Below are 72089 nucleotides of genomic sequence, written 5' to 3'. Positions count from 1 at the left end.
GAACCCACTGGAGTCTCAGCCAGTGTTTCTTTAGTTTCTCTGGGGTTGTGGGAACAACAGAATTTAGATATCTATAATTCTATCCCAGATAATACTAAAGAGTATTATAAGGACAGTGTCCACGTGAATGGTCAGGAGACTCCTGCCATCAGGGACACTGGGGCCAGCATAACTGTGGTGGATGAATCATTTTTCAAGGCAGAGGATGTTGCTAAGGCACCCAAATGCCTCACCAAGTTAGCTGGAGGGCCTGTGCAGATGTGTCCCCAGTTACCAGTTCTCATCCAGTGTAATGATATGGCTGTGAAGATACCTGTCAGTATACAATGTGAAGTGCCAGGAAGGGTTCTGCTGGGTAATGACCTGAAAGCTCTTGGAGTTGTGTCACATACCCCCAGACCTCCTAGTAAAAGGTTACAGGAGCTCACGAAACCTGCAAGAGAGAAAACCCTGCAAGGTTTATCTCAGGAGATGATGACAGAAATCACTCCTCTCCCACTGGAGCAACTTACTGCAGTGACTACCAGATCAGGAGCAAAGGGGCAACCCAAGACTCCTAGGAAAAAGCCAACAGCAAGCACTCCAGTGCTTCCAACAAGGACTTCCCCGAGGTTGTCCAAAGTTACACCTGTAACTCCACCTCCAGCTGAGGCTGAGAGGGAGGTACAACCCTGTCTGGTTGAACAAGACTCTGAAGAAGAGCTAGTAGGAGGCCCAGAACTTATTGGAGACCTGGACCCGGCTAACCATCCTGTACTGCAGTCTTTACTGGCAGAAGGTGGACCCAGCAGGACAGCTTTTCGTAAGGGACAAAGAGAATGTCCAACTCTGGAGGGCCTTCGCCAACAGGCAGCTTCTCAGGCTGATGGGCAAGAGCCTGGGAAGTATAGGTTACACTGGGAAGATGGCCTCTTCTACAGTGAACCCACTGAATCTGAACCTGGAGCCTACCAACGCCTGGTAGTGCCCCAAGAAAACAGACAACAGTTCTTGCAACTAGCCCACGAGATTCCTTTGGCTGGTCACTTGAGTTTCAAGAAGACAAAGGAAAGGCTCTCTCTCTACTTTTATTGGCCAAAGATGGGGGCTGAAGTAGATAGATATTGCAGGAGCTGCCATACCTGCCAAACTTCTGGTAAGGTTGGTTCCAAGAATGTGGCACCTTTAGTGCCTCTCCCAGTTGTGGGAGTCCCATTTGAGAGGGTAGGGATTGACATTGTCGGTCCCCTTGATCCTCCAACCTCCTCAGGCAACAGGTTTATCCTTGTTGTAGTAGACCATGCTACTAGGTACCCTGAGGCAATTCCTATGAGGACTGTTACAGCTCCGGCTGTAGCTAAGGCCCTCCTTGGTATTTTTACCAGGGTTGGGTTTCCTAAGGAGGTGATCTCTGACAGGGTGTCAAATTTTATGTCCAACTACATGAAAGCCATGTGGAAAACCTGCAGAGTCACCTACAAGTTCTCAACCGCATACCACCCTCAGACAAACGGGTTGGTAGAAAGGTTTAACAGAACCATGAAGAGCATGATAGGTGCTTTAGAAGAACCCCTTAAAAAGAAGTGGGACCTTCTACTGCCATGCCTTCTCTTTGCTTATAGAGAAGTCCCTCAGGAGGGAGTAGGTTATTCTCCCTTTGAACTTCTCTATGGCCATCCAGTCAGAGGCCCCTTGGCCCTGATTAAGGAGTGGTTGGAGAGTGCTCCTTCCCCCAAGCCAGTCAGAGTGACTGACTATGTGATAGGTCTCCAAAGGAGAATGTCACACATGATGGCAGAAGCAAGTGACAACTTGAAAGCTGGCCAAGCTCTGATCAAACATTGGCATGATCAGAAAGCTAACATGGTTGAGTTTACTCAAGACCAGCTAGTTCTAGTTATGCTTCCAACAAGGCAGAGGGCCTTGCAAGACAAATGGATGGGACCCTTCAAGGTTGTGGGAAAACTTGGAGAGGTCAACTATCTGGTGGATCTGGGCAAACCCAGGGAAGCTCCCAGAGTCTTCCACACCAACCGCCTCAAAGCCTACGTCTCTAGACCAGAAGTAGGAGCATTGCTTCTAGCTTCATCAGAAGAGGAGGAGGAGAGTGAAGCTCTACCTGACCTCCTGAGAGGCTTACCTTTGGACGAAAAGGTTGAAGGAGTTAATCTCTCTTCAGATCTGACCCCTGAGCAACAGGAGGAGTGCAAAGCTATGTTAAATCAGTTTGCCCCTCTGTTCTCACTTTCACCAGGCTTGACCCCTTGGGGACAGCATGATATACTCACTGGTGACTGTCTGCCAGTCAAAAGCAGAGGATACAGAATGTCAGAACATGTCAGAACCCACATCAAAGGTGAGGTCATGAAGATGCTTGATCTCGGGGTAATAGAGCCCTCTACTAGTCCATGGTCTAGCCCAGTGGTGTTAGTACCAAAGGCAGGATCCAAAGAGTTGAGATTCTGTGTGGACTATAGAGCTCTTAATGCAGTCACCAAGACTGATGCCCACCCTTTGCCAAGGACAGATGAGTTGGTGGATAAACTTGGGGCAGCCAAGTACCTCAGCATACTGGACCTGGCGTCAGGCTATTGGCAAATAGCCCTGACAGACCATGCCAAGGAGAAAACTGCATTTTCTACCCCAGTTGGCCTATACCAATTCAAGGTTATGCCTTTTGGACTGAAAAATGCACCTGCAACATTCCAAAGGATGGTGAACCAAGTTCTAGCTGGGATGGAGGACTTCTGCATGGCATACTTGGATGACATTGCAGTCTTCAGCCACTCCTGGGAGGAACATGTGACCCATTTAGGACATGTTTTGCAGACTCTTGAGCAGGCCAATCTGACCATAAAGGCAAGCAAATGCCAAATTGGACAGTGTAAAGTGGTCTACCTTGGACATGAGGTAGGAGGTGGAGAAATAAGGCCTTTGCTCAGCAAGATTGAAGCTGTGCAAAATTGGACAACACCTACTACTCAGACCCAGGTGAGAGCCTTCTTAGGCCTCACTGGGTACTACAGGAATTTCATTGAGAACTATGGGACCATAGCTTCTCCTCTGAATGTGATCTCCTCTCCAAAATTCCCTAAGAAGGTCAAATGGAATGAGGAATGCAATCAGGCCTTTGAAAACCTGAAGAAAGCTCTTTGCCAAGCTCCAGTACTCCGAGCTCCTGACTACCACCAAACTTTCATTGTACAAACTGATGCTTCGAATGTAGGTATAGGTGCAGTTCTTAGCCAACTGGATGAGAAGGGTAGGGAACACCCCATTTGCTTCATCGGTAGAAAACTGAAGGATCCTGAAACAAGGTGGGCAACAATAGAAAGAGAATGCTTTGCTATTGTGTGGGCACTGAAGAAGTTTAGGCCATACTTGTATGGTTCTACTTTTGTCATTCAGACTGACCACCAACCCTTGAGATGGTTAATGCAAATGAAAGGGGAAAATCCAAAACTATTGAGATGGTCAATCTGCCTCCAAGGGTTTGATTTCACCATTGAGCACAGATCAGGGTGTCACCATCAAAATGCTGATGGACTCTCTAGGATGTAAGTCATCGACTAGAGGTATGAGGTTCATCCAGGAGTGGATTAAATCCTCCTGTTAGTCTGGGGGGGGGGGGGGGCGAGTGTTAGGGAGAATTCTCTGTTTACGCTGAATTTCCTAACCTAGTGAGTCCCCCAGCAGCTTTGCTGGATTTTTGGGGTTTCTTTTTTTCTCCTGCCAAGAGTGAGACTCTTTTACCCTCACTCTTGGACATGATTTGAGAGTGTTTCTGTGACTTGCTATGTGCTTATGGGCTATGGGGTATTTTTTTCCCCATAGGCTATCATTGGTTTTTGAATGTGTGTTACACAGCACCCTCAGTGCAGTAACACAGGGGTGTCATAGAGACCCCCAAACATAGACTCCACACCCTGGGACTGACTACTGTCTCCCTGGGTCTGTAAAGTCACCATTGACTTTACTAGTCTTAACTTAGGAACTTAACCAGTACAAACCACCATACTGTGGAAGTACTGGTAGGGGCAATTAGATTGCCCCTGGGTCTGTTGTCGAGGGGTTACTGTCCCGTTCCCCCTCGCCGAGTTTCTGGCTGGTGGCAGTGGATACCACAGAAATATTCCACCGGAATATTTCCCAATGGGATTTCCCATTGATTTTAATGCACCACTTTTTGGTGCAATGTTAAAGATACCGCCGGTTTATTTATCTAATATAAATTCACCGGTTGGTATTTTTTGCCAGAACTCGCCGCCAAAATGGCGTCTAGGTTCACTTCAGTAACCCTGAACCCGAGTCGAGCCTTTGTTCCACTTTTGGCGGGCTTCTGCACAGAAGCCCTCCAAAGTGGTGCCATTCTGTCTGGGTACCACAGGGGCTGTGGGAGGGGGTTTAGGCACCCTGGAATGAGTTGCCTTGCCAACTCATGTCGCACTCTGGTGTGATTGGCCCAAGTGGTGAGCCACCCCACTCACCACTTAGCATGTTTGAGTGATAGCTAGGCTGTATGAATGGGGGTTTGCTGCATAAAAGCAGGGTTTTTGGGACTGGTTCTTCAGAAGTCGCCACAGGACCTAAGAAGCCCAAGAGGGAGAAGCGAGGCAATCTGCCAAGACAACACCACTGGTGGAGCCCTGCGGAATCGTCTCACCACTTTTTCCAACGACAGAGGAGATCTCCAGTCCGGAGAGTCTTCTTCCCTTAACTGGTGGGGACAACCAGTTTCTTCCTCCTTTTCGCCACCCGAAGCATCTCGTGGCTGCCTTGCCTGTGCCAAGCACCCCAGCAACCGGGATACCACTTTTTACCTCAACCGCGAAAGAGGGGTAACATCCTTTTAACCGGAAAACTCCACGGCTGGTCTCTTCCCTGGTTGTGCAACGACCTTCAGCTTTCCTCCACGTCGAGATCATCTCTTCCTCTGGACGACGCCGTGACTTGCACCCACTACCAGGAACAACTGCCACCGCTGGAGGATCCTTTCCACTTTTAAAGGTACTGTGTTCCGCCCGGCTTCCCTTGCCACCGATTGTACGGGGTAGATTTAGCCCTCGGCTCTCGAACCTGGGTAAGCCTGGGACACCCTAACTAAACTCTTCTAAACTTAGTAAAACCTTTTCTACTTACCTGCAAAGACTTGTGACATTGTGTGATCTTGGGCATATTTTCCCCTGGCTCTCCCTAAAGCGGGCCTAGCCACCAAATCTCCCTGCTCCACAATAGACTGCCTTTCTAACCTTAATGTGAAAAGTGTTTTACCTTGCTGTTTTCATTACTTCTGCCTTTCTCCCTCCCTTTTTAACTAACTTGTTGGAGTGCCATCTAACGTTAAGCGCTCACCTCTGTTTGGAAATAAGTGGTGTTAACGTAGACTTGTCCAACAAATAACTAGGGATGTACATATAAGTAATAGTGACTGTGTTTTGACTTACTTACCTTTTTCTGTGCTAGTGTAATTTATGAGTGTGTCTTTTAAATAAATAATTATATACTTTTACACCTAGCGCTGGTCAGTGTTTGCTTGTACTACTGTGCCTCTGTACCTATTGTGTATGCTCTATATACTGCCTAACTCTTCTTGAGGAAAGTCTGACTGCTCAGCCACAGCTACCAGGTAAATCTGGGTGGTACAGACTGCTACCAAGTGGGTTTACTACCAAACACCTGTAGACTTAAATCTTTTGCAGTGGTCCCAGAGGGAACTGCACAGGTTTCTGCCTAACACTCATGCCTGTTTCCATTTGTTGTCTTTCATGTTTTTGCAGGTGATGACGCACTTGATGCTGTTGAGGTGGAAGAGATGGTGCAGACCCAGGAGGAATATCAGCAACGACCGAGCACCAGTGGAGGACGTGGGGTGGTGGTGGGTGAAAACCCTATCCTCCTGCAGACCATACTGTCCACGGGTGTCTCTGGGTGCACCTCCCCAGACCTCTATGATTCAGGTGCTGAATCGGAGAGTGAGACTTATGTGGCGTCGCAGGTGAGTGTTACTGGGAGGGATGCTGTTCTGACCAACCCACCTGCACCAGGGGCAGACCCCTCTATGGGGATGTCAGTGTTGGTAACTCCGACTTTGGCGGTTACGGATGCAGGGTCACACTCCACAACATCTGATCCTGTTCCTGGGCCAGCAGATCAGAGTGGGAATGCAGTCCTGCAGCCTCAGGCAGTGCCAGCACAGCAAGGTGCAGATCGCCTTGCCCCAAACAAGTGTGGTGCCCGCCGACGCAGTGGCCGTACGCCACCACGCAATACTGTATGGGAAAACTCCATGTACGGTATAGCAGCACAACAGGGAGCATCGGTTGAAATTATGGCTCAGGCAATGGAGAGGGTGGCCACTTCCATTCTACCCCCTGAAAGGCAGATGGAGCAACAACAGCAGGCAACTTACTCCATTTCCCAATCGCACAGGGAAGACATGTTGGCGTCCAACAGGGACCGAAAGGCGGCACTGGAAGCCCTGAGGAAGCCATTTCTGTAGATTCACAGGGCCACAGGGAAGCCCTGAGGTTAGAACTCCAGTTCCTCAGGGAGACTCTAAGTGAACTTGAGGCTTCCCGAAATTTTAGGTCAGAACAGCAGCTGGAGAAGCTCACACGTTAGCTCTCAGCTGAGATGCAGGCAACTCAGGAGGAGATCCAGGCATCACGTGAGGCCATGCGTGCAGAAATGCAGGCAACCCGTGAGGTGCTGCATGGGGATCTCTGTACTATCATCCTCCAGAACCAGACCCTCAACACCCGCATGCTTTCTGCCATGGAGGACCATACCAGGGCTTTGCGTGGGCTGCCTCCCATATCACGGCCACCTCCTGATGTAGCAGCAGAGGGTGAAGAGAGCGACAGCAGCAGTTCTCCCAAATTAGCGTAGCCGTGCAGGCCGTGAGCCCATGGAGGTATTTTCATTTTGTAACATCCACGCAGGTGGGTGTTGGTGTGCACTCTGTCCTCGAACCTCCTGGGTGGCCTCCCCCCCCTGGCGCACACATGGGCATTTTTTATTTTTTTTATTTTTATTTTTATTTTTTTCAGTGTGTTGCCTTGTGTGGCTCCCGTGGGCATCCACTGTGTATTCCAGCTGGGCACATGCAGGATTGTCCTGTCTTTTGGGTTTGATGCTTGGGTTCCTGACACACACACCCCTCCTGCTTTCCCTTTCCATGGGCTTGCAAAGGGTGTGGCCAAGTGACAGTGACTTACAAAGTGACATTGGGCTCCCATGAGCTGTGTGGGCAGTTTGTGGTTAAAACTGTGCGGACATCCCTAGTGCGGATTGTTGCTGTATTTAACACTGCATGGTGTATTGATATGTGCTTGTGCATCCATGTCTTCCTCCTTATTCACAGGTACCTTCTTCATGTCTTCAGAAGGCCATCTCCTTTGCAGATGCAGTTCATGGTGTATGCAGTATGCTGACACATTTGCCTGACAGCAACCCTCTGCAGTTGGAAGGGGTCGATTTGCTGCCTTATTCAGGTTGTAAGAATTGCACTACTTTGATTGTGTACTGTCATATTTTGGCTCTGTTTCATCCTGTGTTGCTGTATTGTGTTGCTGGTAAGTATTTGTTCATGTGTGCTGTTTGTTATTGATTACTGGGAGCATTTGTCTGTGGCCTGTTTCCATTTGGAACAGTGCACGTTGTGACACTTGTGTCATTCATTTGCTTGCTTTCACATTGCATGACATGCCATGGTGTGTTGGGTAGCTGAGATGGGGAGGGGTTGGGTGACATGGCACTTTTTTCATTTTGTATTTTGCAAGGGGGTAGTCATTCATGCAGCATAAATGTGTGCCTTTTTGTGACAGGGCATTGGTTGTCTTTCAGTAGGTAGGGATGCACACAATGTAACACTTCCAGGTGATCAATCTCAGGCTGGTATGGTTGTGAGAGTTGACTGTCCCTTATGTCATCATCATTGATTGTCAGCTGGTATGTGCCAGGGCTGTGTGCACTCCACAGGGGTGTCATTTTAGGTGAAGTAATTAGCCACCAGCTGCGTACGGGCTGCTTCACCATGTGCCCTTTCCCCTCCCATGCGCAGCGGCCGTGCATGTGGTTGGGGATGTGGGGGCACCACCATGTCCACCTGCAGGCCCCGGCGTGTTACAACGTTGTGCAGGACACATGCTGCCACTATGATCCTGCACACTACTGGGGGCGCGTATAGCAGCTGCCCACCAGAGCGGTCAAGGGAGCGAAAGCGTGACTTGAGCACTTCGAATGTGCGCTCCACTATGCCCCGGGTTGCAATATGGGCTGTGTTGTATCTTACCTCGGGTGGTGTGCTGGGGTTCCGAATTGGCGTCATCATGTGGGTGCTCAGAGGGTAGGCACTGTCCCCTGGGGAGGTGATGATGGGTATCATTAGTGGGGTTGTGACATTACTCAGCATCTGACATGCATGCATGTGTCGAGGAATTTATACTCACCAAGCAGCCATTTATCGCCATGCCGCCAGCTTCTAGGTCCCGGTTTAGGGACGACATTCTGAAAATGAAACTGTCATGGGTGGACCCTGGATAGTTGGCATATACTGCAGTGATATTTCTCTTGGCATCACATACTACCTGCACGTTGATGGAATGCCAGTGCTTGCGGTATCTATATATATGCTCAGTTGCCCTGGGAGGATGTAGAGCCACATGGGTGCAATCAATGGCACCTAGCACTTGTGGGAAGTGTGCCACCCCGTAAAAGTCCTGGACAGCAGCCTGCCTTTCTGCAGGTGTTCTGGGCATGTATATGTGCCTGCAGACTGAGGGGCGCACAGTCATGATGGCCAACAGCTGGTGTAGGCAGCATGACTGCGTGGCCTGTGACACCCCCCCACTATGGCACTTGTCCGCTGAAATGAACCAGTGGCCAAGAAGAGCAGTACATTGAGCACCTTTTCCAAGGGGCTCAGTGCTTGGGAGCACAGGGTGGGTGATGTGAGGTCATCCTCCCACTCACTCACCAGGTCGAGTATTATGTGTGGTGGGAACCTGTACGTCCCATACACCTGGTCATCAGGCATCCCAAAAAGTCTGGTCCTGGGTGTAAAAATTCTGGGCCTGGCTATCCATCTCCTCCTGCGGTGTCCCACGACCACTGCTGCGAGGAACGGTATATTCATCGTAGCGTCTGAGCTTGTTTGATATTTGCGTGCACTTTTATGCTGCGCGGGGCCGCGTACGCCTGCTTCATGCTGGCGTACGTGTTTCTGGATTAACGCGTCTTTTTTGGCACCGGCGTTTCCCCTGTTCGATTCCATGAATATGTGTTGTAGGCGCGCGTGTGGGCGTTCCGCGCATTTGATTCCTGTACTTTCCTTCGTAACGCCCACATTTTCACGCGTTGTTCCCCATTCCGCGTGTTACTCCCTGTGTTCCGCCTACTTTTGTTGTGTGCACCGCGCTATGTGCGCTTTCTCTGTGCGCGTAGCGCGCACCGTTTGCTGACGTGTGCGCCCGGTGCGCCACGTAGGATTTTAGCGCACATCCCAGGATTTCAAGCGCACGGACTTCCATGAATCGATGTGCGTGGCTGTCATGATGCCCACTCCCGGGGAGCCGGTTCAAGCCCTGCGTCCCCGAAAGCGGACATCCAGTCCCCAAGGAAGGACCCAGCAACCCCATATAAGGTCCCTTTGGACAGTGTCCTGGCGCCTATGGCGCCAGGCTCATAAAAGACATCAGTCCTGGCGCCATAGGCGCCAGGCTCATTATGGAAGTGCTTGGGTGCACTTACCTGATGCAGACCATGCTGCAGGATCCCGGCCTCCTTGAGGCCTGAAAGGAACTAATTTACCTGTGGGACTAATTTACCATCCGGGCGTGGCTGGGGAAGGATACATACCTGATTGGAGGAAGGATACATACCTGGAACTTCTTCCAAGGCTATTTAAACCCCACCCGAACAGCCACACGTGCTTCGCGTTGTTCTGCATCTAGCAGCTGGACGCTCACCGTGTCTGCTCCTGCATCCTGACTTCTGCCACACCTGCCAGCATCCTGGATCACCTGCAAAGGAAGAGAAGAAGAGAACAGAAAAAGGAAAAGTCCTTACCTGCTAAATCCGCATCCCGGAGACATCTCGCCGACAATCCTGAAAAGGAAGACTTTTATTTAAAAGCTCATCGCGTCGATCGCTGCAGCACCGCATTCCACTCACCTTTACAGGGCGCCTCCATGTTCAGGAGCGATCATCCGGATTCGCAGTCATGCCCCAGCGCCTAGGGAGAAAAAGACCAGAACAAAAGGTGAGAGAGAGAAGGGAATAAGGAAAGCTAAATCTCCATGTTAAGACTTACCTGTTGATTCATTCCCTCTTCATTTCGGGTCCGCGCCGCATCCTGGCATTTCCGGACCCCGGCCCCTAAGGGGAAAAGAGACATCAGCGTTAATGCGCGAATGAAAAGACATTACCAAAAAATGCTCATTAAAGACTTACCTGATTTCTACAAGGATTTCACCTCTCATCTCAGGTCGGTGCCTGTTCTCCGGCATTCCGTACCCCGGCCCCTATGGGGAAAAAGACACTAGCATTAGTACATTAATGCATGGACACAAGGGGAACCTCTTATCAAAAAACGTACCTGGAAGCCAAGCAAGTTTGGTTCTCACCAATCCGAAAATCCAGTGAAGTAACTGGATACCAACGCGCCCCTGCATCAGAAACAGGATGGAGAGCTCGTCCTTCCAGACCCTAAGGTGAGACGCTACAAGGAATCACAGAAGGGTTTCGAGGAGGGTGAGAGGGGAAAGTGGGAGGCTGATTGTATTACCCCGCAGACAGTTAATCCCCCATTTTTCGCCTACAGAAGGATACTTCTGCGAGCCAGACAAGCCAGATTTGGGGGCCCGGTCCAGTCCGTCTTCCGAACCCTGCGCATCACCTTAGAAGAGGTCACAGCAGCGCGAACCAGGCCAGCGCCTCCGTGGGAGTCAGGTGAGCGTTACAGCGGCTTTCACAAGCTTGCGCTGTGATTCGCATGTTTTCGCACACTTGCGCAGAGATTTTCGCCGCACATTTATTCCATGAATCGGACTGTGAGTGTCGTGTTGATCATTGTCAGAATCCAATCTTGCTTGTCCATTACTTTCTGATAGTGGGGGAAACTTGTGGCAGTATATACCAATGTCTGGTGCACATATGTGTCATGAACCGCCGATTACGTCCATTCTGGACTTCGTGGTCCATGGTGCATTGAGGTCTGAACTCCGTGATCCTTCCGACATGGCCGTCAATTTCGAAATGCTGCTTACCAGCCCTTGCGCGTTATGTTCAACTTCCTACTAAACAGCCACGCCCCTGCGGCTCTGCGCGTCTCAACGCTACTGCTTGGAGTAGTCTGACGTGTGTGGCCGGAGGCAGCTGGGTGCTCCCTTCCGAGTCCTTGTTCCTATCTTCCTGATTATATTTCCCGTTCGTTCCCTTTCCTTTCCCTACCTATTTTATGTGCTTCATTCCTGGATCCTTTCTGTGCTCGGTCCTACGACGTTTCTGTACCTCCGAGTGAGTTCCCGGTCATGGATGTTTGAACGCTACCCAGAGTAGGACATTGTAAACCTCACGCTGGAATCCGAAGACCTGCACATGGCACTGTATAAATCCGGGACAGTACGAAAGAAGGAAGTCACTTTCAAGGAGGGCGCAAGTAAAGAGAAACAGATGAGAAGGGGAGAGACTTGTGACAATATGGCTTTGTTTGGGATGCGATGCAAATCTATGCACATTTTCTCCTGCCCCAGTCTGCTAATCATGGCAATATGTCAATGGGTATGTCTGATAAGAATTAAGTGTATTACATATTCAAAATTCCAATTTCATTGTCAAAAACTCAATATGTTGTATTGTGATGAAATTCAAAATTACAGCGTATGTGAACTGCATACACACATGCTAATGTCTTACATTTGGTTTCAAAATGTTAAATGGTTCCTTTCATTTTTTGGTGGCAAACAAATACACTAAACACATTCACAGGTTCCTTGAAACACACACTGCATAAAATATGTCATTTACGCATTCTTCAGCAGCTACAATGTACAGCATGAGCAGCAAACAGAGTAGACAAATCACTTTGAGATGTCCCTGGAAGTACAATATACATTCAGTGGCTTTATCTGTGTTTTATTTCTAACACAAACAATTTCACAGATTCAAAACTAAACCGTAGAAATGTGCAGAGATGTGTTTATATGCCCTGGTTTTCACATGCAAGATATTACAAATTATACATCTTAGATGTTTATTCATTTCCAAGAGCACAACATGTTAATTGTTAATGATGTATCCACACAGAGACAGGTCACCGCCTTGTTCAGAAAACAAATCAAATTGTTTTATTACACCACAAACACACCCTGATGCCAAAGGGACTCGCCAGGAGCCTGTGTCATGCATCTGATTATTTCATAGCTAACGGCTTAAAATTAAATGTGAAGGAAATCCATATTGTAGTTTTTGGCACTAATGAAAATTACTATAATTGGTCCATAGATAACATGAATTTAAGTGTGGCAGATTCATATTGCTATTTCGGTGTTACTTTTTTGAGTTACTAGACCTCATTACGGGTCTGGCGGTAAACCTTCTGGTGCTACCGGCAGGTTACCGCCGGACTCGTGATGATTTACTGGCACTTGACTTCCCAGTAACACCGGGAGACTACAACCCTGGCAGTCCGGGAAGTCAGGTGCCGGCAAATTGTAAGTCTCCATTCCTTTAGCGCCCTATGGGACTCTATGGGAATGGGGAACATAGAAGCACTTGCACCGTTGTTAATGGTGCCGGTTCTTCCGGGAAAGAAGTGGGCCAAGGGAGAGGGCCAGGGGAGCAGCTGCGGGGGAAGGGCTGCATTGCCACACACCATGATTTCAGGTTTATCAGGATTCAAAAGGAGGTGGTTATTTGTAATCCATCGGTCAATATCACTAAGACAAGTTTCAAGGTCGGGGCATGGGTTGATGTTTGTTTTGGGAATTCTCAGAATGATTTGGGTATCGTCGGCGTAGTTGTAACAGGAGAGATTGTGTGCACGGATGATGCCTGGTAGCGTGGTCAGATAGAGGTTAAAGAGGAGAGCAGAGAGGCAGGCGCCTTGGGGTACAAAGCAAAAACAAAGAGGTGATGACTGGAAGGTTTAGAATTAATCTTAACCATTAGCAATGCTCTGGGCAACCTTCCAGACCATCGTTCTTCGCCTGCCACACCATTACAGAAGGGGAAAGACCATATGCAAATCAGGCTTGATCCCACCCCAAAAGGGGCAGTCCAGCCCAAACTGCTAGGTCACATCCCATCTGCACGAGACCACAAACATTCCCAAACATGTTTCGGCCTTGTTGGGCCTAATCAGTGAGGAGTAGCTTGGGTCTCTAGGCCCAGCAAGCATGGGACCCACGTCTGAGCATACCCGTCCCACTCGGGGTGACAAAGCAAAAGCAAAGAGGTGATGACTGGAATGTTTAGAATGATTCTTAACCACTGGGGTACTCCAGTGTTCACAGCTCGAGACAAAAAGGGAGAGGAAGGCAATTTGTTTCTGGTTGCTGAGGAAGGAGGCAATCCATTTGAGTGCCGATCCACAGATTCCTAGGGAGTGGAGGCGGTCAATGAGGATTGAATTGTTGACAGTGTTAAAGGCAGCTGACAGACCTAGGAGAATCAGAGCTGTGCAACCTTCAGAGTCTGCCACAACCTTGAGATCATCCCAGATTGAGATCAGAGTGGTTTCTTTTCCATGGTGCGGTCTGAAGTCTGATTGTGTGGGGTCAAGGAGTTGGTTGGATTCTATGAAGTAGTTGAGCTGGGAGTATGCAGACCGGTCAATGAATTTCACAAGAAATCTGTTGTTGTAGATCGGCCTATAATTCTTAGAGTGAAGGGGCTCAAGGGATTCCCTTTTTAGCAGAAGTTTGCCATGCGCTATTTTGAAGGCATCTGGGAAGGTGCCGGAGGTGAAGGAGTCATTTAGTATGGATCTTGCATGTTCTCCTCGCAAGTTGAAGAGAATATTTTTTTCAGAAGAGAGGATGGGCAGGGTTTGAGTGGGGATCCGGAGGGTCCGCTGCCAGATAGTATGTAGGTCTAGGAACTCATCTCTTGAGATGGTTTGGAAAGAGTCGAAGGTTGGCATAGTGGGAATCAGAGCAATGGGATCAGGAGGGGTAGATGTAGACAAGGGGGTGAGGGTGGACAATTTGGTGTTAAGGGTTGCCATCCTGTCAAGTGCAGTGTTGTAGAAATGTAGCAACAGGGAGTCACAGAGTGTTTGTGTGGGGATGTTTTCAGTAGAGGTGTAGGTAGGTTTCACAAATTCGGAGATGCTCTTGTGGAGTTCTATGCTGCTGCTGCCACAGTTCAGAATTTGTTTATTGTAATAGGCTTTTTTGGCCTTTTGGATCTCAGATTTGTAATTACGGTGGTGAAGGGTGAACATGTATCTGCTGAGATCAAAAGAGTTATTTTGATTTTTGTGTGTCTTCAAGAGAGGTGTGAACCATTGGGGGGATGGCTCTTTGAGTGAGGCTGTGGGGCATGAGGGGTTCAGAGGAATTAGTGATTCTTTAAGCCAGGAGTTGAAGAATTTAATGGTTAAGGGTCTACCACAGGACAGCATTGCTACGGGAAAGATTTGCAGGGCTTCGGCTAGGTTCGGGCAGTACCTTGACTTTGTTCCAGCATTTGTGATCAAGAGTGGGGGCAGGGAGAGCTGTGGGAAGAGGGTCTGGTGTGTGGAGATAGAAAGGGATGGCAGAGTGGTCTATCCAGATAAGAGGTTTAGGACTGGATATAGAGATGTAGTCATAGGAGCCAAAGATCACATGAAGGGTGTGTCCACATGAGTGGGTTGGACCAGTGGTATGTTGGGAGAGGTTGAGTGCATCAAGACTGTTGACCAGAGGTTCGGTCATTGGGTCGTTGGGCATATCAAACAAGATATTGAAATCTCTCAATAGTATGAAAGTTGGGTGATTTACCTGAATGGTAGCTATTGAGTCACAGAGATTGTTGGCAAAATGTTTGCCCTATCCATGGGGTCTGTAGGATGCTGTGGGTGAATGTTGATGGTAGCAAGAGTTTTACTAGAAGAGATTCACAGGAAGCGTTGCATATCTGGGTTTTGACGAGTGAGATGGAAAAATGAGGTTTGCAGAGGATTGCCACTCCGCCACCTCTGGAAGGTCTGTTGTGGGTGATAAGGGAGTAACCAGGGGGGAAGGCCTTGTGCGCGACTGGTGCAAAATTGGGAGAGAACAAGGTCTTGTTGATGAAAATGAGGTTGGGATTGTCTGAGGATAGTAGGTCGAATATGCTGTGCCTGTTCCTTACTACGTAGTGGACATTGAACAGGATTCATGTGACTTAATGAGGGGAGGAGGCTTTCTTGGTGGTCATCGCTGGGAGTGCTCGATGGATATGGGTGCCCCGTGAGATGAGTGTGTGGTAGGATCTGGGTGGTTGAGGCTGACTGAGGAGGGCTAATGGGGTGTGTGGATGAATGTGTACTTTGTGGGTCAGTGAGAGGGTTATGTCGATGGGGAGCGGGAAGAGTAGGGGGCAGTGGTAGGTATGAGAGTGACATGGTTAGAGGGATCGGGGGTGAGGGGAGGATGGAGAGTTGAGCACTTGATGAGACGGAGTTTGGGCGATTTGAATGTTGTTTCTAGTCTGGAGGGCATTGTGGGATTAGGCGCACTGGGTGAGAAGTTGCGAGCAAGAGGGAAGAGGTGGGTCGAGGGGGGAGGGGGGTGTCTGAAAGTAGGGGTGGGAAGGGATGGGAGGTCAGACTGATGGAGAAGTGCTGAGATATTGAGCATTGAGGGAGATGGCCAGTCCCTCTTTACGTGTTTTATGGGTGATGGTGCCGGAAGAATGTGAGAGAGGGTCAGAGGGTCAGAGGTAGAAGAGGATGAAGCGACTGTTCTAGAATGGGTAAAACATGCTACTTTCAGAGAACGGCAGCGGCGTGAGGGGACCCTGAGGGCAGGGGTCAAGTAGTGCCTGGGGGGGTGAGAAGGCAGCTTGGAGGGCAAGATGAGAGGATGAGGAGTTCCTCAGTGGGTCGATTGGTGGTGTGGTAGTGGTGGGGGAGTCATGATGTTTGGAGTGCCAGACAGCTCCTCTGGCTTGTGAGTTTGATATTGCACGGGGTGAGAGGGTGAGGAGTTCCTCAGCAGGTGGATGGGTAGCGTGGTAGTGGTGGGGGACTTGTGATGTTTAGGGCACCAAACTATGTTAGGTGACACAGCTTCTTTCTGTAAAATAACGTTGCTACCTCTACCATAGATATACATATAATTTTGGTGTTGAGTTTCAGAATATAGTGGGTTTCTGACATTCGGTTCTTCGATTCTGCAGCCGCAACATGGACATCTGGATGGCTTCTGGCAACCTGGACTTGACCACTGGAGTTGACCTGAGACCCTCACCAAGTCTGGACCCTTAGTTACGTTCTGGTGGCGGGAAACCCACTGACAGACCTTCCACGGCACTCAGAAACTATGGACTCTCTTCGGTAGTAAAAAGTGTGAAATGTCCGAGTTTAACTCTGTCCTGATAATCTTTTAATATTGAGTACATTTTTGTGAAATGTTTAACTTTGGTACATTCTAAGCTATCCATAGCTGCAATTTCCTGCTTTAGTTTGTCTGTTTGCGTTTGAATACTGACATGTTCCCTATCAGCATGTTCTAATAATAAATGCATCATTGTCTGATAACTAACTCTGTGTTAAATTTTCTTCCCATTTTTTAGATCCTGATCTTCACTGTTACTGAAGTCAGGAAAAATCAAAATCCTAACTCCTCTTGGTATTTTATTATTTTCTAGATAATAATCCATTGAGGCCTTCTCCCAATATTTATTAATCTCTCTCTTTGAGAGCCTTTCTAGTCTGATACATTTCTGGCACAAATATTCTGTTTGGTTGTTTCCAGTTCTAAAAGCATTGCCAGTACTCCCTCTTGGAGCAAATAGGGTTTGTTGTCATTTAAAGTACATTGTCTATGCCATTATCTGCATTTGCAAAAAGGTATATGTGGGTAGCACTATCTGAGAATTACGTGTCTGTATCAGGGAACACCTCTCTAGCCTCAGCAGCCAAGATCAAATATTACCATTAGCTTATCATTGGCAACAATAGCATCAGATGGGCAACGAGGTTGATATACAATTCATCAAAATTCAGAAGGCTTATTGTAGTCCAAGAGTTGGAGATCTGAGACTTCATCTAAGGCAATTGGAATCCAAAATGATTTGCAAATTACGCTGTACTATGCTGGGCCTTAACAAAGAGCATGAAATGAACGTCTTTTTATAAACAGGTATCCAAATGTTGATCTCACTGTGTAAACAAAACACTGATAAATTATCTCATACACTGCCACCCAATTGGATGTGTTTGATCGACAATGCAGATAAATGCTGGAAACGGCTTATTCATTGATTTTTTGTATTTTTTAAATCCATGATAGATTTGACAAGAGGTTGTTATATGACTGTATTAGTAATGTACAAGGAGTCTCTCTGTCCATAAGGGAATTGAGAATGTTTCTAAATCCATGATGGATTTGGCAACAAGGATATTATATGATGTTCTAACTTGCAAATAGGACATATGAACAAAATTGATGACAAGAATTTTAAAAGAACAATCATACACCTGTACCACTTGATGTGCTTATATGGGATACATTACTCACCGTAATCGTATTTCTGATGCTTGTATCTGCTTAGATTCACATGCTGTGCATAGGCCGACATCTAGTGGAAGCTGCAGAGTATTACAGTTTGTTTTTCGAAACTCGAAAATGGGCGTCACCACAGGCGTGCCAGTAATACTATCCCTAGTGTGACGTCCACTGTACCCAAGATCCCTCACGCGTCTAGGATCCTCAGATTGTATTTTTTCTGACATGAGGAAGCATGAGGAGTAGCGTGAGTACAGATGATCCAAGCAGATAGACAGAAAGGTAAGACTACAAGCAATCATGCGCCTTCTCTCGGAGGGGAGGAAGGGTGGGTCGCATGTGAATCTAAGCAGATACAAGCATCAGAAATACGATTACGGTGAGTAATGTATCCCTTCTGAGGCTTGTGGAATCTGCTTAGATCACATGCTGTGCATAGATTAGCGAGCAGTACCAGAAGAAGGAGGTGGGATGTGAGAAGGGTCATGAGCAAATAAGTGTCTTAGAACCGCTTGTCCCACTTGTGTATCTGCTTTGGAATGAGTGTCAATGCAGTAATGCTGAGTAAAAGTGTGAATAGAGCTCCAAGTAGCTGCTTTGCAAATGGTGTCGAAGGGAACATTTGCAATGAAAGCCAGAGTGGCCCCAATGCCTCTAGTGGAGTGGGCCCTTGGCGTAAAAGGCAGAGTCTTTTCAGAGAGAGAGTAACACAGCTGTATACAGTTGATAATCCACTTCGAGATGGCACCTTTAGAGACGCGATCCCCCTCTCTGCCTGTAGCTACGGAGACAAACAGTTGATCTGTTTTCCTTAGCGGTCTGGTTTTATTTACATAGTAGAGGACCGCCCTACGCACATCTAGGGTGTGTAGTTTCACCTCAGCCGAGCTTTGCGGGTTCTGGAAGAAAGCCGGAAGCTCGATGGACTGGTTTACATGGAATTTTGATATAAATTTAGGTGAGAACTTAGGGTGTGTGCGTAAAACCAGTTTGTCTTTGTGGATAGTAAAGAAAGGATCCTGCACTGACAGAGCCTGAATTTCACTGACCCTTCTTATAGAGGTAATGGCTACTAAGAAGGCCGTTTTATAAGTCAGGTGTTTGAGACTACTTTTATGCATGGGTTCGAAAGGGGGGCCCATGAGCTTAGCTAGCACCACATTAAGATCCCACCCTGGCGGTGGGTTAGAAATAGGAGGGTGAAGTCTCTTTACTCCTTCCATGAAGGCTTTAACTACTGGTACTTTCCACCACGACACCTTGCTATGGGATGTGGTGTAAGCCGAGAGGGCTGCCAGGTGTACTTTCAGAGAGTTAAAAACCAATCCTGCATCCAGCAGGTGGAGCATGTATGTCACAATGTTGGAAGGAGTGCAATCAACCGGGTTGATTTGTTTACTCTGGCACAAGATAACGAACCTCTTCCATTTGTCAAAGTAACAGTGCCTTGTGCTTGGTTTCCTAGATTCCTTTAGGATGTCCATACACCTCTGTGGCAGATTGAGATGTCCAAACTCTATGACCTCAGGAGCCATGCTGCCAGGTTCATTGAGTTGGGTTGCTGGTGCACTGTTTGACCTTGTTGCTGGGACAGTAGGTTGTACCAGGCTGGAAGTTTGATGGGCTCGCACACCGCCATCCTGCGTAGGTGTGGGAACCATGGTTGTCTCACCCACATGGGAGCAACTAGGATGAGCGTCATCGATTCCTTGTTCATCTTGTACACCACTTTCCTGATGAGAGGAGTTGGTGGAAAAGCGTACGCAAACATCCCTGACCAGTTTATCCACAGGGCGTTCCCCTCGGAGTCTGGTTGGGGGAACCTAGATGCAAATCCTGGGCATTGTTTGTTTTCGCTTGTGGCGAATAAGTCTATAGCGGGGAAACCCCACTGAGAGAAGAGATCTTCTACGATCTCTCTGTGAAGGACCCATTCGTGTTCCTCTGGGAGGCAGTCTCTGCTTAGAGCATCCGCTAGGGAATTGAGCTCCCCTGTAACATGTTGCGATGACAGGAAGATGTTCCGTCTGAGTGCCCATATCCAGATTTTCTGGGCAAGTTTGGACAGATTTGGCGAACGAGTCCCTCCCTGCTTGTTCAGGTAGAACATGGCTGTCGTGCTGTCCGTCCGGATCTGTACCGACAAGTTCAGTAGATGGGGCTCGAACGCCTGAAGCGCTCTGAATACTGCCAGAAGCTCTAGCAGGTTGATGTGGTTCTTGGCTACTGAGTGAGACCAGAGACCCTGAGCTGTGTGGTGGAGATGGTGAGCTCCCCACCCAGTCAGGCATGCATCTGTAGTCACCACTGCCTGTACTTCGGGATCGTAAAAGGGTTTTCCCCTTGCGAGATTCTCTCTTGTCCACCAGTGTAGGCTCTGTACAAGTGTTAGCGAAACGACCACTAGATCGTCCCACTGACCACTTGCCTGAGACCACTGTTTCGCCAACCATTCCTGCATGGGACGCATGCGCAGGCGCGCGTGGGGGACCAGGTAAATGCATGACGCCATCATGCCCAGTAACCGCATAGCTTTGCGTACCGTTATTTGTTGACCGGACTGATAATGTGGAATTTGCAGTAGTATATTCCGAATTCTCTCTTCCGAAGGGAAGGTCAACCCTTTCTGAGTATCTAGGATTGCTCCTAGGATCTGTTTTGAGGTGCTTGGCACCTGGCTTGACTTCTTCTCGTTGATTGAGAAGCCTAATTCGTGGAGGAGGTCGATAGTCCTCTGAATGTTTGTCCTGCAAATTCCTGGGGTTTACCCCGTTATGAGCCAGTCGTCCAGATAAGGGTACACTGGGATTGCCTCCCTGCGTAGGTGTGCAGCCGCCACCGCCAGTACCTTGGTGAATACCCTTGGTGCTGAAGCTATCCCGAAGGGCAGTACCTTGAATTGGTAGTGGCGACTGTCCAGCTTGAAGCGCAAGTACTTTCTGTGCGCCGGGAGCATGGAAATATGAAAATAAGCATCTTTCATATCCAAGGTTGCCATGTAATCCCCCTTTTTTAGGAGGGGGATTACCTCTTGTAGCGTGGTCATATGGAATTTTTGGGGCTTGACATAATTGTTGGCAGGCCGTAAGTCCAATACTGGGCGCATTGTCAAATCTTTCTTTGGCACAAGGAAGTAAGTTGAATAGATACCCTTGTTTACCTGGTGTCCTGGGACGAGTTCTATCGCGTCCTTTTCTAGCAGAATGGCGATCTCCTCGAGAAGGATCTTCTGATGTTCTAAGGAGTGTACTCTTTGTCGTGGGGGATGGTTCCGGGGACGCTGCAGTAGTTCTATACAATATCCTGTGGACACTGTTGACAGCACCCATCTGTCTGAGGTGATCCCTTCCCAAGCCTGGGTGAAGTTGGAAAAGCGTCCCCCTACTGGGGTTGCGTGAGAAGGGACCCTGAACTGAGCGTCACTGCTTTGGTGGAGGCGTGCCGGCTCCCTTGTTGGGACTGCCTCTGCCTCTTCCACGCCCTCTTTTGTTACCCTCTGCCGTAACTCTGGGTAGACTGCTGGTTGTTGTTCCACTGTGTACCCTGTCCCTGGGCATAGTTGCCTCTTTGTGAATTTTGGCCGCGTGAGCGATGAAAATTACTATTCCCCCTCTGGTTAGGGGGTTTGTTGGTTAGTTGGCCAAGGGATTTCAGTGTCTCGTATTCGTCCTTGGCGTTTTTCAGTGCGTCTTCGACCGCTTTCCCAAACAATAGATCGGGTTCCACCGGCTTGTCTATTAATGAAGCCTGAGTTTCTGTTTTGAACCCCGACTGCCGTAACCACGCATGTCTTTTGATAACAGTGCCTTCTGCTATCAATCTTCCTGCGTTGTCCGCGGCGTCGAAGGTTGCTTTCAATATGCAACCAGACACGGCTCTCCCTTCTGCCGAGATCCGAGCCAACTGGCCCTTTAACGGTTCAGGAGCAGAGGCTATGAGTGGCGCGACTTCTTCCCACTGATGGCAGTTGTAGCTGGCCAACAGTGTGGTGGAGTTAGCAATCCTTGCTTGGTAGGCGGACGTTGAGGCTACCTTCCTGCCAAAACCGTAAAGTTTCTTGCTCTCCTTGTCGGGAGGAGCTTCTGACGAAGACAAGGGTGTTCCAGCCCTCTTCCGAGTGTTGGTAACAACTAGGGAGTCTGGTTTAAGATGTCCTCTTTTATAAAGAGGGTCAGACTGGGCTGCCCTGAAAAGTTTTTCGACCCTGGGGTTGACTGCTCTGGTGAGGTTTGGGTTCACCAGGGACGGATCTATTCTTCGCTGGATGGATTTAAGGATAGGGATGGTCTGAGCGACCGGCCTCCTCTCTCCCACCAACTCTTCTGCAAAGTCCCTTTCCTCCTGTACACCGTGGGTGTCGATGTGAAAATGTTCTGCTGCGTGAGCGAGAACCTCATTAAGGAGGGGCTGGTTATCGACTGGCGAGTCGGTAACTGGGGCTTCGTTCTCTACTGGGGAATCTACTCTGTATATTTCCTGCTCATCTTCTTCCTCCTCCTGGTCCTCATCATCCGCATAGTATTCCGTCCCGGTTTGTTCCTCCATAATTTCAAACTCCTGGTCCCCCCCAGAGAAAGTCTCTCCTTTGTACCTGGGTTATGGAGTAGAGTATGGAGTAGAGTAAGGCTGCACCTCGAAGGGTTCAGGTCTTTCGAACCGGGCCTTCTTACTTAGGGGGATAGGATCAGTGGAACCTGAGGGTGTGGCCCCCTGTGGGTCATACGAGAGGAAATGCTCTGGATTCTTGTCGTAAAAATCAGCCAAGGAAGACATTCTTGACATGACTCTGTCTATGTCTTCATTGGACCATTCTTTGGAACAGGGGATGACTTTAGTAGGCAATTTAGGGGACTTATCGTGGGTACCCTTGCTGGATGTTGATTTATCAGTAGACTTGTATTTGTCTGTCTGGGGGAAGGATGGTTTTACAGGAGTGGAAGAATGTGCAGGTAGTGCTTTCAGCTGTTTCCCCCCCTCCCCGTGCGTGGAAAAATGTTTTCCCTGTCCTTGGAGGCTGCGGAGACTTTCGACGCCTGGCGTCGAGGATCGGGAGATGTATCTTTGTTTTTCGAGCGTGGGGCCTCGCTGGTGTTAACTGCAGGCTCCGTCTCTTGGAGCGCGGCCTGGGGGTGGAAGTCGTCTTCGTCCTCTGACGATCGAACTTCCGTTAGTCTAGGGAGCGAGGCACTCTTGGCAAGAGTGGATGATTGCCTTGCGTCATGAGGCGATCTCGATCGAGAGCGCCCAGAGGACACCGAGTCGGACCGTTCTATCTGTGCCTCTTTCCGAGAAGTCGACGTTGTCGAGGTTCGGTTGGACTTAGTGTGCTTAGTGTGTGTAAGGTGTGTAGCGCTTGCGTCGCCGGGGGTCTTCCCCATAGCCGCCCTGCCGGACGACCTTCCGAGGTCGGGGACCTGCGCTCGGCTGTCTTTCGACGCCGTAATGCCCTCGCCGTCTGAAAGTACGGCGTCGCTGCAATCGCTGAAGGCGCCCTCCGCTGCCATGGCCGCCTGCCTGGCGTGGTGGGCCCAACGCTTTGTCGAACGGTCCTTAAGTGTCTTAGGTTTAAACCTACTACACGCTCTGCAGTTTGCTTCGGGGTGGTCCCTCGGCAAGCAGAGATTGCACGTAGCGTGCCTGTCGACCCAAGGGTATTTGCGGTTGCACTTGGGGCAGAATTGGAAAGTGGTACCCTCCATACGCACCTTGAGGCAGCGGGCTGGTAAGTGTAGGAAATATATAAGGTGTACCTATATACCAAGAGTGAAGAGTATGTACCACCCCCCACTCTCCCTACTTGCAGGGCCGAGGCCAGCGGCCTACCAGGCCTGGGCCGAGGCCAGCGGCCTACCAGGCCCGGGCCGAGGCCAGCGGCCTTCCGAGGCCCAGATCCGTCGTGCAGCAGCCGACGGTCGATGTCTTCTCCAGCCGTCGTCGAGTGTCGAGGGTCGACGTTGGGGTGGGGAAGGATGTCAATAAAGAATTATAAATTACAATTATTAGCAAAAGTATGGCTAAGGCCAGGGGACTCCGCAAGATGCTTCCGACCAGTATGGCGGAAAAAAACAATCTGAGGATCCTAGACATGTGAGGGATCTTGGGTACAGTGGACGTCACACTAGGGATAGTATTACTGGCACGCCTGTGTCGACGCCCATTTTCGAGTTTCTAAAAACAAACTGTAATACTCTGCAGCTTCCACTAGATGTTGGCCTATGCACAGCATGTGATCTAAGCAGATTCCACAAGCCTCAGAAATGATTATATACTGTTGGGTTGATGGTATGAAATGAGAAGTGATAGTTCACACACTGATGGGATGATGGTTTGAAATGAGAAGATGTTTTTACAAGGGATATCCAATATGATTTTCATATAGCTAAGGAACAACCATGACATATAATTTGAATAAGATTCGTATACTAATTCTACATGTATCACAATATTGGTACCTAAAAAGTAGGCAGTGCAATTCAGGATGATATTTTTTTTTATTTTAATGATTTGATCATTCCGAACTGAACGCAGCATAACTGCAAAGATGCCAGAAACCCAATCTCATATGGATTTGACGCAACCCAGTATGGCAGAACCCATGTCTCTTCTTGCAGGTCGAGATGAACGGATGAATGCACCATATATAGCTTCACAATACTTCAAATGATTCAAGCTTCGAGATAGTGGTAAGTCAAGGTCCACATTGAAGAATGTTACCATTCACATTTCTGGGCCAGACATACTGTAAGCTAGAGAACACATAGTTATTGGACTGCCAAGGCAATCCTTAACCTAACTCAATGCTCTTCACTATTAGCATGTTTCTATTCACCTTTCTTCAGCCGATGACCCTTCTTTATTTCAAGGAATAGTGCACTCAGCTTTGTGGGTCATTTAATGTTTATTTATGTATGTATTTATTTAATACCAACAAACAGGGTCAATAACTTCAAGGGAGGGCACGGACAAGCCGTTGGATTCCTTTTAACTGTTAACGGGAATGACGTGGTAGCACAAAAACAACGGTTTTATAGGCATGAAGAAATTCATTGGTTTCTATGAACAGATATGACTGACATGATACATTGCTCAGACTGGAGTATAGGGTGAGGAGTGTTGGAGAAATAGAAGGCAAATCCACTTTGGTTTTTGTGAGCACTGTCCAAAACTTGGAATTAGATTCTGAAGTGGTCTTGTTGTAGTCTGAACGACCTGGTAACAGGTCAGCTATTCGTATTCCTTTCTGTGTGTAATTCTTTTAATTGTTCCCATAGGTCACATCAAATCGGAGATACTTATAGTTCAAAATGTGTGGAGAAGCCTGGTGAGCTAAAAGTGGGCCAAGGGGCCATTGAGAAGGGGGGGCTCTTATAAAAATAGCACACTCCTTTTCCTTCTGAGTGTGCGCAGGAGTGGTTTTAAATTGCAATATCTTCTTCCTTGGACTCGGGATATTTGCAAAGGGTCATGAGAGCCCTCATGGTGGGTCGACTGGTTTCAATGGTGTTAATAGCTGTAGCCATCTTCGTCAGGACCAAGATTCAGGTGTAGAGCCGATCCAAAATAGTCCAGAATTGCTGAACTGTGGCAGGGATCTCCTGCAGGGACACAAAAGGGGGGGGGGGGACAGGAGGTTAAGAAGGGGGGGGAGTTCCAAAATGGAAAGAGGGAAGGGAGGGAAAGACTAAAATGCCTCGAGCGTGAGTAGATTACATGCCAATAATGGTGCATTACATCTGTTACCAGGTCGTTCATACTACAACAAGACCACTTCAGAATCTAATTCCAAGTTCTGGACAGTGCTCACAAAAACCAAAGCGGATTTGCCTTCTATTTCTCCAACACTCCCCGCCCTATACTCCAGTCTGAGCAATTTATCATGTCAGTCATATCTGTATTTATTTAATATAATGTGTTGTAATTCACAGAACTAGCTTACATCTTATAAACGTAATTAATATTTTCACAATTAACAACTACATACAACAATTTTATAAAAAAACATCCTTAAATAGTATTACAAAATTCAATAAAATATATCAAAATTCATCACTCACATTCAAATGTCTCTAAAAGATTCCACGCAACCTTCCAAACATTGTTAAGTGCTATCACCAAACTGGTATTTTCAGAATGTATGCTATATCTCCAAAAAGGTGCTTCACTCAATGCCGAATGGTTGGGTCATTTAAAGGAACGTACACTTCACATTTTGATTTTGCTGTGCTTCATCCCATATTGAAGACCCCACTGAAGGGTATCAGCAACATTGTGTACATACAAGGAGATGTCTCAACACCAGATGAGGGGACGGGCTGAATCTCATTTTGGCCTGTAGCCTGAAGTAGTTTGCAGTGTGCAATACGTGAGAGGAATTTGAGACTGAGAGAGAGTTCCAAGAGAAATGGCCAGAGATCTGTCTCTTACTCGATCACCTGACGAATGATGGAACAATGTTGCATGTTGCTATGATGGGCAAAAGTACAATCAGGTCACTCAGCACGACCCATGAATACATAAGAGTGGGGTATAAAATGGCTCTCAACCTACCAACTAACAGTGTGAAATGGGTGTCTTGATTTTTCATAACTCAGACAGCCCTTTCTCAGAATCAAAGGTTCATGCCTCCCACACACTTAGCCTTTTTCTCAATTTTATTGAGTGAATCCCACAATTGCACCCACTCGTCTGCCAATTTCCATGATCCTTTTTGCACCCAAGGTACATTGGAGCTGCATGTACGTATTTGAGAGCGGAAGAGTGTCTGTGAGCATGAGTGTGTGTATGTGTGTGTGTGTGTGTGAGAGAGAGAGAGAGAGAGAAAGAGAGAGAGAGAGAGAGAGAGAGAGAGAGAGACAGGGGGGTTTGACAAAATAAGAATTTGAAATGGGAGCCATCTGCAGATGTCATGGTAGGAGCAAGGGGAAGACACCAGGTTGTATTGCTTGGTATGTCTTTTGTTTGCATTGCTATGACTTCTACACCTCTGTTATGCAAATTCAAGACTTTTTCTTGCCTTGTTATGCCATGTTGTGTCCCTGACCGTCGTCAAAATGCTCAATGGGATCTCTGACTGATCCCCCACTGTTATCAAGTTCCAATACCACCAGAAACTATGCATCCTAACGAATCCAACCATGCATGACAATTAAACACTCCTTCAACATACTTTCATTATTAGAACCCGAAATCTGTACAACCAGCATACATCATCCCCTGACAATCCATGCTAGCACCTCAGGCACATGAGGCTCACATGCTGATATACATGCCTATACAATTTGAACACTTAGAAACTGACATGTGTGCACTACCGGTGTGTACACAGCAATGTAACATTAATGCTGTTTTCCTTTCTCTCCACTAACCTAACCATCCCCTCTAATTCGGATCTGCCAGTGTGTCTAGAAGCCATACAAATGGCAGCAGAGCGAGGCACATTTCCCAGTAATATAAAATACCATAGCATGACATACCATCACATAAGTAGCAGAATCACACACTGCATCAGCTAAGATCTTCAAGAAAAACAACATAATTGCCAAGCCATCTCAAGCTTTAAACAAGGTGACCCCTGCATTCAATCTGTTGGAAGATATTCCAGCTGAATGAACACGCAAATACCCCCTACCAATGGCACCCACGGTTCCTACAGTTACTTCACAACTCCATAAATGTGTAATTATTGACTTACCAAGCCTGCTGAAAATACCTTCCTCAAAAGCTGACACTTGTCCAACATCATTTGGTAAAGAACACGTACAAACTTTGGCCGCTCTATATAATTTTGTCTCCACCAGCTGGGTATTTTTCATCTCAACTTAAATAAGTCTGACCTGAAAGAAAACTCAGATTGACCCTATGCAAGTAGGCCATGCTTGCCCACATGCTGACATACTCAAATATATTAGAATATTGGTGTAGTTGGTGACTGAGAAACATCAAAGATTTAGCGAGATTCCTGTTCTCATTAATGCTGTCTAATCTAGCCTTAGACCATATCCTTCACTAAGAGAAATACAATGCTTAGAGGCTTGAAGTGTGCCATATTGTTTCTACTAGAGCTCTCTACATCAAGTCAATGATGATTCCCACCATGGTCAACTACAGCTTGTATGGGCTCCCTGCTGAAAGACAGAGGGTTGATTGTGTTAATGGGATATAAGCACTTTCAACCCAACCCTCAAACGTGTGCGGTCTCTAAGGCTACCGTTTTCCATTTGGCCTCCATGTAAGATGTTTAACAGCTGTTTCCACCTATAGAGTGATGATTATCAGACATGAATGTGGCTGGACAAGAAATAAGCACCATCATGTATACATCATTAGTACTCAGCACAGCAAATCCACAGGATACACTGCATGTAATCCCATGAACGCACTTGCGTGCATCCTGCACCGGCTACACACTTTTTTTTTCTTGTGGCGACAATGGAAAGGGAGAAGGGACCACACATAGTCCCTTCTCCCTTTTCCAAGGTGGCCAGTTTCCTCCCATTCATTAGTACAGAGCAACTTGGCCCAAAATGGCACCCTGTTGCTCCGTGCTAATGAAGCAGTGCGTACTGCGATGAAACCTTTTCAAACGACAAAAAAAATGTCACTTGAAAAGGTTTCATCAACCAATAGTGTCCCGGGGCTGCAAACTCAGGAAAACTAATATAACGAGCCTGTATATCCCGGAATACTAATGACAATAACCAAATCACCGGCGGGCCATTAATGCCTAAAGGTAATGCCCCTGGGGCCGCCATTAAGGCCCTCCCTACGCTCGAGCTTTTAACTTCAGGCCCCAGGCGCATTACCTTAGGACGTAATGGCCCGCAGGCTTGGCGGTTATTGCCACACTACGTATATACCACAAATCCCTGATTGGATTATCTTTAACAGCTCCTGTTCTAAAAATAGCAAAATGGACATCCCAATGTTCAGCATCTCATAGGGCGGAGCTTTCCATTACCTTTCCTTAAATTGCTTGGCTCTCATGTACCAGTGGGCACTGCAAGGAATTTGGAGATAATTTTTAATTCAGAGAAGACACTATTTCATCTCATCCAGACTACTACATGGAATGTTCATCATCAACTCCACTTGCAACAAAATGTCCTGCCCTTTCTTGCATTCTGAATTAAGGTGAAAGTACCAAAGCTGAGAAATAACCATGAAAGGGTTGGACCCCGTAACACTTGCGCTGATAAAAGGGAACATGAATTTTTTCTAGTTTTTCACATACAGGATTTAATTAGTGATTGAAGTAGGTCGGCCAACACGTGTTTTGATCTAGCAGGGTCTTTCTCAATCTAAAATGATTCTTGGCTGCCCATGGTTGATGGGTGACTGGCTTGCTCGTTGGACAATCCTGTTGGCAAAGTAAAGCTGGTTCCTTGGCTCAGTTGAGAGTTTTGCAGTGAGCCACAGGTATCTGTGGCTTGGGGATCCTATAGAACTTGTCCCTGATGGTCCTGCTCTGCCTTTCGGCTGTTGTTCTCCTCGGCTGGTCTCTGAATAGTGATTTTCAGTCTAATACAAGAGGCGTGGGCAACACCTCTCCCTCCCATCAACTTGCTGCTAATTCAGATATTTAAAAAAACTCAAACAAACCATAAAGCCAAAGACCCCCTGCTGTGCATGTTGATTCAGCCTCTAGTGCACACTTTCGCCTAGGCACTGACAAATAACCATATTGGTGTAGTCATGTGCTTTGCAAGAGGTGCCAAAACATATTCCAGATGTTATCCTTGGACCAATAAAGAGGCTCATCATCATGTCAAGGCTGAAACCCCTGCACGGACAGCCAAAAGTAGGCAAAGTAGACTTCAAATTGTTGTGTATTGACTACTAAACAATGAGGGTACATTTCTTTTATTTATATTATTTATTTTATTTAATGTGTCATACAGTACACATTGTACTTTTTAACACAAAACAATATTAACAATTCATCACGATTTAACATCACATGAATACAAGAAAACAATATATCATTCTTCTTAAAATCACCAACCTAAATATCATGATCTTCACCCTAAAACTTCAGTCTGTTAAAAAGCCACTGGACAAGGCTTTAAAAACTCCAAAATATGTATGCACAAACACAATTCATTACAATTTAAGATCCTCCTCCACAACTCTTGCTCTGTAGGGATAAAATGCATAGATAAAGTTTGAGTCTGCAAAGTGCACAGGCTGGGGCACTGTACACACAACTTCTTCAAAGTCTCTTTTTGCTTGTGACAATGGAGACAGCATCTCTGTTCCCGAGGACCATTCTTTCGGCGGCACAACCTTTCTTGTGTTAGCAGTAAATGTATCCTGAGTCTATGAAACCTAAAGTGCCTTGATGGATGCTTTTTTAAATAAGAGGAGACAGTATTAAAGTTTTTAACTATCCAGACAAAGTGATCACCAAAACATTGGTATTGCAGCAAGGATTCTCTTAAATTAGCCCACATGTGTCTTTATAATTGTGTCTGCCGTTGTGGGTGTCATTCCCAATTCTTTCTTGGCTGCTCCTATTATTTTTAATGTTTTTAAGCATTCGGAGGCCCAATCTACTAGAACCGAACATGGGCCTTTATTCCACATGACGTTCAAACACTTGTAAATTGATGCAGCCGGTGGGGCCGGAATGATTGCAAACATCTGCAGCTTCCCCCAGTCAATCATTGTTTCAATGAGCAGCTGACCAAATTCATAAAGTATCCCCACTAATGGCACTGACTGGGGTAGACGCAGGAGCCTTTGCCAAATCAGTCCTTCCAGTTTGGACCACTCAGTTCGTACCCTCCTTGTTTGGGCTCCATATATCATTTTAAGGACCATTTGTTGTTTATACAATCTTAGAACTGTATCTTCCAAATTCCAAATTTAGTGCCAAAAAGGTGCAACTTAACCAGTGCTGCCAAGAAATAGTCTTTGGCTCTGCCAAAAGCTCAGGACAGTACAGGTTACCATAGACAGGCATCCCTAGATATGTGAACTTACTGACCACCTCAAGGCTACCAGTTTTTCCAGGGTATCATTTTACATTTTTTCCTGCCTCCTTTTACCACCAAAACCTTCGATTTCAGTGTTGTCAACGACAATTGGGTAAACAAAATGTGGGTAAAAGAAGTCCCAGAAATGATCTGATGCCTACCCAGCAATAAACTCAGATCAGAGAACAAATGTGATAAAACTATACATTTACAGAGCAAATAAAAATGGTATGCCTTGACTATATTTAAATTCTGAAATGACCTCCTCAGAAAAGCACCTATTCCTTAAAACTGTCCTTATTTCGATCCAACTGGACCTGTAGAGAAAAGGGTTTTCTACGTCAGCTTGAAAACTGATCACTCAGGAGGAGAGAAAATCCCAGAGCACGTTTTCTTTGGCTGGGCCTATGCCTTCCTATGCAACTCAATGCTCACCACATAATATGTGCTGCATGCTCAGGAATGTGGCCATTAGAGTGCTGTAACCTTTACCCTTCAACCTGTTTCACATGTACAATGCCGCCAATGTCTCCCTGTTACAACTTGCCCTTTAGAGCCACTCACTGCTCCATGTAGTGATACACAAACTAAGCAGACAAATACATATGCAAAAAAAATACATAAATAAATAAACAAATAAATACATGCATGAATGAATGAAATATTGGAGGAATTCCTGCTATTTATTCTGAACTACTAAACATTTAGGTTAAACAGCTCAGATTGGGAATTTGTCGGCCAGAAGGAAAAGCCTTTGAGGGTCATATTCCTCAAAATCGATATGATATGAAATGTTATTTGTATCGTACTCGTACACAAGTGTTTCAGTGCACGACAAGACAAAGGAGGGGAACAGGGGAAAACAAAACAACAATCATACTAGGCCCAGTGACATTGAGAACGTGCAAGTGCATGGGAAGGGAAAAGGGAAAAGTGCATGGAAGGGGGAGAGTGGAAAGTGCTGAGAGGATAGACAGATAAATAATAATAAAATACAAAAACAGATAATGGAGCAATAAGCAGCCAGCAAGTGGCAAGTGCTGTGTTTACAGCAGCAGACTGGGTAAGTCAGATAAGTGCATAAAAAGAAGAAAAAAATGGGGGGTTGGGGGACTGTATGGGTAAAGATACAGTCTCCAGTGCAAGGGATGGCCGGCAGGCAGTGCAGAAGGGTGGCAGGGTGAGCAGGTACCTAGGCCAAGGAGACAGAGGGTGGCCAGGTGTACAGTGACAAGAGAGAGCAGATCAGCAAGGGAGGAGGTGAGCAAAGGCAGATGCAAAGAGGAAGGTCTTGAGGTGCTCCCGGTACCAGAGGTGGTTCTCCGCAATTTTTAGAGTGTAAGGTAGGCTGTTCCAGACGGAGGCCCCAGCCGAAGACAGAGATCTACCCCCGGCTTGTTTCTTTGAGAAACGACTGACCCTGAGGGAGTTAGAGGTAGAGGAGTGAAGAGCTTGAGAAGGGAGGTATTTGCAGAGGGATAGCTGAAGGTATTTTGGACGCAGGCCCCAGAAAACCTCAAGATATTGCACAGAGCAGATCAGCACCGTTTGTACACGTATGTGAAAATGCCCCCTTCATGCAATTGTCATCCCTTGCAACAGGTAGTAAGAAAATAAAGAGTAGAAGGCAGGTAACATTGCCTTTAGACTTTAGTTTTCCACTACGTGATTGGAAAAGTATACCTGCCTACAGAAAACAATGTTGGCAGGAGTCATTTACAATAGATTCCTGCCTGCATTCACCATCACCAGATGTAAAGCTTGGGTGTATTCCTTTGGAATCCATTGGTTTATCATCAGCATGTCAATACAGGATATCATTAAATCAGCATGGTGCCTTGAGACAGAGCAGGGATTCATGGCAGACACAGTATTTGTTCCATGCACCTTCTCCACCTCAAAATAACGGGGACAGCCCAAGGATGGTTAAATAAGGTGTTGAGGCAGGTGTAACACATGGACACCTCTCTTAACAGTTTCTGTAATGATCTGTGGGACTTGCTGAATGAGATCTACAGTAACTCTTCCAATACAAAAGTCTCACTTCATTTTAAAATACCATGCAAAATCAATTTCCATTTCTCTTTCCGCTAAAACTTTTATATTTGCATCATTTACCATAACGTAGGTTTTCCACATAGACTATGCTAGATTGGAATGCAAAATTATCATTATCGTCTTTTCACATGAACATGATTGTTTCTGAAGCTGCCAAAATGATTTGCTAAGTCTGTTTATTTACAATATTCTTGTCAGTAGTAAACCCTAACATCAGCACTTTTGCAAGTTCAACCACATGGGTTCAATTGCAGCAATTCCGCTTCTCAAATGGAATAAGGGGCAGTTTAAATATTTGTGAACTCTTGAACTGGAAGGATTCACATTTTGAAGTCATATGTGCAGGTACGTCATTTCACCAAAATGCGAGGGGTAGCGAAATTGACACCCTTGCCATCTGGTGACAGCCCATTCACAGGAAGTGATGGCACACGTCCTTAAGATGCATCCAACACCCATGTTTCCAAGTGCTCTCATTTCAGCCAGCTACAAGAACCGAGGCACAGAGTGAGCTGGGATTTCTCCAAGATCACACATTTGTGGAATGTCATTTTCCAGATTTGACATGGGGCCGATATGTAGTATAGGAATAATGCATTACTTGTAACAGGGTTACCAAAATCTCTAATCCAGGCTACAACTAGTGTACGAAAATGGATTTTGGGGAGCGTAAAGGGGGGTTATTCCCCCCTCTCATGCCAAAATGTCTTGAATAATGGGTTAAAATGATGCATTCCACAGCACCATTTCAGTAAAAATGTGGGGAGAAGGCCAGGCAGTTTGCAATCGGTTTTGTAGAGTGTAGGGCAACTCATGGAAAAAAGTACAATAGATGCAAGTCACCAAAAGTGCACAACATATTCCCCAATGGATTGTCATGTCCCTTTAATATATGCCAGCATAAAAACATTTTGATGCTGGTTGTGTCCATACATTTCCATGGTGTCTCCACAAACAAATGCTACTATTCCAATATAAGAACATACTCATGTTCGCTTTGAGATATTTTTGTATGGTATCATTACTGGCACTAGGAACAAAGCTGACTCTGCCAACAAATGGCAGTATTCCTATGTAAGAAAAAAACTCCTGTTGGGGGGGCGCTGTTGCGGGCAATGTGATGGCTGCCTAGTTGTTGAGCTCAGCTCCAGCTGCAATCCTTTTTGGTAAAATATACTATCTCGGAGCCGCCCAGAGAAGAAACTCATTTTAATCCCTGTACGTGAAGTACTGAAGACCCTCCGGCAGAAAGATCTCCTTGATGAGATATTAGGTCCGTGGGAATTCAGTGGAGGAGGAGGGAAACAGAGGCTGGCAACTGGTAAAGTGAGAAAATCACTCCAACCCGTGGTCGGGAGCTGCGCCCTCAGGCCGCGCAAAGGGAGGAACCCAGAAGACTGTCGGCCTCTGACTGGGCATAACAAGGCCTCCCCTTCTCATCCAGACCAGAGAGAACACAAGAACTCTCTTGCATTTCCCCTGGGGTTTGAGTGATCAAAGCATACCTAGAGTACTCGGGTAGAGCTGAGGCAACAACTGAAGAGAGCCATCGACCTACCAACCGCAGCTGGTTAGCCGAGGTTGGCGTTTGCATGTTGCGCTGGGCTGCACCAAGACAAACGGGTACTTGCAGACTGCCTGGCCTTATTACAATCAGATGCGATTGCTCCTCTGAGCCTGCAGCGGACTCTCTTTCTGACCAGAGGGACTGCAGCATCGGTGACCAGAGGGAGGAAAAATTCCATCCACCTATACCCGGCTCACCTGCATGGGTACTCCCTCCTTTGTGCGCTGCCCTTGACCCAGAGGGCGAATCGGCCTGGCAAGGAGCCACAATCAAAAGGGTGGATGAGGGAAAGTACTGCCTATGCAAAGTACTTGCAAATCGACCAGTTGAAGACAAGCACAGAGCAGCAGGGATGACAAGTGCTTGGCCTGCTTGTTAATCCATATCCGACGTGACACGGGACAGAGAGGGCAATAGCCCAGAACATGGATGGAAACACCGAGATACGCAACCTAAATTGGATCCTTGTAGAAAGAGAGAATGTGCTTCCAATACATCCGGTAAGCCTACGCGGGGGACCCAGTTGGCGGCACATGCACATAACTCAAATAGATAGAAAGGTCACAATTGTAATCCTCGGCCACAGGGAAGGCCTCGAGACTTAATAAACGTATTGGCCAAAACGTGAGAGGCCACAGTCCACTCTGCTCCCTGAACTCAGGACAACGCTGAGGTATCACTGTTACTGTACTTTGGCACCCACTAGAAAACTCGGGCCCTTATAAAGGGCAAGTGCTATTATTCAGTGATAACGCTGTTTTCGACATCAGTGAACTACTACGTGTACTTGTAAGCTGGTCCAACGTGGGTAGCTGTGCACTGGCGCCAGGAACACAGCACTGAAAAGGAGCATCACTGCCCGGGCCGCTGCATGGGCTTGCTACCTTAGAAGTCTGTTGGCTGCGCCAGACTTCGGCCGACAAGGCTGGGATTTGTCTTGCAGTGCATGCCCCTTTCCGTGCTGATTGGCGATGCGGCCTGACCTGGCTGGTTTATAACCTAAATTACCGTCCGTAACAGTATATGCCCATCATAATTTCTTCTTTTGGCATGGACAACATTGCTAAACGTGGGAGAGCATGATCCATTCTCTACAACAGAGCACTTTGGATGTGGTGCCACACAGCACGATATGCTGCCTAGGGGGCTGAGGCCTACATCACAAGCTGGCTGCATATATTGGTGACCCAGGTGAAACGCTTCTGACTCGCTGGGGGGTCAGATCTGAGACACTGCAAATACACTATCTGAACATATCCGAATGTGATTTCACAGCTTGCCAACATACGGCCCTTCAAACTGCTGACAAAATTGCCTGACCAAACCACAGGCCAGGCTTGGATTCCATCCGAGCGGATACATCAGGTAGACATCAAATCTCAGTTGCTTCATCCTGAGACTGATGCTGTGGGACATCTTTCACCCTAGTCCTCACATAGGATCCCACCCCAGTACTGTGGTTCCAGCCCCTGTCAACTCGAAACTGGAAGTCCAACTACAAAGTGAAGGGGCAGCTGCAGAGGGAATCTATACGGAAAAATCCACACCCTAAGTGTGTAAGGGAGACCTTTAGGAGGAGGCAACACACACACACACAGTCGTGTTGCAGTGCACACTCAACGTAAAGACCCATTTACCTCACTGCACAGCTAAACCTTTCCCACCGAGTTGGGTGCTGTACAACACCAACACTATAACACCTTGACAATGACAAAAGTCTCTGGCGCCAAGAAGAAAGGGCGATGGACTTGTTCACAAATAGTCAAGCCCCGGCCACCATGATGTCAGCAAATGTTGACCCCTCGATTTCATTCACAAACACTTCAAGAGACAACCATCTCCTGGCCACCATGCAGAGTGGGATCCTAGCCATTAATGTAAAGCCAGACAGGAGGAATTATACAAACGTAGAAGATTTCTACAATCACGCCCAGGATCTGGACTTCAGACTTGCCGAGAGGGGATATCCCCACCAGGTTATTTCAAAACCCAAGAAACATTCATGATTCTATAACAGGGATGCCCTTCTTACTCTTAAAGAAACCAATAAGGAGAAGGAGTCTAGAACTATATGTGTAATTACCCATGGGACACACTCCTACCAAATACTGAAGATAATATCCAAATACTGGCCTCTGGGCAGGCAGAGCTTTCTCGATGAACCACCACCAAGGTTTGTGTATAAACAGGCAAAAAATGTTAGGGACCAGCAGGTCCATTTCACATTCATCAAACCAGCCCCAAGATTGGGTCTATGGAACCTTAGGACTACTAGGACTTCCCATGTGGTAACTGCACTTCCTGCAGATTCACCAGGAAGACCAAAGAATTTGACATCAAAGGCAGGACCTGGGCACTTCAGAATCTTATGAATTGCAAGACTAAACAATCTGTTTATGTTATAGAATGCCCATGTAGTTTAAGGTATGTGGGGCAGACTCTGAGATGCATCCATATCAGGATCTGCGAGCATAGATCCAGGATCAAATGCAGGAACCTAAGTGCACCAAATGTAAATCACTATATTGAGTCTCTGTGTACAATTGGTGTTGTTACATCACTCTTCCATCTTGGGAGTAGTCAACGATCAGTCTCTCATTTATGTATGAACTTCTAGCACCGGGCACATTACCGACCTATTGCCAGCCATGCTGTGGGCAATGGACAGTTAAATATGGTTGATCAGCGACAAGCCATCTCTCTTCCTCATTGGGAATTGCCTACGACAACTTTTTTGATTTTTTGATTTTTGCATTTATGAATGAACCTCCAGCATCAGGCACCTTACTGACCTATCTCTAGCCACATTGTGTGCTATGTACAGTCAAATATGGGTGATCAACGACAGGACAGGGCTCAACACGGTCAGGCTCTGTTATCTTTGAGGGTTCCGGGCATTAGCTCTGGTGCCTTATCCTCGTGACACCCAATTCCACAAGAGAGACTATGCTCAAGACATGCGCATGGAAATACGTGTTTACCTTCCAATGTGCAGATATAGCCAATGTGCAAGATTGATGTAATTTGACTCTTGGATGTTGGTCCTATTACCTGTGAAAGCGGCAACCCCATCATTTTAATATGGGAACAGAAGTGGCCTAAATCGTTCAACTCGCATTTTTCAATCTGCACACTATAACACGGCTCACAAATACCGAATGTGCAGGTGTACAAGAATGGTGTCTCCATTATTTACTTCTCAGCTGTTCTCAGCTACGTAATACAAGCGTCTCCATGACTACATGTAAACATCACGTCGAGTATGTGCTTCATGTTCAGCAGCAACGCTGCTTTCTGTTTGAGATTACCATGACAATGCGGCCAACCCAGTGTGCCGCAGACGCCATAGGAACTCATGCCATAACACACAGAGACGAAACTTCAGGTATGTGGGGCCCCAGCTGGAATGCAACAATTTTTAACACGACTGAACAGTCTTTACAGCGCCTAGCCTTTTTTGACAGCTCACTGGTCGCCCGTGGTTTCCTGATCGCACCACCAAACAACACAGCATGTAAATGCCACGCAGGCTCTTGCATCGCAGCCCGGCTCATGATATTGGAAGAGAATCAAGAAACATTTTCTGAGGTAGGTCCCTGACATCCGGATGCCCCAAAAGTCGGACTAAAAACACATGTGACCAGGTCAGACTGTTTCCTTTAAAATAAAAAGACATGGGAGCACTCTGACGGCATTTATCGCTGTTTTCTGTTGTGTTTGTACTTTTCCTCCTGGTTGATAGATCTGTGTACATGAGCCCCTGACGGAATGTTGGTGTGGAATGTTATGGATGAACTGTGTCTGGGTGTTCCACAAAGTCAGTTGGGGCCTGGACTTGGATGATGAGGGGGCCGGTGGATGTCTCTCCCTGTTATATACTTGACTTAATTACTCCATTTGTACTTACCTTCTGCGTCAACTTAGTAAAGAAGTTAACTTCTGCTGAACGACTCCCTGTACTCATTGAACCCAAGCATCAAACCTAACATATTCTCTCCACATATCGAGTCGAAGGCAAGTGCCTCTTTGCTGCCATTTAGACACCGCACTACCGCACCACTTTAGGAGAAAAGGATACCTACCCCATATTACTGGGCCCCAGTACACACTTCTCCAGGTATTTTCTTGCTGTGGACATATACAATCATAAGGGGATTTTCTGACAAATATGTCTGTAGTGTTACCTAACCCATATCACAGGGCCCCAGCACACAGCTCTCCAGGTATTTTCTTGAATTTTGCTGTGGAAGGATACAATCATAAGTGTAGTTTCTGACAATTGTGTCTGTAGTGTTGCAAATGGCTCACATGCATCGACAAAGGGACAGATTCGGCCAATTGTTGGGTTATTTTCTATATAGTCCACTTGTATACCGTTGGATACACCATTTGTTCAAGAGAAGGGTGTGCCTTCCTACCACAAGGACCCCTGTGGTTCTGGAGAACATATCCCACATCCTCTACATCCCTGTTTGTAGTACAGGGTGTATATTATGCAGATTTTTTAATTGAATTAGCAGTTAATAAGAAAATGATCTAATGTGTCTATCACAAGTATGGAGTATTGGTACAGAATATCTTCTTCTGCCCCTCTAGGGTTACTAGTTTTACCTGCCCTGAGGAAGACTTGACATGGATGCCACGACCACCGGCATGCCAAAACGTGCACCAGTGCTCGATTATTTATAACACAAATGATCATTGCTAAGTAGTATTGATATCTCACGTTCACGTAGGCAGAGAGATGGCATGATCATGTATTTATCATGTCAATTAAATAGGCAAACAGATGACATGATCATTCATTAATCGTGTCAATAAAATTAAAAAACAAAAAAAAACTCAGGTTAATGTTTTGTATATCCTGTAGCAGTTTCAGAGTATTATTTAGTCTACCTTGCAGTAGTTCATGTGATTGTTCTTCTGTCATTTGTGTTGTTTTTGTGCATTTTCCAAGTATTTGGGTTACATTGAGTATATGTACTTTCCTAGAACATTGGTTTTAGTTTTTTTTTATTTGTTGCAAAAGAAAATGTAACTCTCACTTTTGTATTAAAATAATCTTTATAGTCTCAGACACTCTCTGTGACCTCTGTGCACACAGTAAATTGTAAAAGAGCAAGCATGAATGATGACAACATACTGTGTTGTCAATAGCGTGAATTCTCCACTTTTGTATTTCATATTGTACATTGCCCCCATTCCACGCTAGCCCACAGGGGCAGCCCTATGTTTTGTAACAATGTAAAGCTAGACGCCATTGCCTTTACAATTGGGTTGCTTAAGGCGCACCTCGACAAGGGTGACAGAAGCCGAGACCCAAATAAGCACTAATGAAGACTTGATTGGCCAGAACAGCCTGGATATAGCACTGCTGAAGGGTGATGTCACCAAAATGCGAAGCAAATGCGATGACCTAGAATACAGGTCCAGGAGAAACAACATTCGTATTGTGGGCGTGGATGAGTCCTCTTGTAAGGGCCCTATGGAGTTGCACGTCAAGTCCCTTCTGAAATCCCTTTTCGGTGCTCCTTCCTTCTCTGAACATTTCCTTGTGAAAAGAGCACATCGTACAATGGCCCATGTACATAAACCCAGAGCCCCTCTCCGTACCATCATTGCCAAACTGTTTAACTACAGGGACAGGGATGCGGTCCTTAGGCTGGCGAGAAAGAAGGGGCCCTTGCGCCATAATGGAGACAATATCCACATCTACCCAGACCTCGCCACTGTGGTGCAGGCACAGAGGAGATCATTTGAGCAAGTTAAAAGACAACTTCAACTATGGCAAGTCCCATATGCGTTGATCTTTCTGGTGAAATTACGGATACAATACGGTGGCCAGGCTCACTTTTTTGAACATCCGTCAGTGGCGTTGGACTCCATTGAAGCCTCAATTCCACTACCACCACGTGAACGTGGTCCAGATCAGAACAGACCCCCGCACCCTGATGCGGAAAGGAGGGACCCTGCAGATTGACTGATATTGAGTACAATATCCTTTTTATGTGATAGAGATTAAGTGCCTGGGTGGCTCTGATCTAAATTTTGAAGTTGCCAGATACGTAGCATCCGGCTGTGGCAGTTGCAGGCCGCAACATATGCACCTCCGGAAGGTTGCACAAATTCAGGGGGGGGGGTGTCATCATCATGTTGGGGTTGATTGTGTGGGTGGGGGTGGTGGGTGGCGTTTGCATTGTTTGGGCCCCAGCATTGAATGGGGGTCATTTGGGGGTGTTACAAATTTAAAAACTGAGAGCCATGTCGCTGAAAATGGTATTGAACTTGTCTATACACATGAAACATATGATGAACACTATGATGGTAAATTGCATGTGACACACACTCAGGGGGCAGACTAACAGTTAGAAGGTGGCTGCGTATGTTACAATACACAACCCACAGATATTGATGCTCCAGCAAACACATGCACTTAAAAATGTCAATGTCAATTTCAACACACGCTGGGGCCCGCTCTGATACAATACAGAATATTCGGCACAGTCCATGGGGTTCTTACCCTCATCCATACGTCATTACGATCCTGATGTCTGAACAGTAAAATAAACCCTTTGGGGAGATTTGTGTTGGTGTGGGGGGAGATAGCGGGCCACTCAGTGGTACTGGTCAATACATATGGGCCGAATGTAGATGATCCAGATTTCTACTGGGCTGTACTGGACATGCTCATCCCGTCAGACGACATTTTAGTACTGTGGGGTGGAGATTTCAATACTGTTCTGGATACAACACTGGAAACGTCCTCCATTGTCCCCCGCAGACTTACTTAGGCTGCCACCAATGTACAACAAATAATGATGCAGACACCCCTAGTAGACGCATGGCACATGCTACACCTGACACGCAAACAATATACATACTACTCCACAGTCCATGACTCAGAGTCTCAGATAGATTAATATCTACTTACCACCTCCCTTGTGAATGCAGTATCAGCATGCAATAACCAACTGCGCACACTTTCAGACCATTCTCTGATCTCCTTGTACCTTGAGCTCCGTGGTGTTCCCCCGTGGGCTAAATGCTGGAGGATGCCCTCTTCTATCCTCAAGGATCCTAATCTATGTGAATTCCTACATGTGGAGTTAGAGGAGTTCTTTGAGATTAATATTGGCTCGGTTAAGTCCCAAGGTTAAGTCCCACGCGATTCTGTGGGAGATATTACAGTTTTGAGTTTGTGGCATCCCTATGGCTAAAACCACTGGAACAGCGATATAGTGCCACACATGATAATGAAATCCTTTCGGACATCCATACATTACTGGTTAAATTTCACAAGCTGGCCGACAGAGAATAACAGTATATGGCGACCCCTGTCAGGGCCCGCTGATATGGCAAGAGAAATAAGGCTGGTAAGTCCATGGCCAACAAGCTGAAGGTGGAAAGTTATTGTAACCCTATTGCCAGTATCCAAACGACACAGGGTGAGTTGGTGAATCCTGAGGAGGACATAAATGCCATGTTTACTCAGTTCTACACAGCATTGTACTCTAATGGTGATGAAAGATCTGCAGAGGAAATGTCAGAGAATCTACATGGCATTGGGCTCCCTGTCCTATCCTCTGAAAACAGAGCTATATTCGACTTGCCTATTACCTCAGAGGAGGTGACAGGTGCCATCAAGGCCTAAAACCTCTGGGAAGGCTCCCAGCTCCGATGGACTTGGTGCTGAATTACATAAGGTTTATCATGAGAAATTGGCCCCCATTATGTTGAAAGTATGGGAAGAGGCTATGGACCGGGGCATACACCCGGACTCTATGCGCGAAGCTATAATACTCCAGAAACCTAGACACCCTGCACACAACATGTCCTCATGCTGCTGCCAGAAAACCTGCTTTCATTTTGCTAAAAACGAACGTTTTTCTATTCTGCATCTTGCAGAAACTGCGAGCCATCCAGGTGCTTTTGCTTACGTGAGGTCGCTTCCTGGAGGAGGCGGGACCCGTGCAGCACACGTGACTCATCACGTGACCTTACCAGCTACAAAGCACAGAGGCAATCACCCTTGCGGCGTTAAGCCCGGTGGGGTCAAGGGCGCTGGCTGTTGTGCGACTTGCGCGAGGGTGGCGCAGTCTACCAACTCAACATTCGAACTGAGACGGAACTTGTTCCATCCAGCATCAGACGAAGTGGTATTGAGGTAAGGACCCATACCATATAACTCTATTAGTATAATACACTCAGGATTCTACGTGAGACTGCGGGATACTATTTCCTTTGATCACGGTAGGATCGTAAAACAGGTTTCGCAGCAAACATACATTTCTGATCCCCGACAAGGAATAACTGATATAGTATCAAGATATATAAATCCTTGGCAGCAAGCGCCTCTGTCCGCAGAAAGTCTCCATTCTATTTAAGTTATATGAAATACCTCTTGACACACTCTCCCTAAAACTCTACTCTGATAAACAATATATACATTACAGACTGTTTACCAACTAAACAATAAGCTGAATGAGACTTCGCAGCACAAAAGAAATGGAAGGGGCAGGGGATGGATCTTATTTAAATCAAAACGATGAAGCAAGCACATCAACCATTCAACATGCTCAGGAGAACGTAAACTTAAACACCCTGTTGCAAGTCCAAGTACTGGTACATGCTGAAGAAATCCATAGCACACCAGTAAAAAGTCCAACAGAGAAAAACCTACATGTTGCTATAATGCAAAATTGGAAGCGGGGGTTGGAATATACCATCACAACAAAAAGGATGCAAAGTAAAATAGAATTTTTTGGGGGGAAAAAGCGACATAAAAGCCATAGTGACATCGAAGGTGAATCACTCATTCTTTGGGAAGACCCAAGGAATCCACAAACCCCCACTTCCAGCACAGAAATACACACGATATCAACAAATCTGGAAAAAGAAGGCCCCGTATGCCAGGAGGAGGACAATGAACCTTCTCCAATGCCCGAAAGCTTACAGCCAACAACAAATGTCACACAGCTTTTTCAGGGCCAAAGGGAAACAGACATAAAAAACGACGAGAAAGCACAAACAAACGTAAATGCAGATACATTGAAAGCCTTGAATTTTGTTCTTAGCTCATTGGTTTCAGTCTTTGAGATGCTAAAAGGAGAGGTTCAATCGCAAAATGGGACATTGCTAGAAATAACAAAAGAAATTACACTCTGCGATTCCACTTTAGTGGGTTTGGTGAATGCTATTAACACAAAATTGAGCACCCAAATTCAGGCCTTAAACCTCGAGACTGTAAAGCAAGGACTCGATATCTCATCCATCCAGCAATCATTGAAAGAAAAAAATGAAACCGGAGAACAAAACAACAGACTGCTGCAAGAGGTTCTATCAACTTTGAAAGGACATTTGTTCCCAACCCAAAAAAAAAAAACTCCACAAAAAATCCAGGAATACTCACTTGATGATTCGCCAATTTCGGACTCCATAATGGAAGAATTTCTAAGACTCGCAACGGTACTAGAGGAAGATGCAGATGTTGGAAAAAACACACAAAAAAAAAAAGAATGTGAAAATCAAAAAAACATTCAAACGGGACAAACACAAGAATGGCAAGAACGAGGAGAACAAACATCAAGAGGGAGAAGAAAAAGAAGGAATCGCCTTGCAAAGAGACAGAGATCCAAATCTATACAACCTAGAGGAAAAAGGAAGTATAATAAAGGAATAAATTATAACAAAAACAGAAAAGAGAAAGGAAACGCACAAGAACAAGTGCGATCAACTGGGTACAGTGGAGAACAAGAAAGCACTATAGAAGATCCTAAAGCCCCTCACAACGGCACAAAAAAAAAATAATCTAATACGGAAAAGGTCAATCAGAAATGTAGGACTGAAGTTTCTGCAAAGACCAAATCAATTGAAGAAAAACAATTGGATGACATAGCTTTAATAACAAAAGCAAGTATTGGTTTGCAAACGGATGAGGAGATAGGGCAAAAGGACAACCTAAAAAAGAAAATCACAGAGGCTGAAAAGGAACTGAAACAGCAACTAAACCTGGAGAAACTACCAGCAAAAAATAAGCTAGATGCACAACATCAAAAAGAGACTACAGCGAAAGCAGTAAAATGGGCTCCTATTTTCATTAAAAAAAAACTCCAGCCTGGAAAAAATAAAGCTAGTGGTAAAACCATTGCCATAGATAAATATGAAAACATGAAAATTGCCCCAATTTTCTTATTAAAGAAGCAAGTGGCCACCAAGGAATTTAGTTCAATTCTTTCTGAGTCATCGGCCTCAACAAATACGATGGGAAAAAACATACCTGAAGTAAATGATGACAAAACTCAAAATGGAGAAGGAAAATTTGTTAGGCTTGACATCCTTACACATCACGAGGAAAACAAAGTAGGGTCTCAACACTCCTCTGTAACATGTGATCAACCAATCCAAAATACATCATTGGAAAATAAAATCCAAAGGGTTTGGTTGAGACTACGATCAAACCATGGGCGCCACAAAGCCTTAAATCGGGGAGTGATTTTAGATATAATACAAAAAACTGCAAATCTTCACTCCTTCAAATCTAAAGACATCGAGAGCGTGAAATTCCCACTGTCAACTGACCCATTTTTGGTTGAACTTCTCTTGTCCTCTAAGAATGCAAAAAATGACATTCTACAAAACTCAGTTGAACTAGAATCCTACGGGCTAGAGGTCTCATGCAATGACAGGGAAAGCGACGTTATGGGTAAACAACACAACCCTGTACATTCAATCAAAGGAAAAATATCTCAAAATGAGGCGATTCTCATAAAGAAAGGAAATTCAGAAAAAGATTTCAAAGAAAAAGACAACACTCTTTTGCTCCTCCCAGAAATACTGACAGAAGTATTACAGAAATTGAGCCTGGGCACACAACGACTTTAGAAGGAACAATGTAAATATCTTTAGTTGGAATACAAGGGGCTCTAGTGTCATTAGAGGCAAAGAAACACGATCATACCTATTCAGCCAGGGAGATGTAGTTCTATTACAAGAAACCTGGCTGGTAAACCCACTAAATATTGAAGGATACACAGTTTACTGTCTATCAGCTGCACAAAAACCATTAGGACGTCCCTCGGGAGGCCTATTGATAGCACTAAAAAATCAAGTTTTTAAAAATGTTACAGAAATATGGAAAAATCCCCAGGGTATCCAGGCATGTAGAGCCGAAGTAAAATTACAAGAAACTATTACAACTTGGGTATTTGTAAATATTTACTCGAACCCTGCAACATCGAAACTAAATTGCTTCTTAGAAAACCTAGCATCACTATTCGAACTACTAAAAACAACCTTAGCCGCTTGCAAAATCGTGATGGCAGGAGACTTTAATTCGAACTGCCTATATCCTCAAAAAGGAGGCTTAGATCGAATATCTCATGGGAAAATCAGTCAGGGGAAAAAGTGGCAGGAATTTATGGAAGAATGGGATCTTCACATGGTAATGTGCACACTAGAGGGTGACCAAGAATCATACACAACCTGGAGAAGAGGGAATACATCCTCCGCCATAGACTATATTTTTGTTTCAAAAACCCTACATGCTTTCCCCTCTACTCTAAAAATAAAACAGGAGCTAGGCAGTGATCACAGTAGATTGGAGCTGTCATTTGAAAATATTATTATAACAGAGGCTGAAAGAGAACTTCAACTGCTAGAAGGTAAAAAAGGAAAACTTAGAGTGGTAAAATACAAAGATGGGGGAATCAAACTAAACGGAAAACTTAAAGGGCTCCCTGAACACTTTTGGAAAACACAATGTGACCCAGAACGATTTACCAATTTTCTATGGGCAACTCTAATGCCCAAATATTTAGCAGGAGAAACCAAACAGAAACATCTTCATGCCTTCGATGAACTTACTCAAAGAAAAAAAAGAGAGCATAGAAAAGCTCTAAGAGATATACAAAGAGCAGGATACTCATTCGGAAAAATGAAAACTGAGATAACAAACCAAAAAGCAAATTATAAATCATGGTCAATCTCGCATAAAGCCCTTCGGACGCAAACAGATGGCGAGCATATACTTAGCACCCTTAGAGAAAGGAACAGTAAGAACTTCTGGGAAATATTGAACAAATTCGAAGGGGATCAGACACAATCATTATGTAATCTAGTGTCAGAAGATAGCTGGGTGAGATATCTGACAGAAACATTCAAGAGCAACATCAACTGCGAATTCAGAAACAAATCAGATATCCACTGGCAACTTAACTTTAAGGAGGAGGATATACTTGAAATCATAGCCAACTCCTCGACATCTAAAGCTTCAGGACTAAATGGCCTGACTTACCAGGCATTGAGAAATGAACCAGTGCTGTGGTCAAAGCTTTTATCCACTCTTTTTAAGGAAATATTAAAACAACGAACATTTCCAGCATCCTGGAAAACGGCCCTCATAGTACCCTTTTTTAAAACTGGGGATCGGAGAATAGCAAGTAACTACAGACCAATAGCATTGTTGGACATTGAAAGTAAAATCTTCATGAAACTCCTACTAAATCACATCATGAAATGGGTTTAAGAGTCCAATATTCTGTCACGCTATCAAACAGGATTCCGCAAAGGCCACTCAACATCCATTAATGGCCTGATCCTAAACATCCTAAACGAACAAAAAAGAGGGGGGAAAAAACAAATACTGTACGGAGCTTGGATAGACCTGTCCAAAGCGTTTGATCAGGTAGAGCGAGTGCTACTTTGGGAGAAACATCGAAAATGGGGAATGCCAGAACCACTATTATCAATTCTAGTGGAACTATATAAAGATACTAATTTGAGAATACGGCTTGATGCAATGGGACATCTCTCAAGACTGGTTGAAGTAAATAGAGGGGTAAGACAAGGCTGCCTGGGAGCGCCTCTGTTCTTCAACCTGTTCTTGGCAGATATGGGCCCTTTTTTACAATCATCTGCTTTGTTAAGCCCAATGTTAAATGGGAGGAAAATCTGATGGCTTGCGTATGCGGACATATAGTTCTCCTCGACAGAACACCGATCGGTTTACAGCATCTACTTGATAAAATGAATGAGTATGTGAAACTAAATAAATTGACAGTTAACCCGGCTAAATCAAACATTTTGATCTTTAAACATCCACTGTCAAAAACAAAATGTAGAAACTGGAACATGGGAGGAGAACGGATAAGAACCGTAGAAACTATAAAATACCTGGGATATAACATCCATGCCCATCCAGCAATATACAAAGCAGAAAACGAAATCACAGCGAAAGTTAAACAATTTACATCACAAATGATTAAGCTAAACTATACATTTTGCAAGTTCTCCATTCTCCCATTGGTGAAGTTTTATTTAGCCAAAGCGGTCCCAGTTATCCTATATGGCTTGGAAGCAAATCCGGATCTCTGGTGTACAAACTGGGACAATTTTGAGGGCCATCTATGGAAAAAAGCTCTGGGCCTCCCAAATTGTGCCTCCTTAAAAAGTCTGAGATTTGAACTAGGACTAAAATCATTGAACTGTATGGCAGATTGGAAGCTCATCTCATTATATCGAGAAATAATAACAAGCAAAGACTCGACAATGTATGGAGATCTTAGACATGAAGCACTACTAAAGAGATCAACCATCCTCGCCTCATTAGAAAAGAAAACGATGGAAAGACTGGAGGCAGTAGATCTAAATGAAGAGATCTTGGTCCTAAACCCACTTAAAGTAAAAAGAAGACTCGAACAATGGGACTGGATTAAAACGGTAGAAAAAGTAAGAGAGGACCCAACTCAAAACACATTCCTGAAAGGAGAAAAGAAACTTGGATGTCTCTCCCGATATCTCCTGAAGTCCCCTAATAGGAAACTGCGTTCAGACTTCCTCAGAATGAGACTGAATCTTGTCCATTGTGGCGCTGTTCTGGTAAAACGCAACCAAGGGGACATGGCAAAAAAATTATGCTCAGTCTGTGGAGACCCTGCCAAACAAACGCTAAGACATGTTCTAATGGATTGTGAAGGCACATGGCCACTACGATTTAGACTTTTTAGAGATCTCGTGCGGAGGGAGGAAGACATAGTTACAGACTTCCTCTGGGATAGAATCATTTCGGGCACTAACGCTGCATTGATGTTTGCAGCAACCCAGGTCATAACAGAAAGTGGTTTGATAATCTAATATAATAAAACAAAGCAGAAGTATTTTTAAACATTGATCCAGCAAAAATCGGGAACATTTGGCAGGGTTGGTGGATAATAATGAAATGTATATGAAAATGTATCATTTTGTAAAGGCTGTGCCAAAACAAATAAAAAAAATAAAAAAAAACATGTCCTCATACAGACCCCTTTCCCTGATTAACAAGAACAACAACTTTTTTGCCAAAATCCTTGCAACCAGACTGCTTCCATACATGCCTACCCTGGTACATCCTGACCAGTCTGGCTTTATCCCTATGCGATCCACAGCCCTTAATATCCGTAAACTGTTTGGGGTAATGGCACAGATCTGCCCGAATGCTCATGCAGCAGTCGCCGCACTCGACGCTGAGAAGGCATACCACTCAGTATCTTGGGCCTATTTGTTTTCGGTGCTGGAATGCTTTGGCTTGGGGACATACTTCGTAAGATGCATCCGCCTACTCTACGCTAACCTGGGTGCGAGGGTTCTCACCAAACATACTTGGTCTGTGATTTTTCCCCTGGGCAGAGTCACCATACAGGGCTGCCCCTTCTCCCCCATACTGTTTGCCCTTACAATTGAACCTTTGGCCGAGTTTGTCCGGAAGAAACATATACACAGAGGCATTAGAATGACAGGCCCACCACAGATATTATCCCTCTACACAGACGATACCCTTCTCTATATTCGAGACTCAGAGGTAAACCTGGCACCCATCATGACAGATATCCATGATTTTGCACGCTACTCTGGATATAAAATCAACAACTCCAAATCTGAATTGTTTCCATTTACGCCTGCCACTAAATGCCCACCCAATATCAGTGGATTAAAATGGTTCCCGGTGCAAGTCCGCAATCTAGGCATAATTATGTCCAGAGAAAAACATAGAGTATATGCAGATAATCATGATCTTTTACATGTACTAACAGCCAAACAGCAACTGTGGACTAAGCTCTGCATCTCCTGGTACGGCCGGGTGGGGCTTCTCAAGATGGCCATTCTCCCAAACTACTGTACAATTTTGGTAATGTTCCCCTTTGGCCAGGCAAGGAATTCTTCACCAAGCTACAATAATTGGCCACCTCATTTGTGTGGGGAGGGGCGCCTGCAAGAATGAAGTGGGACAAGCTGGTTGAACTCTATTTAAATGGCTGTATTGCTGCACTTCGAACTGTAATACTTGACAGCCCAGGCCCCATTCACCAAACACTGGTTTGACCCTGAGGATGCAGCCACACATATCCCATAGAGAAATATACAGCTTCCCCTTCCGATCTCAGATCTGTCATTTTCAGCTTAAATCATAAAGACCCTTGCCAGTTCGACCCCTTCAGTACTACCACTCATGCATGGTCCAGATTATACAAAATAATCGGGATGGCCATATCCTTTGACCCTGGGGTGCCGCTTTGGTGCTTCCCTAGTTTAGCCCCCACTTTTGACAAGGCACTGCAGATGACATGGGACCCGGTTGAACAGCTAAAAATGTGAGACATGTTCCCAGAGGGTACCAATGTGAGTCTGAGAGATTTTGTGAACACTGTTGGGGGGACAGCTTAAACAGCTTCAGTATCGTCGCATGAGGGCTACATTTGCCGTGAGATGGCCCATGTTTCCTGAAGAACCCGCTATGCATGAATGTATACGGGCCATATCGCCAGCTACTGGGGCAGGAAAGGAGGTCTCTGATTTATATGCCCTAGTGCAGACACATTCTAGATCTCTAAACACTAAGAAATCGACTTGGGAAATGGACCTGGGGTAACGCTAAGTGAAGAACAATGGCTTAGATGCTGCCAATTTACACAATCTGTGGCTTTGAATGACAGCTTACGCCTAATTCAATTTAAGATCCTCAACCAGCTCCATTATTCAAGATGGCCAGGTTTGTGGTGGATTGCCTTGGGGAATGTTTGAAATGTGGCGAACCAAGTGCAAACACTTTTCATATGTATTGGGTGTGTCCCGTGGTGACTGTGTTTTGGGGTTCAGTCAAAGAGATCCTTGAAAAGATAATTTCAATCCTGGCATCACTGTCCCCGTTGAAATATCTATTTGGGGACATTGGTAAGGTGGCTGAAACCACCAGACATCTATTCAATGTGACTTGTGTTGTTGCTAAACGTTGCATACTAACATATTGGAAAGCCACAAATGCCCCATGCATAGACAAATTCCTCCGGGAACTCACATTTGTCAACGAATGAGAAGAACAATATGTACTCATTTTGCCAGTGACTAGCCGCCCCAAGGACATTTGGACACCCTTCATGATCTATCTGTGTGATATGCTATCTGAAAGTAACTTTTTTCCAAAATCCACGCCTTGAACCATTGTATTCTCTGTTATGTGTATAATGTTATTTACATATTGTATTCCCTTTGATATGCATGTACCGTTCTGACGTTGATATGACTCAGTAAAATAAAGTAAAAAAAAAAAGAAAATACTCCCATAGGTTTGGCCATTCAAAGTGAGATATCACAATAAGAAAACATGTGCAAACTGGTTCCAATTTAAGCCAGTCTAGAACTTGCTTCATCATAGATGCTCAGTTAATAAAAAGTCATGCTACAGTAAGAAATAAAGAGGCCGCTATGCCAAAACGTCAGTATAGCGAGGTAATCCTACTTATCATACTTGCTTTTTCAAAGATAACGAGTAATAAATTATTATTAAGCCATAATAAGCAGTGGCTGGACTGGCTGTCCAGCCAGGTAATCACACAAGTGAACTTGACCTTGCCCGATAATACGAGTAAAACATACAAAGTCAATAAACAATGTGTCGAAAATGTTCTAGTGATCCCCAGTCTCCCCTTTCACGCACCCGTACATCTCCTCTCACATTCATTCACACTGCATTCACCACACAGGCATGCACCCACCCAAAAGATTCACGCACACAATCACATTCATACCCATTCACCCACCAGTTATTCACTGATATACCTTCTCTCGCATACACTCCCCACAATGACACCCACCCACAACATTTATGCACACACACACTCATATTCCTACTCACTCGCCAACCATATACCCACCCATAAACCTCTCACATCCACTTGCTCTACATTCTCCACATAGGAACGCACCCACCCACCCGGAACATTCAAATACACACTATCACATTTGTGCACATTCACCCACCAGTCACTCACTAATACAACTTCTGTTACATCCCTCCCAGAACATTCAAACACACACACTAACACATTTCATTTCATTCACCCACCACTCACTGACCCAAAAGCACATACATACATCTGACACGAACTTCACACATGCAAAATACACAAAATACTCAACAAGTACTGTCTGCTGATCTGCTGTTGCCCCTGCCTGATTCCTGCCTGATGCCTGATTCCTGCTTGTTGCAAACTTCCACTTACTAACAGCCTGGGTAAAGGAGAACTTGAACATTAGTATCCAGCTTTTGGGACACTAAGATGTAATCGCTTTCATTTAGCGTACAATGCTAATATTAACTCTCTTTTTAATGTTTTTTGTTTAACCACGCCCCATTCCACTGCTGACCATAAAGTGAGAGTCCTGCGCGCTCCAGCGCCCGTGCACAGCGAGCAAGTATTCGACATGTACTATCTGCTGATCTGCTGTTGCCCCTGCCTGATTCCTGCCTGATGCCTTTATTCCTGCTTGTTCCAAACTTCCACTTACTAACAGCCTGGGTAAAAGAGGACTTGAACATAAGTATCCAGCTTCTGGGACACTAAGATATCATCACTTTAATTTAGCGTGCAACGCTAATATTAACTCTCTTTTTCTATTTTTTTGTTTAGCCTCTCCCCCTTTCACTGCTGGCCATAAAGTGAGAGTCCATGCACACCAAAGCGTGCGCACAGCGAGCAAGAACTCAACAAGTATTGTCTGCTGATCTGCTGGAGCCTCTGCCTGATTCCTGCCTGATGCCTGATTCCTGCTTGTTCCAAACTTTCACTTACTAACAGCCTGGGTAAACGAGGACTTGAACATAAGTATCCAGCTTCTGGGACACTAAGATATCATCACTATAATTTAGCGTGCAATGCTAATATTAACTCTCTTTTTCTATTTTTTGTTTAGCCACGCCCCCTTTCAATGCTGGCCATAAAGTGAGAGTCCTGTGCGCACAAGTGCACGCACATCGAGCAAGTACTTGACAAGTACTGTCTGCTGTCCATTGTGTCTCTAGGGTGCCAGGGACTTTCTCCAACTCTTAAATGGTACAGCATTGTATATTTCTGACCATTACTGAAAAGTAACGGTTTTGCTGCTTCCGTCTGATTGTACATTGACGAGCCAATATTGCAAGTCTGTTCCCCTAATTGCGCTGTTAATTGAGCCATACCTGCTTTCCTTACCCACATTGAAGCAGACGACGTATTGCCTTTTGTCCTTTTTCCAAAAGAAGCCCAGAGGCCACCGTAGCTAATTATCTTTGCAACAGTTGAACCGCTGTAACTATTTGGTTACGAAATGATGCAGTCGAATGACTGCTTTATCTTATCTTATTAATTTTCTTCCGCAGTAATTGAGTACAAAGACCAACAACCTCTTCAATTTTAGATAACTCTATTAGCTTGAATCTCAACCCTTGCGTTCCAACCAAGGTAGTACGGAAAACGCAATATAGAACAAATGAATTCTGCTCAGCTATGAACAGATTAACTTCAGGTATGCCTTATCCCCCACCCTGTCATGCTCCCCGACTGCCTGTTTATGTACGGCCAGGATTCCATCTGTCTCCGTTTCCAGGCGGTCCTCCTGTTCTAACTTCAGCATCTAACTTTCAGACTGGAGACATAGAAAAACGTCCTTTAAATGTACCCACTACTATTCCAAACACGATGGCACTGAATACTCTTAAAATCCATTTCCTCTCTGATAAAACCATGCATGATTGCGTCCTTGAGCAGGCTTCATCCCCTGCTGACGGGAGTTTCTATACACCTACTTGTCAACCTAGCTTGTAGAGGGAGCCTCCTTCTGTAATAACACCACCCTCTTTTCCAGTTCTCTATTCTCGAATTTTAAACAGGCCCTATAATATTCCTGTAAATTCAGAAGGACGGGCACCAAATATTGCATCCAATCTACTTATTCCGTGGCCCATTCTACCCAAGCAATGCCCACATGTATGGCTTCCTTGAGTAATGGAATCAATATAAATGACATCCCATCTCATTTTAGAGAATCTAGATTATCAAATTATCCTGAACTCTTCCCCACTGATTGCGCAAATGATATTATTCCTTCTTCCGACTCAGCTGCGTCTGCTCCTCTATATTTTGCCAGACCAATGCCATGGCCTTCGTTTGGATTTCCTGCAATAACAAATCCTGCTGTGGAAACTGCCATTAACACAACAATTTTTACATTGACCACATTGTTTGAACTATTGGATTCCAGAGCCTCATCACAAGAAGCCTTGACTATAACGATGACAAAAAAACATGATTGGCTTGTCTCTAATTTACCATTTATGTAACAAACAGTTGGTGAAGCCTCAATTACTCCAGGTGTGCCTTCCACTATAGGTATGCCTACCTTGAATGACATCCCACCATGTGAGACTGAGACCATACATGAGGATGTTGGCTCTAACATAATCTCTCTTGGATCAATGGCCTTCCCTATTGCAATTAATAATTCCCCCACAACGGTTGAATCTATTTGACCAGAGCTATCAACACCCTGATTCATGGAATTGTTTGTGCGTAAAACGCACATTTGCGAGCTATTCTTCCCGAAAATCCCCATACCTTAAACAGGGATTTTTGGGCAGAAAGGCATGCAAATGTGTGTTTTACATGCAAACAATTCCATGAATCAGGCTGCAAATGTTTATCCACCTCTATATGATGTCTTTTATCAACCCTCACAAAACAAGCGAAGAAAACGCAAGAAGAATAGAAAGAGAACATCTGAGCTGGACTCTGACCAAAATGTATCACTAAGTCATGCCAATAAAAAAAAATCAACATTTACCAAAAAAAAAAAAAAAAATGTGTAGCTAATATCTCCGGTGCAGAGCTTCAACCTGTGACCACGCTTTTGAACAACAATGAAATAAGCCTGGAAGTCCCATGTATTGAGGTCTGCCCACCTACTATAAGTGTGGAGTCACTTAAAGGTAAGACATCCAATGCTATTCCTCAATCTCTAAATGCTAACATGTTCCCAAATGTTATTGATATGGTAAATAATGCTATCACTAACGAGTAACTTATGAATTTGTCGGTCTATTCAAATAATGATGTATCGGTGGTAGAAACTATTCATATCAGTCTACATCATTAAAAAACAAATTATCCGATGCTAGTGCCTACCTTCTGTATCAATTTAGATCATGACAGTAAGTCATTTATGACCCTTGATCAAAAACGGAAGGAACTTGTTAGAAGAGTTCCTTTTTCAAAGGGCTCCGCCCCCAAGAATGAATCATTGGTGAGTGAATCTGGGGCTGCATTGGTTAATTCTGATAAAGTGATTTTTTGGTAACGAGCCCATATCAATTCTGCCCTATTTAGAACATAAGAGTTTAATCTCTCAACCAAATATGATGAATAATCAAAGATAAATTTTATGTGAGAATTTGAAAGATGAAATTTTAAGATTCACAATGATTGACAAAGTCTACTCTGATCCTTTTCCAAATAGATCAACTTTATTAACAATATTAATGCGATCCCTCAACTAAGGCATATTCATTTGTCTGATATCAAAGGGGTAAGTTATCCAGACCTGGCTCACCAAGATATCGTTGACATAAATATCCCCTCTTTGATAATCAAAAATTACGTTTGTCAACAAAAACAGCATCATTTTAAACAAGGCCTTCTCACTGAAGTTATCTCTCCAATGCCTATAACACTAGATCCCTTGCAGGCTAACAAGGCACAGAAGCAACATATCAATCAGGATATATACATGCATGGTCGTCTGTTCTGTCATTTTGCATGCACCATGGATACACGTTAACATAGACATTTAAGGTTGTATATACATATCTGTATATGTATGTGTGCATATATTTTTACTCACGATAATGCCTCCTTGATTTACCAAGACCATTGCTTCCCATTTAATGTATCTTGTACCTGTATTTTTGCTCCTACTGCAATCACTGCTCTATGTATTGCTACCTTGTACTGTAACTAAGATTTAAGATTTCTTGTTTCTGTTACGCCATCTACCTAAGGGCTTGGTGCGCATTACCAAACAAATAAACAAACAAACAAACAATATAGGAGCACATGCTTGTTGCAATTGTAATGGTTCTTCTGGACATCCCCCCCAGGTATTAGAAACTAAATGGAGCTGGGTATCACACGCGAAAGATAAAGAACTAAAGAATCATTAGCAATCTCCTTTGGATCAGCACGTGTGCTCCATAATCTCATGGAATACTTGGGGCTTTTCTCACCTACTGTCCTCTAAACCCTTATTATTAAATATATATGATCTTGTTGCTCTGCAGGAAACATGGATGATGGCTCCCTGTATTTGGCCTGATCACCAAGTAACCACAATAGCTGCCTTTAAAGCCTCAAAGGGCAGGCCTGTTGCGGGGCTTTTAATAGCTGCAAGGTATGACTTGTGACTGCCCATAGAACCATGGGAGAGTCCCGATTCTGGGATTCAACTTGTAATTATACGTACTTATAACACAAATCATACATTTTTCTGAGCAATAATGCTATATTTATTGGAATATTTATTGGAATCCGGCGTCACCGACAGAAAGTGACTTTATGGACAAAATCGAAAACATACTGGATCAAGCATTATTGGATTCTAGCATTGTCAATACCATAATTTTGGGTGACTTTAATATGAATCTATGCCAGGTTTCCATTACTACTACCAGCTGATAAATGGCTAACTTTAATGAAAATAAGACAATTCACAATGTTGAATGGAACCTTTCCGAATTATATGCCCCTTAAGTCTCTTAAGCCAACTTGGTCCAGAGGCACTTCCCGCCTGATTTTAGATTATGTCTTCATATCTAACAATGCAAATAGGCTCATAGAGGCATTCCAAGTCATCCCTACACGTGAAAGCGATCATAATCTACTTGAAACTTGCTGCCTCCCGCACCTTGTAGAAACTCCTTTCTACTATAAAGGTATGATGGACTTAAATAACGTGAGTAATCACCTTAAGTGGACATCACGTCATGTAGCTCTTTTACATCATAAAGTCTGCGATAATGAAATAGTTGATCAGATATATTACAATGATTTTATTCAAATGATAGCACAAACTAACTCTGCATTGTCTAAACCTACATTTCTCCATATACACCTTTGGAATTGTGAAATTTATACTTTGAATTCTGAATTGCGTAAAGCCATAAGATTATTACCTTCCAAATCAAACGACAAAGATAAAAGGGAATTAAAAACAAATACAGAAACAGAATTAAGCAGGTTTTTGCTACACAAAAGCAAAAGGACGCAGAATCAATGATTACAGGTTTACCAACTAAATCAACTGGAGAAATATGGAAGATAATAAATAGAATCCCTCCACATGCTCATAGGTCCACACAATGAAATAGTATTGATAAATTGTCATGGACAAATCAATACCAAAAACTACTTACGAAGCCTGTGAACTTCCATTCAACATAAATATCGAACTTGCTGATTTATCTGAACTTAAATTTGACACCTTGGATATTCTAATAACAATAAAAAAATTGAGTAGTTCAAGAGCTCCAGGCCCGGATATGTTAACAAAAGCTATTATAAAAAAGAATCAGGAGGCTTGGGCAGAGTAACCAAATCAAAGAAAATTCCCCCATCTTGGCAAAAGGCTATTATAATTCCTGTTTTTAAAAAGGAAGATCGTTTAAAACCAGTTAATTATCGCCCTATTGCACTCCTAGACGTGCCAGGTAAAAGTTTAGCAAGGCTTATAATTCGTGAATTTTACGGGATGGCTTAAGGAAAATAACAGATAGTCACCAATCTGGATTTGTTCCTGGGATTGGTACCTCACTAAATTTGATTTTAATTTTGGCTATTAAAACCCAAGCAATACAAAATAAACAACTAGTTTATGTGGCCCTAATTGATTTTAAACAAGCGTTTGACTCTATTTCTCAATCAGTCTTATGGAATAAACTGCTGAATCTTAATTGTCCTTATTATATTTTATATCATTCATCTAATTCATTAATTTTATTCAAATACTAGTATTAAAATTAAACTCTCTACTGATGGTTTACTATCTAACTCAGTCACAACCATCTCGGGCCTAAAGCAGGGTTGTCCATTTGTGTCTATACTTTAAACTTTTATATTGGTGATTTTTTAAATGTTTTAAACAATGTTCACCGACTGGGAAAACAACATATACCATATTTATTGTACGCCGATGACCTGGTTCTCTTTGATAGGACGCCTGTTTGTCTTCAGAGAAAGTTATCGGCTTTAACTTGTCATGCGAAGGTGAATAAGCTTGAAATCAACACTAAAAAATCTAATATTAAAATCTTTCACCATTCATCAAAAAAATGGTGTTGAATTTTATTGGATTTTAGCTCAAAATTCAACTCAATACAAATACCTAGGGGTGAATATCAATTCAGATTCTCTAGACAAACCATACAAAGAGAAGCTCCTTCCAAGAATGAGACTCCTAGCTATACAAGCAAAGTCTTTACAGAAAAAATATAGTGGCTTTTCTTGGTAACCTGCCAGGATGTTCTATTTACAGAAAGGCTATAATTGCTTACGGCAGTCAGTCCAAATCAAGGTGAAACCTGTTAATTGACTTTCTTGAAAGTACTTTCTGGAAAACTATCTTACCTGTCCCTCTAAGTATTCTGAAAGCCCTTATACGTCATGAATTTGGGTTGATATCTTTAAGGGTCGTTGTCTCATGGGCATTGATTTCATTACCCAGAAAAATGTTACTTTCGACTGCCTCCTCGAGAAACATGTTCCCTGTACTGAAAAATCTCATAGAAAAGGAAAATCCAACCCCTCTTTCAAAATGGAAAAAAAAACGTGTCTTGAGATTCTACATGACGCTAATATCTTGCTTGATTTACTTTTGGTTTCTCCTCATAAAGCCAAACTCAAACTATATAAATATGACTGGATTCTTACATGAGAAAAATGTCAATATTACTCAGCGTTTATATCTCAAGCTTTTATAATTAAAGCCCTCAATGATATACCTAATTATATAAAAATATTTCCTGATAGACTATATGCTAACACCTTCTTGAGCTTCAGACTACAGGTACGATTCATGGAATAATTAGCGCGGCGCAAGTGGCCAAAAACGTGCGAATCGCAGTGGAATAGCGAAAATCGCAGTGGAATAGCGAAAATCGCACGAAAAGCAGCGCACATCGATTCATGGAAGGCCGTGCGCGAGAAAACCATCGGACGTGCGATAAGAAAGTGCGTGGCGCACGTTGGCGAACAGGCCATCTAACGGCGTGCGCCAGGTCACAGCGAAAATCGCACAGTCCACAGCGAAAATCGCACATAGCGCGGCGCACGCAACAAAAGTAGGCGGAACACGGGGCGTAACACTCGGAATGGGGAACAACTTGCCAAAATGTGGGCGTCACGGGGGAAGCACAGGGTAAAAGTGCGCAGAACGCCCACACGCTCGCCTACAACACGTATTCATGGAATAGAATAGGGCAAAAAAGCGCACGCTCAAAGCAGCGCACAGGCACAAACACGACCGCCACAAGAAAGCAGGCGGTAGCGTCTCTGCGCCTGGAAGAAATGTGCGCTAAAAGGTGCGCCAACAAATAGCACCTATATACAGCCATGATGAATGTCCAATACTGTGGCCCTCCAGGACAAATGACGTACAAAGGGGTACCCACAAACACAGACACGCGCTGAGAGAAAAAATAAACGTGTGCGTGTATACCGGGGTGCGCGGGAAGTACCACACGCGATTAGTCAGGGTACGTGGATTGCAGGGGTGCGCGGGAAGTCCCACACGCGATTAGGCAGGGAACGTGGATTTCAGGGGTGTGCGGGAAGTCCCACACGCGATTAGGCAGGGTACGTGGATTTCAGTGGTGCGCGGGAAGTTCCACACGCGATATGGCCGGGTACGTGGATTGCAGGGGTGCGCGGGAAGTTCCACACGCGATATGGCCGGGTACGTGGATTTCAGGGGTGCGCGGGAAGTTCCACACGCGATATGGCCAGGTACGTGGATATCAGGGGTGCGCGGGAAGTCCCACACGCGATTAGTCAGGGTACGTGGATTGCAGGGGTGCGCGGGAAGTTCCACACGCGATATGGCCGGGTACGTGGATTGCAGGGGTGCGCGGGAAGTTCCACACGCGATATGGCCGGGTACGTGGATATCAGGGGTGCGCAGGAAGTTCCACACGCGATTAGTCAGGGTACGTGGATTTCAGGGGTGCGCGGGAAGTTCCACTCGCGATTTGGCCGGGTACGTGGATTTCAGGGGTGCGCGGGAAGTTCCACACGCGATTTGGCTGTGTGCTCCCAGGCATTACCTGTACACCCTCCACGGCCCCTGCAGGCAGCACACACCGCAGGGGACTACCCTGCACACCTGCTCATGTCTCCCACCACCCCCACCCCCCAGCACTGTGGGGAACCTGCCAGCAGGCCCCCACCCATGTCCAACCCATGTCTCCCACCACCCCCACCCCCCAGCAGTGCAGGGGCACCCTCCACCAGGCCCCCACCCATGTCTCCCACCACCCCCAACCCCCAGCACTGTGGGGAACCTGCCAGCAGGCCCCCACCCATGTCCAACCCATGTCTCCCACCACCCCCACCCCCCAGCAGTGCAGGGGCACCCTCCACCAGGCCCACACCCATGTCTCCCACCACCCCCAACCCCCAGCAGTGCAGGGGCACCCTCCACCAGGCCCCCACCCATGTCTCCCACCACCCCCACCCTCCCACCACCAGGGGCAGCCTCCACCAGGCCCCCACTCATGTCCCCTATAACCCCCACCCCCCCGCCACCAGGGGCACCCTCCACCAGGCCCACACCCATGTCTCCCACCACCCCCACCCCCCAGCAGTGCAGGGGCACCCTCCACCAGGCCCCCACCCATGTCTCCCACCACCACCACCCCCCAGCACTGTGGGGAACCTGCCAGCAGGCCCCCACCCATGTCCAACCCATGTCTCCCACCACCCCCACCCCCCAGCACTGTGGGGAACCTGCCAGCAGGCCCCCACCCATGTCCAACCCATGTCTCCCACCACCCCCTCCCCCCAGCACTGTGGGGAACCTGCCAGCAGGCCCCCACCCATGTCCAACCCATGTCTCCCACCACCCCCAACCCCCAGCCACCAGGGGCACCCTCCACCAGGCCCCCACCCATGTCTCCCACCACCCCCAACCCCCAACCCCCAGCACTGTGGGGAACCTGCCAGCAGGCCCCCACCCATGTCCAACCCATGTCTCCCACCACCCCCACCCCCCATCCACCAGGGGCATCCTCCACCAGGCCCCCACCCATGTCTCCCACCACCCCCACCCCCCAGCAGTGCAGGGGCACCCTCCACCAGGCCCCCACCCATGTCTCCCACCACCCCCACCCCCCAGCAGTGCAGGGGCACCCTCCACCAGGCCCCCACCCATGTCTCCCACCACCCCCACCCCCCAGCAGTGCAGGGGCACCCACCACCAGGCCCCCACCCATGTCCAACCCATGTCTCCCACCACCCCCACCCCCCAGCACTGTGGGGAACCTGCCAGCAGGCCCCCACCCATGTCCAACCCATGTCTCCCACCACCCCCACCCCCCAGCACTGTGGGGAACCTGCCAGCAGGCCCCCAACCATGTCCAACCCATGTCTCCCACCACCCCCACCCCCCAGCAGTGCAGGGGCACCCTCCACCAGGCCCCCACCCATGTCTCCCACCACCCCCACCCCCCAGCAGTGCAGGGGCTTCCTCCACCAGGCCCCCACCCATGTCTCCCACCACCCCCACCCCCCAGCAGTGCAGGGGCACCCACCACCAGGCCCCCACCCATGTCCAACCCATGTCTCCCACCACCCCCACCCCCCAGCACTGTGGGGAACCTGCCAGCAGGCCCCCACCCATGTCCAACCCATGTCTCCCACCACCCCCACCCCCCAGCACTGTGGGGAACCTGCCAGCAGGCCCCCAACCATGTCCAACCCATGTCTCCCACCACCCCCACCCCCCAGCAGTGCAGGGGCACCCTCCACCAGGCCCACACCCATGTCTCCCACCACCCCCAACCCCCAGCAGTGCAGGGGCACCCTCCACCAGGCCCCCACCCATGTCACCCACCACCACCACCCCCCAGCACTGTGGGGAACCTGCCAGCAGGCCCCCATCCATGTCCAACCCATGTCTCCCACCACCCCCACCCCCCAGCACTGTGGGGAACCTGCCAGCAGGCCCCCACCCATGTCCAACCCATGTCTCCCACCACCCCCACCCCCCAGCACTGTGGGGAACCTGCCAGCAGGCCCCCACCCATGTCCAGCCCATGTCTCCCACCACCCCCACCCCCCAGCAGTGCAGGGGCAGCATCCACCAGGCCCACACCCATGTCTCCCACCACCCTCACCCCCCAGCAGTGCAGGGGCAGCCTCCACCAGGCCCACACCCATGTCTCCCACCACCCCCAACCCCCAGCAGTGCAGGGGCAGCCTCCACCAGGCCCCCACCCATGTCACCCACCACCACCACCCCCCAGCACTGTGGGGAACCTGCCAGCAGGCCCCCACCCATGTCCAACCCATGTCTCCCACCACCCCCACCCCCCAGCACTGTGGGGAACCTGCCAGCAGGCCCCCACCCATGTCCAACCCATGTCTCCCACCACCCCCACCCCCCAGCACTGTGGGGAACCTGCCAGCAGGCCCCCACACATGTCCCCCTGGCCCCAGGTCCTGACGATACACAATCATGGCAGTAATGGCCAGCATACCCAGCACAAACACCCAGGCAAGGATTGCATCCACCCACATAGTGAATGCAATCACATGACACAACCCCAATGGCAAGTATGCAAAAGAACACATGTCCGTCACACACACATACACAATGGGTGCAAGTGAGTGTCAAAACCCATATCATGACATGTAAGAAACCAATGAGAAAATAACACAAGTGTAAGAAAATATAAAAAATGTATTAAATACCAAAAATAAGTTAACTTCTCAAACATACAAGTATGTGGCTAAGTAAATAAATGGTCCATGTCCGAGAACAAAAGTGATAAACAAAAAAACAAAGGAATAAAAAAAAAAAGAATTTGTCCAAAGCAATATCATGTAGTAGGAAATTAAAGAAAAACCAATACGTCATGGTGTAAACAATAAGAAATTAAAAAAATGTATCTCCCAAAAAAACAAACTATATACAGGAATGTTCCAGGGTCCATGAGCCCAACACCATAAATGAAACCTACTAATAACTAATGAAAAATATATGTACAAAAAAGTGGCCATTGTCCGAGCGGTCCAAAATAATAAAAATAAATAAAGGAAACCTAGCACTAACTAACTAAATAACTATATACAAAGGCAGCGGGCAAGTCCTGCGGCTCACTTGGTGATGTTGCTGGCCAGGGCATCATCGAACTCCATGTCGATGTCCTGGAGGCGGGACTCTGTCCTGGCCCCGAGGTCTCGCAGGGACAACCCCATGTCCACCTCAAACTCCCTGCGAGCTTCCTCTAGGCACTCAGCCCGCCTCAATGCCCGACGCATTGGAGAACTCCGCCCTGACCATGGCGAGCCGCTCCTCTTCCGCCCGCTGCCGCTCCGCACCTATCCGCTGGCCAAACTCCTCCCACACGGAACACACCACCATGCCAGGGTTGCTCTGCCCTCCGGCCGATGCCTGCCCCTCTGATCTTGATGGCCCCGAGCCATGATGCCTCCCACGTCGAGCCCGCTGCTGCCTCCGACGCCACTGCCTCTGCCAGCACGACGGCATCCAGGCTGATGGAAACCACCGACGCCGTCGTGCACGTGCCCTGCCCGATGATGCCGTCACATCTTCCATCTGCTGGGGTCCACTTGCTGTGTTGTCCACCCCTGCTGGACCTCCGACTCCCAACTGTGGCAGGGATGGGATCCCCACCGAGCTGGCTGCATTGGTCGGGGCAGGTCCACAGGGGGCCCTGGTGGCATCTGGGCCGGAAGACGGCAAGGAGAACGACCGGTGGATAGCCTGCACAGAGGAGGAGAGGGCCGTCAGATTGGCCAACACATGCAGGAAACCCCCGAACATGGCCGATCCCAATTGGGCCACGTCGGCACGGTGCACTTCGTGATGACGTGCGTGCTCCTCCCGGGAAGCACGCACGTCATCACGAATCACAGCCGTGCGCATCGCGACCCCAATCAGGACCTTCTCCACGCGGCCAGGGGTTCCCACGTCCGCAGGTGGAGGGGAGTCAGGTGACATGGACATCCCCTCTACCTGCGGACGGGCCTGTGACGGGGCATCCCTGCTGGTGCATGGTGGTGCACTCACAGGGTCAGGGACAGTGACATGCACAGGCCCCTCCACGATGACCTGTGCTGCCTCCTGCCCCTGGCCCTGGACTGCACCACTTGCACCAGCAGGGATGCTCCCACCAGGCCCCATGTGTGCACCAGTGTCGGCCTCCTCCTCCTCTGTGCAAACCACCAACCTGGATGGCTCCTCACCATCTCCCGCCGTAGCAGGCCCCTGTGGGGGCTCACCCACCCCTTCCGCTGCAGCCGTGGGGGCATCCCCGCCGCCTTGCTCCACAGCGCCGTCTCCGCCCTCTTCTTCACTAGCCGCTGCGTAGAGGGAGACAAAGGACACAAGCATCAGGCTACTGTACAATGGTCCCCTAGACAGGAAGCAATAGCAGATGAGCACCACTGTCAAAGTACACTTCCATCATGTCCCTCCACAACACATGGGTCAGTCCAGGCAAAACACACACAGTAACAGGCATGGTGCATGCCATGGACATTTCCATGCATGTCCAATGGACTCTTGAAACATTCAATGATATGTAACTCACATGCATCATGGCTCATGCATATCACATGCACACACTTCACCTCAGTCACATCCATCTGGCCCCAAACACACCGAACACAGGCGAAACAAGGGTAAATTGGGTGCGTCACTGAATCTGTGCATTGTCACACACATGTGTCATGCATCCATGGCATGCACAAGTCACAGACACGCAGGTCAGGCACACAGACATGGCTACCATATATGTACCTGGCACCAGCACCCATCCTTCACCCCCATCCATGTCCAGGTACAGAGACTGGCATGCTCTCATGTCCAAAATCTGCATAGGTCTCCCCATGCCGCATTTCAACACATGCAACAACCATGTGGGTCACACATCACTGGTCGCACATGCATTACCATGATGTCCCTGCACACATACATGCATACATGGCCCATGGCACACATACAGGCAAGTATCATAGAACCAGCACACCGCAACATGCCCTGTCTCACACAGTAATGCTTGGACACTTACCGCTCAACTCCAGACGGGCCTCCCTCTCAAGGACCTGGGCGTGGAGCGCTGGGCGTACGCGTTCCAGGACCCTCTTCTGGATGGAACTCATGCGGCCCCGGCCCCCCTCCACGAGGCGCCGGGCCTTCACAAGGGTCCTGGACCTCAAGTCCTCCCAGCGCTTCTTGATCTTCTGGACGTTGCGGGTTGCCACCCCCTCCGCGTTGATGGCAACCACACAGTCGGCCCAGATCCTCTCCCGTCCTTCCTTGCTGGCGTGGGACGATCCAAAGAGGGCATCATACTGCCCCAGGACATGCTCCACCAGGACACCAACTTCGGTGGCAGTGAAGCTGGTGCCCCTCTGCCCCTCTGGCCTGGGGTTGCCACTGGTGCCAGATGTGGAAGTGCCCGACATGGCAACCCCAGAGGCAGGTGTGGGTGGGCAACTGGGTCCTGGGGCTGGGCTGTGGAGCGATGTAATCCCAGTTGGGAGTCTTCAGTTCCAGCAGGGGTGGACACAGCAACTGGACCCCTGCAGATGGCTGATGTGCAGGCACCAAATGGCAGGGCACGGTGGCAGCAGGCAGGCAGGCAGGCAGGCAGGCAGCAGCAGATAGCACGTGGGAGGCTGCTCAGGGCACTGGGGGGCAGTAACTCGGCCTTCTGGGCAGGAGCGTGGTGTTCCGTGTGTTTTCGGGTGGCCAGCTTGATACGGAGTGATTTGGCACGTGAAAATCCTGCACGTCAGCGTGAAATCCGAGGAAAGGCCCTTAGCGCGTGAGCGCGTCAGCACGCATACGTGATTCTATTGGACCAGAGTCCCTCAGCGCGTAAGCGCGTCTGACGTGACCCGCACGGGCGTTCCCCACTCAGCACGTGATGACGGAGCACACGTGGAAATACTGCACGTCAGAGTGTCATCGCGTGTAATTGGTCAAAAGTGCGCGTACACGCGATTGGCCTATGTACGTGTATTTCATCGCGTGTAATTGGACAAAAGTGCGCGTACACGCGATTGGCCTATGTACGTGTATTTCATCGCGTGTAATTGGACAAAAGTGCGCGTACACGCGATTGGCCTATGTACGTGTATTTCATCGCGTGTAATTGGACAAAAGTGCGCGTACACGCGATTGGCCTATGTACGTGTATTTCATTGCGTGTAATTGGACAAAAGTGCGCGTACACGCGATTGGCCTATGTACGTGTATTTCATCGCGTGTAATTGGACAAAAGTGCGCGTACACGCGATTGGCCTATGTACGTGTATTTCAGGGGTGCGCGGGCACTTACACACGCAAGTACGTCAGCGCACCTGTATCCTGTGCTGTGTGGGAATTTCCACACGCTATTGGAGTGGGAACTAGATTCCAGGGGTGCGTGGGTCACACGCTCGCCTAGAACACGCGCAAAGCATTAATTTGCGCACTTTTCAAATAACAAGCCAGATGCCAGGATGAACATATCGTTCCTAGCAGCAGTGGCAGTGGGCTACCAAAGGAGGAGGAGGAGGAGAGTCAGGGCCAGAATATTCACACCCAGAACCAGCCTTTTCGGGATGCCTGATGACCAGGTGTATGGAAGGTACAGGTTTCCACCACACATAATACTGGACCTGGTGAGTGAGTGGGAGGATGACCTCACATCACCCACCCTGTGCTCTCAAGCACTCAGCCCCCTGGAGAAGGTCCTCAATGTACTGCACTTCTTAGCCACTGGATCATTTCAGCGGACAAGTGCCATAGTGGGTGGGGTGTCACAGGCCACCCAGTCACGCTGCCTACACCAGGTCTTGGACATCATCACTGCATGCCCATCAGTCCGCAGGCACATATACCTGCCCAGAACACCTGCTGAAAGGCATGCTGCCGCCCTGGATTTTTACGGTGTGGCACGATTCCCCAAAGTGCTAGGTGCCATCGACTGCACCCATGTGGCTCTACGTCCCCCCAGGGCATCTGAGCACATCTATAGGAACCGCAAGCACTGGCATTCCATCAACGTGCAGGTAGTATGTAATGCCAAGGGAATCATCACCTCAGTATATGCCAACTATCCCGGGTCCACCCACGACAGCTTCATTTACCGAATGTCCACCCTATGCCGGGACATAGATGCTGGGCGGCATGGCGATACATGGCTTCTTGGTGAGTATGTATGCCACTGCACATGCATGCATGTTGGATACTGAGCAAGGTCACAACCCCACTAATGATACCAATCACCACCTCCACAGGGGACAGTGCCTACCCTCTCAGCCCCCACATGATGACGCCAATTCGGAACCCCACCACGCCACCCGAGGTAAGATATAACACAGTCCACATTACAACCCGGGGCATAGTGGAGCGCACATTCGGAGTGCTAAAGTCACGCTTTCGCTCCCTTGACCGTTCTGGCGGGCAGCTGTTATACGCTCCCCCAGTAGTGTGCAGGATCATAGTGGCAGCATGTGTCCTGCACAACGTTGCAACACGCCGGGGCCTGCCCGTGGACATGGTGGTGGCCCCACATCCCCAACCACATGCACAGCCGCTGCGCATGGGAGGGGAAAGGGCACGAGGGGAGGCAGCCCGTACACAGCTAGTGGCTAATTACTTCACATAGTATTCACTCCCCTGTGGAGTGCACACTGGCCTGGCACATTCCATCTGACAATCAATGATGACTCAACCTGACACTGATCCTGAATGTCTGGAGATTCAACCGTGAAAAGCATATCAGCCTGAGAGTGTTCACCTGGAAGTGTTACAATGTGTGCATCCCTACCCACACACAACACCAATGCAGTTTTGTGAAGGAACACATTCAAGCAGCCAAAATGAATACCCACTTGCTAAATGCAACAAGAGGACAGTGCCATGTCACCCAACCCATCCCCAGCACCGCCACACAACACACCGTGCCATGTCATGCTATGTGCAGGTAAACAAAGTAATCCCCACAACATGACAAGTGTTGCGATGTACAGTGTCCCCAATTGAAACTTCCTACACCTGAAATGCTCACTGTAATGCAGGACAAACAACAAACTTGAGCAGGTACTACCATAAACATGACTTCAGTAATGTAATAAATCAGTTGTCTCACCACCTGGATATGCCTGCACTCCCACCACTTCCAACTGAACAGTGTTGGTGCCATGTAGAGTTGTAGGTGCACTGCTGCCAACAAGGACCCCATCTCCAGACTAGAGGGCCTTGTGTAGACATGAGAAAGGGACCTGCAAATTGGGAGGCAGACACAGATGATGAGTTACACATCAATGCAACATGCAGTGTACAACACAACAGCAATATGCACTAGGAATGTATACACAGTATTGACTAGACTACCCACACATGTAGTGGGAGTCCAATGTCACCATGTACTTCAATGTCACTTGGGCACACCCTTTGCAAGCCCATGGAAACGGGAAGCAGGAGGGGTGTGTGTGACTCAAACCCAGGCATCTGAACCTAATACATGACAAGCCTGCATGTGCCCAGCCACAATGCAGCGTATGCCCACAGGAACCACGGAAGCCAACAAATTGTCCCAAAAAAATTGGGAAAAATATAAAAATAAAAAAAATATAAAAATGAAAAATAAAAAAAATAAAAAAATGGCCATTAAAGGGCCCGGGGGGGTTGGGGAGGCCACCCAGGAGGTCCGAGGTCAGGGTGCACACCAGAAACCACCTGTGTGGATCCTGGGAAAAAAAAACACCTCCATGGGCTCATGGCCCACACGGCTACCCTATTGTGGGAGTATCAGTGCTGTCGCTATTATCACCCTGTGCAGCTGCATCCGGAGGTGGTTGCACTATGGGAGGCAGCCCACGCAAGGCCCTACTCTGTTCCTCCATGGCTGCAAGCATGCGGGTGTGGTAGGTCTCGTTCTGGAGGATGAGGGTGCGGAGGTCCCCATGCAACAACTCACGGGATGCCCGGACCTCCGCCCTCGTTGCTTGCATCTCAGCTGAGAGCGTACGGGTGAGACGCTCCAGCTGCTGTTCTGTCCTTTGGTGTGTTGAAGCCTCTAGCTCAACAAGAGTCGTCCTGAGTTGATGTAGCTCCTGCCTCAGGGCTTCCCTGTGGCCCTGGGACTCTATGGAGATGGCCTCCTGCAGAGTCGCCAGTGCCGCCCGCCTGTCCCTGTTGGACGCCAACATGTCCTCCCTGTGTGACTGGCAGATGGAGTCGGTTGCCTGCTCTAGTCGCTCCATCAGCCTTTCAGGGGGGACAATGGAAGTGGCCACCCTATCCATGGCCTGAGCCATCATCTCGGATGATGCTGCCTGTTGGGTAGCCATACCGTAAATGGATTGCTCCCATGCGGTATTGCCAGGTGGCGTACGGCCACCACGTCTCGGGCACCACACCTGTCTGGGGCAAGGCGGACTGCGCCTTGCTGTGCCGGCACTGCCTGAGGCTGCAGGACTGCATTCCCCCTCTGATCTGCTGGCCCAGGAACAGGATCAGATGTCGCGGAGTGTGACCCTGCATCCGTAACCACCAAAGGCCTAGCTGCCAACACTGACATCCCCATTGAGGGTTCTGACCCTGGTGCAGGTGGGTGGGACAGAACAGATTCCCTCCCTGGAACACTCACCTGCGACGGCACGTAGGTCTCATCATCCGAGTCAACAGCTGAGTACAGCTCGGGGGAGGTGCAGCCAGAGACACCCCTTGAGAGCACGACCTGCAGCACTTGTGGGTTTTCACCCACCAGCACACCACGTCCCTCACTGGTGGTTGGTCGGCCCTCGGACCCCTCCTGGCTCTGCACCATCTCCACAACCCCAGCAGTATCAGGTGCGTCTTCCCCTGCAATGACATAATGACAAAGAAATGGAAACCCGCATTAGCACCATGGCACACAATGAGGGCTGAGAAGCAAGAGAACCAGTACTTGATTGACACATGTCCCACATGACTAAGACCCTCCCATGCATGCACCCTCACTGCGTATGAAGGGCAGGCAAATGGCACACACTCATTACACAAAGATGGAAGATGAACACATTTCATGCATGCTGCCTGGCAGTGGCATCACACATTGCCCTGTGATTGCCAGGTGACACACACATGCCATCACACAGATGGCATGTGCCATTGCTATTGAGTGTAGATGGAGAGGAGGGCAGCACTTATTCATTCTGTCCAGTTCCCACATGCAATAGCTATTCTAATTCAAACAGGTCTGCTTTATCACCTGGAGCTGCCAGTCCAATATGGTCCAATTGCACAGGGACATGTGTGAACATATGATATCCAGGTAACAAAGTCACTCCACTTTACCATGGCCATGCCATACATGTGACTAGAGGACCGAGGAATGCCTAGTATAAGTGGTGGAATGCATACAATCTGTCTGATAGAACATAGGAAAATAAGCAACAATGTTGTGGCAAGGTGACACTTCAAGGCCAACTGGGGTGCTGTTGGGCTAGATGTCTACTGTTGGCAGAAGGGATACTGCAATGGCGAAATGCAGCTGCGCAGGATGTATTGCATGAAGCACATGGCTGACCCATTCGACTCAGGCGCACACACTCTCACCTGGCACACAAACAGATGCCCTCACACACACACCATGCACATGGATGACACACACATGCATGTGCACTCACCGGACAATGCCTCGTAATCAGGCAGATCTCCCACGCCTTGGATCTGTTCCTCCGTGACGTAGGTCCCAGCGACTGACTCATGTGGAGTGAGTTCCATGTCTTCTACTGGAGACCCACCTCCAGTCACTAGAGTTGCGGCATGACTTGAGGCCAGCTTCTTCTTTGCCCTGCGCTTTAGGTCATTCCAGCGCTTGTAGCAATCATTGGCTGTGCGCCTCACGATTCCAAGGGCACTTACGATGTCCGCAACCGTCTGCCAGTGTGCCTGGCGTTGTGCAGGTGTGGTCTTGGATCCTGCAACAATGACCATCTCGTTATCATGTCCGGACACATACTCGACAAGTGCATTCAGTTCGGCATCCGTGAAGCTGGGCTTCCTCGACGGACCGGACTGTGTAGCCGTGTCTGGGGCATCAGCCTGTGCCGGACGAGCACTCTTCCTCTTCCGCTTGGAAGGTGGTGGTGATCCTGAGTGTCCTGCGCCGCTCTGGACACTAGGGGCAGGAGCCCTGGTGGGCTCTGTATCAGGTGTGTGGGATTGCACACTCAGCATGGGAGTTGGTGCAGGCATTGGCTCAAGTGTAATGGTGTCATGGGGAATCTCAGCAGAATGGACTAGGACGGACACTGTCCTGGCTGGGTGTGTGGGAGCTGGGGTTGATGGAGCCGCAGCTGCCCCTGCAGCCTCTTCGCCCTGCCTACTTGGGGCAGCAGATGACCTTGCTGCCCCAGATCCACGTGGCATGATAGCATCAACGTGCAGCAGCGCACGTGTTGTAGCCCTGCTGACCTGGAAGTCAGCCATGGAGTCAGCCAGGTCTGGTGCCACAATGGGCTGGTCCAACAAGGGCTGAGCATGGATGGTGTCAGCCACATCAGCCTCAACGGGAGGGGGGGAGGGGGGGGAGGGGGGGGGATGATGGGTGCCCTTGACTTTGTCACTCCTGCGTGTAGATCCATTTTCACCAATCACACGCTTTGTCACTCCTGCGTGTAGATCCATTTTCACCAATCACACGCTTTGTCACTCCTGCGTGTAGATTCATTTTCACCAATCACACGCTTTGACACTGGGACGTGTCACGCAACATTTTCCGGCACGTGCAGGTGACTATAGACGCACACATGCTGGTGACGGGTTTACGCGCGATTCACACGCTGACGTGTGGGATTTTCACTTGCAAAATCACTCCCTATCAGGCTGTCCACGCGTTCACACGAAAGACCACGCTCCTGGCCAGGAGGCCAAATTACTGCCCCCCCAGAGCCCTGAGCACGCTCCCACCTGCCATCTGCTGCTGCCTGACTGCCTGCTGGCCACGTGCCCCACAGTGCTGGTGGGTGGGGGTGTTGGGAGACATGGGTGGGGGCCTGGTGGAGGGTGCCCCTGCACTGCTGGGGGTTGGGGGTGGTGGGAGACATGAGTGGGGGCCTGGTGGAGGGTGCCCCTGCACTGCTGGGGGGTGGGGGTGGTGGCAGACATGGGTGGGGGCCTGGTGGAGGGTGCCCCTGCACTGCTGCGGGGTGGGGGTGGTGGGAGACATGAGTGGGGGCCTGGTGGAGGCTGCCC

This window comes from Ambystoma mexicanum, chromosome 9 (assembly GCF_040938575.1).
Source record: "Ambystoma mexicanum isolate Mex_15411 chromosome 9, UKY_AmexF1_1, whole genome shotgun sequence".
Lineage (NCBI taxonomy): Eukaryota > Metazoa > Chordata > Amphibia > Caudata > Ambystomatidae > Ambystoma > Ambystoma mexicanum.
Note: the sequence above shows the minus strand (reverse complement) of the source record.